Raw genomic sequence first — 72,089 nt, 5'->3', positions numbered from 1 at the left:
CCATGTGTCTGGGGAAAGGGCCCCTACCTTCACTGTGGAGGAGTTGGAGAAACTGGTGGATGGGGTCCTACCCCAGTACACATTACTCTACGGTCCTCCGGACAAACAGGTGAGTACACTGTGAGCATGATGTGTGGGCCATGAATGTATAGAGTGCTGTGTATGTAAGCCACATGTGGGGGGGGCAGAGGCATCCTGGCCAGAGTGCTGCATGTAAGGTGGTCAATGGGTGTGCGTCAGGGGATGGGAGGGATATGGTGGGCCATGTGTGTGACAGTCCGGACGGTTGACTAATTCCCTTTTCTGCTGTCTTTTTTATGCAGGTCAATAACCACCAGAAAAAGGGTATTTGGCGTGCCATCGCCAAGGAGGTGTGGACCCTGGGGGTCTTTGATAGGCAGAGCACCCACTACCGCAAGAGGTGGGAGGACCTGCACAGCTGGGCAAAGAAGACGGCGGAGGCCAGCTAAGCTGGCCTCCCAATGAGGAAGGAGTGCCCGTCGCACCATGACCCCCCTGATGTTCGGCATCCTGGCAGTGGCCTATCCGGAGTTGGATGGGTGCTTGAAGGTATCACAGCAGCCACAAGGGGGTGAGTACAGATTCTGAATCCTGACTTTGCACGCATTAAGAGGCACCTGGGTGGGGGATATGGGCTGTGGGTGCCCCTAGGCCAGGGCGAAGATGGCAGGGTAGGTCCCTTGTTGGGCAGGCTCTGAAGCACTCCTACCCCAAGTGTTAGTGGGCATATACTACTGTGCAGGGTCCTGTGAGTTTCAGGTGTGTAGCTAATGGCGTTAGGCATTGTACCCCATGGGCTGGTGACTATCTTAGTAAGTGGTTGGGCATGGCCTAGTGCGTAGGGCTGCTCCCTGTGTGTTGTTTACGCCAACAGTACTGGTGTTGCTGGCATTGACCAAGTGTATCCGAGGGGAGCACCATGACGGGGACAGGAGGGGAGACCACAGTCAGCAACTCCTCCTCCGATGGAAGCTTCCTGGCAGTGGCGGACACCTCTGTGCCCACCCCAACAACAGGTACAGCCACCACCCCACTTACCAGCACCACCCTCCCAGCAGCCCCTCAGCGTGTTTTCCATGGCCGCTTACCCAGGAGAGTGGGCATCTCCTTCGCCCCTGGCACCTCAGGCCCTGCCCCAGTCAGCCCTGCTGCCATCACTGAGGAGGCTATTGACCTTCTGATATCCCTCACTCTTGGGCAGTCAACCATTCTGAATGCCATCCAGGGTGTCAAGAGGAATTTGCAACAAACAAATGCTTACCTGGCGGACATTCACTCTGGCGTGGTGGCCCAAAAGAGTGCATTTCAGGCTCTTGCCTCCACACTGATGGCAGCCATTGTCCCTGTCTCTAGCCTCCCCCCTCCAACTTCATCTGCTCAGTCCTAATCCCCTCAACCCCAGCCTATCCCAAGCACACCTTCAGACCAGCATTCACCCAAATCAACACACAGAAGTGGCTCAGGCAAACACAAGCTCCACAAATCATTCCACAGGCACTCACACAAGCACCATCCCCATGCAGACACACCAACATCTACTGCCTCCACTGTGTCCCCCTCCTCCCCGTCGTGCACCTCCCTCCCAGTATCGTCTCCACTCACAACTGCATTCACTACATCCTCATCCACTGCCTCCATCACCAGCACGCCCATCACTACTCACCCCTCAGTGGCAATCACCACCCCCACATCCATGCACACGTCCCCTGTGTCCTCTCCCAGTGTGTCTGTGACCCCTCCTCCTAAAGTACACAAATGCAAGCGCCCACCCGCCCAACAGCCATCCACCTTACAACAGCATCCAGCCCATGCACCTTCACCCTAACTCAGCAGACACCTCCAACAACCAATCCCTCTTCCTCCATTCCCAAACCCTCTCCCTCTTCCCGCCCCAGTGTGTCTAAAAAGATTTTCCTGGCAAACATTGACCTCTTCCTTACCCCTACCCCCATCCTTCCCCTCGAGCCAGGGTGTCCAGGACCCAGGCCAGCACCTCAGCCACCAAGTCGACATCTGCTGTGGTACATGCAACTCACAGAGGCTCAATGGGGGCAACCGTCAGCCCAGCCAGTGTGCCACCAACCTCTGCAAAGGACAAAACCATTCTGCCACCTGCCAAGGTGAAGAAGGGGACAGCATGCAGCAAGGGCAAGGAGCTTGACGGCCAGTCCCGCCAACTGCACCGCGGGCAGCACTGCCAGAAGCCCCACCGGAAGTCCCGCCACAAGCACGGCCATAAGCACCGCCACCTGCACCTCCACCTGCACAGCTGCTAGCACCACTACTGTTAGCAGCAGCATCCCCAGTCTGTCCGAGGCTGCAGGAGAAGGGCTGGAGCCTCCCTCCACCCGTGGCAGAACCAGCACCTTCACCACGGCCAGCACCACCCGCAGCCCCACCGCAAGCACTGCCATCTGCACCGCTGACAGTAGGACCACTACCAGCAGCAGCAGCCCCAGTGGGCAGCCATCTGATCCGAGGCTGCAGGAGACAGGCTGGAGCCTCCCAGCACCACTGGCAGCACCAGCACCGGCACTACCACCAGTTTGCAGCCTTAGCCACCGCTGGATGGAGTCTAACCCTGCTTCTGTGGACTATCATGCAACCTGGTCCCTGCAAATCTCATGCCTCAGACACCCAGGTGACGGAATGTGAACTGCCACACCCCAAGTGCTGCATCACTGGGCACAAGGCCCCCTCTAGAACCAGTGGAAATATGCATCCACTCACCCCCTCCTCTGCAGGATGAAGCACACTGTGCACAAGGCCCGCTCCAGAACCAGTGGAGAAGCCATCCACTAGAGATACTGTGGCTTTTCACTTCCCAGGACCAAGCTTCGGGAAAACTACCCATTAGAGACACTGTGGCTTTGCACTTCCCAGGACCAAGCAGTGGGTAAACCACCCACTTGAGAGACTGTGGCTTTGCACTCCCCAGGACAAAGCAGTGGGCAAACCAACACCCACTTGAGAGACTGTGGCTTTGCACTCCCCAGGACCAAGCAGTGGGCAAAGCACCCACTTGAGAGACTGTGGCTTTTCACTCCCCAGGAACAAGCAGTGGGCAAAGCACCCACTTGGGAGACTGGGGCCTTGCACTCCCCAGGATATCGCTGTGGGCATGGAGCCCCTCCAGGAGCAGTAGTGTTGTCCTATCGTCTGGTTGAGGCGCCCCCACCTTCCCCTGGAGGTGCCTGCGTGTTTTCAACCTGATGCCCCTGCAGTGTTCTCTCGATATTGAGGCAGGAGTCAAGTGTGGGCTTGGCCAATGATTTTTGGCCCAGTGGCCCATGGACATTTGGAAAGGACAATGTATGGCCTTATATACATATTGTATATTTTTATAAATACTTTTTTTCTATTTGTTACGTATATCTGCCTATTTCTAATATATCACTGATTTGACTCAATTCATTTTGTCCTTGCATTCTTCCAGGAGAATACGGGGTGTAAATGTGATGTTGTTGCATGTGTTTGTGTGTATGGTGGTGTGGGTGGGGGTTGGGGTGGGGGGGTGGTGTGTTGCATGTGTGTGTCACTCTCTTTTTCCTCCCCCTCTCCCCTGTGTATTAGATGCAGTAGTCAAAGTGGTTGTCGTTGTCGCCGCCGCCTTTGGTATTCCTGGTAGATGAGGAGGTAGACCAGCATGGGCAGGACCTGTAACTCGGGCTCCAGGGCATCCTGGTTCTTCTTTGAGTGTTTAGAGATGAGTGGTTTCCCTTCTGTGTTCTGTTTCCGCCATGCTTTTGATGGCGTTGGTACCGCCCCGGACAAGTTGGTGGGTTGTGATGGGGTGGAGGGTACATTGTCTTCCACCTGTCTGTTGGTGGTGGGTGCTGCGGTGTCTGTTGGTACCGCCGTGGCAGTCAGAGTGTTAAAGTGGCTGTCTATGTTGCCGGTTTCTGCCATGGTCGTGATCCCATTTTTGTTACCGTAGGCCTGTTGGTGGTATTACAGCCGCTTTAACATCGACCGCCACGGTTATAATGAGAGCCACCTGTCTAACCTGCTGTTGCCCTGCTGCCTTGTGGTCCTCTGGCTCTGCTGAGAAGTGCTCTCCAAGGGCCTGCCTCCTGTTCCCTGAAGTCTCAGGACCGAAGAGACTTCATCTCTGCAAAAGAACTCCTTGTGCGGCGAAAATCGATGCACAGCCTGCAAGAAACGATTCATAGCATACCTTGTGGTGGGAAAATCACCTCATGCCGAACCAGAACAACGCAGCCTTCCTTCCCGATGAGGAGATCAATGCAGCGCCAGCGTTGCGACCGGAAATTCGGCGCACGGCCCACTGGATTGACGCAAACCGAACCGGAATGAAGCAGCCCAACTTCCTGGAAGGAATCGACGCAGCACCTGCTGTGCATCAGAAATTTCCACGCAACACCCACCGGATCGACGCAACCCCTGTGACTTCGTCCTGCACACCCCGGATTTCAATGCATCATCCCCGGGGCGCACAAAAACCCCGCAACTTGAAGAGGATCCCAGTCTGCTTGCCGGAAATCGGCGCAAAGCCTGCCTTGCGTGAAAACTCACTGACGCATCATCTGTGTGCACCGGAAAAATCAACGCACACCTCCCCGTTTTCCAAGCAACTCCTCCTCTGTAGTCTCTTGCGGAGAATTTGAATGCAAGAAATATTTGTTGCTTTTTAAGACTAAAGACACTTTGGCCCTCATTTTGAAAATGGCAGTAAAAACCGCCTACCGCTGCAGCGACGGCCACCAAAAGACCATCCCGCGGCTACCAGCTGTCTGCCGTATTATGACCACAGACGGATTTCTGCCACAAGAATGGCGGAAATCCGACTGTGGTCATGCCGGCGGATGGCAGTAAGGTGGCGCTGCTGCCACCAGCAGCGCCACGCCAGTAGCCTGCCGCCAGCCGTATTATGATTAAAAATACAGCCTGGTGGTGTTCTGCTGGTGGGTGATGCTGGCAGTAGCAGAGCCCTGTCCCGTCTCCTATCGGAGGACCCCCTGAATACAGGTAAATCGGGTTGAGAAAGTACCATTGATGTCAGCAAATTATCCAGAAGCAGTATGTGCAAAAGCTGGACACATAGGAGGAGAACTGGTAGGGGTCTCCTGTGGTGGTTCACAATAAATGATGCCATCCGTCTGTGTGAAAGTTGTGGCAAATCGATCAGTAATTTCTATATCATTTGTTGTAACAGATGTTAGTAGAACTAATGCAAGATTATTTTGCACCCTCCCCAAGCTCGGAGAGGTATCAGCGTTGCTGCTCAAAACTTGTAGAGGGACATCTCATCCAGTAGTGTGAGGGATTCAGGAACTACTGGTTGCTCCTCTTGGTCTGCTGTATAGGATCAGCCACATGGTGTAACTTGACATTGTTGATGGATACAAAGCAGTTTTCTTTAGCACCAGGCAACGGTAGTAGAATGACAGTTCTGGTACCGTGTATTCCCAGGACTGGGACTGGTGCACAATAAAAAGGACTAAACTCCTTTTTCACAGCAACGTTTTCACGCACTGGATCCCCAACCTTTGGAACCAGATGGTATATGTTATTGATACATCCTTAATTCCTGCGGAGGCAGCACTCGCAGAAGAGTTGTTGTCATGGAACTGTTGTAATTCCTGCAAGACAGTGACACGTTAATTTATGTCAAAAGGTGTTTCTGCTGCCTCAACGCCAGGACCATCAAGATCTGGAACATACATTTGAGTTCCAAACAGGCACTTGTATGAAGTACGACCCCCCAGGGACCTTTTAGGCAGATTATTCCATACAGGTGATTAAGCCAATTACAACCCGTACTTAATACTCAGGCTGTTAAGGACTGCTTTCAATCATGGTTTCATTGATCCATGACAATATGTCCCCTGGGATGTAATGGAGACGAGTGATGGAGTTGGACCCCTAACGAAGCCATGGTGTCCCTGAATGCCCTTGAGGCAAAAGAAAGGCTCTGGTCCAAGTGGAAAGCTGCAACTGCATATGTGCCGATAAAGACTTGCACATCTTCAATGACAGTTCGAGTGTCAGCCGAGCGTTGTGGCCACACCCATAGAAATCTGGAGCAAGAGTCAACAGAGTATGCACTGTCCGGTGTTAGGGGACTACAATGGTCCAAGTACACACATTGTAAAAGCTTGTTGGAAATTAAGAGGGGTGTCTGAGTTGGGCGTTTGATGGTGGAACCCTTAATATGTTGACAGATGTCAAAACAAAGGACATACTGCTTGGTATGTTTATATAGACCTGGCCACCAATAATGTGCTTGCAATAATGAAATTTTAGCTGCCACACATGCATGGGCAGATCCAACCCCCTCATGCGCTGCTTTAATCAACTCTGGTCTTATGTCTTTATTGGGAATTACTTGAACTCCCACGCATGGTATTTTTAATTCTGCGTCAAGGAAGCCTCCCATACAGTAGCAATATTTAGCAGAAAATGCTTTTGGGTAGGGCGTGCCTTCAGCTGTGGTTTTCCCGGCAGCCCATATGTCATCATCTGGTTTCGTTCCAGAATGAGTAACTGCAGCTACAGAAGCCGTAGCTACTGCTGATTTGGCTGCTTCATCAGCCAGTGTATTTCCAGCAATGTGTATTCCAGCATGATGATGTCCAATTGTATGTACAACATGGACATTTGGTAGTGCTTCCTTCAGATCTGCTGTTTTCCCCCACAGAAGTCTGTGTTTGATGGTGTTGCCTTTAGAATCTCTGAACCCATTATGGTACCAGTAATGCAAGTATCCTTTGAAGGAATGGACACAATAGTATGAATCACAGACTTTCAGTGTTAGCTGCGCAGAATCCGTATGTTCCAGTGCCGTCACCAGAGCCTTTAGCTCTGCTAGTTGTGCTGTGCAATCCCCTAGGGTTTTGTGTGAATGTGTGTTGTTGACAAAATGTATTACCCTCCATGTAGCCACTTATGACTGCACAAGCAGCAGAGTATTGATGCTTTGTGCCAATTGCAGGTTGTCCTGAGCCATCGGTGTACATGACTCTTTGATAGTGATCAATAGGCAGTGTATTTGCCGGAACTGGATATTCTAGTTCGTACTGCAAAAATTCCTGAGTTTATATTTTTGTGTCAAAAATATAGTCAACATCAGTGGCTGTCAAAGACGTTGCCCATTGAATCCAGGGTGGATGTATTTCTTTAGCGATTGAAATGCTGGCTTTGGTAACAGCCTCAAGGGCTGGAATTGGAGATAAGACAATAATGCGTTTCGCCTGGGCCAGTGGTCTTTCTTTAATGACAGCATTCTTAACAGCAGTGAGTTGTTCTGCTTCGGTATACAAATGTGATTTATATGCAATCGGGACTGTCTCATCCTCATTGGAAGTTACATAGGTGAAACCAATGGCACCAGCAATTACTCTGATTACTAGATGTTTTTTATTGTCCCTTGTGTGTTAGTGTTGTGCTGCAAGCATGTCTGTTTGCAAAGCTCTGAGAATGTGTGTGTGTTCGACTGTCCAAAATGTACTGGAAAAGTCAGGACGTATTAAGTCGTATACTGGTTTTATACGTGATACATAATCTGGAATGTAAGTTTTGCCAAAATTTAGGAAACCCAATAGTGATTGGAGTTTTTAATGGTATTTGGAGGTTGTAACTGCGTGCATTCTTCTAAGAATTGTGGTGCTAGGCTCTTTCCTTCACTTGATAAATCGTATCCCAGAAACAGGACACTAAGAAATGCTTTTCTTTTTAAATTGAATTTAAATCCAAATTCGGCAAATCCCACAACAATGCGGGCTACCCATCTTAGATGTTGCAGTAATTCATCATCCTTGAGATAGATATCTTCTACACAGGACAATGGTTCAGGGTCAATGTTGTGCAATATTGAAGTCACATAAGCCGTGAACAGTCCTGGACTGTTCCTGTACCCCTGGGGTACAACATAATTTTTTCTGGGAGCCTAGTGTGCTGAAACTTGTTAGGTCTCTACTCTCAGGCGCTATATTTTGGCAGATGAAACCTTTGGAAATGTCTTGTGTATTGTATTTTTTACGCAATGTGTTGTTCATGAGTGCTGTGCTATGTGAGTTTTGTGTAGCATGTGTGCATGTATGACTGTTTGGATATCTGTAGTCTAAGACTATTCTATACAAATCATTTGGTTTAGCTACTGGGAATAAGGAACTATTCATTGGTGAGACGCAGGGTTCGATTACACCCTGGTAATCCAGGTATGTGAGGATTTCCCTCACGGGTGCTTTAGCATCATGTTTTATTGGATATTGTGGTTGAGGTTCAGGTTGATTTTTTAATTGGAATTACAAGATAGGGGGAATCTTTACCCCACCCTGCATGGTTGCGATATAACGTGGGTTCCTGCTCCAATGCCCAATTGATGGTGTAGGAGTCTGCAAGCTCATCGGGAACAAGGGGTGAGAAAGGTTTGATAACCTCTTTCCCATATGGGCAAGTATGGACAAATTAAGGTGGCCAATCCCTTTCCGCCAGTAGAATATCGTATATGTTTATGACGCAGTCCCAAACGATTCAGTCAATTGTGGGGTCAATGTCTCCTTCTAACTGTAATGTTACTATTTACACCCTATCAGATGTGGAGACACGCATGTCCGTAGTTTCGAGCTGCAAGAAGTCATCAGTTGCTTTCACCTCCAGATGCTCTTTAAGATTCTGGTGAACTATTGTGATCTCTGCCGCGCTGTCAAATAGCGCTAATGCCCACTTCTTGTTCTTCAATAGAGCCCTCTTCTTGAGTGGCATGATGAACTGCAACTGCTGCCACTTTTTTCTTTGTAAAAGTGTGTTTTTTGGGGGGGAAGTTTCTTTTCTTTTTTGACAGAAACTTCTGTTGAGCGTTGTGATTCCTGTCTCGGTTTCAAGTACTCAGTTCTTCGCTCTGACCGCCCACCTCTCTCACTGCATTTTTCCAGTGAGTACTGAAAGGAACAAGATTGGTGTGTATCAGTATATTGTTATCTGTCAGGTGTTTTTATATTTTCTCTATTTCTGAGATTATATCTATTCTGGGGGGTCTCCGTATGCTAAGAATCTCTCCTTTCTGTTTTAGGTGTTTCTTATTTTTTATCCCAGCATTACTTAATACCCTCAGGCGCTTGCTTGGTAGAATCTTTATTAGATTTACCCTGAAAATTTGGTTTTGTAGGTCTGCCCCCCCTGAATATCTCGACCAATACTATAGTAGGTCTCTGCAATAATCTTTGGCAGCTCAAGTTCTTGATCCTGTGGAGGAATATCCCGGAGCCGCATGTGCACTGCTAGTGCAACTGCTTCCCCTTTAAAGTTACTTAATATGAGTGAAGATACAGTGGCAAAATTGCCCATAAGTTGCATCCCCAAGTCCACGGCCGGTGCAGCCACGTATTCATCTTGAATTTGTTTTAACACGTCTGGTTAATTGGCAAGTGTCAGTGTAGTATGTGCAGTAGTACAGAGTGTGGCAAATACAGTGCTACAAGTATTGCAGTTATCTACTGTGGGAACCATCCCAAATGGCAAGCACATAGTTAATATTCTAATGCTTATCCTGAGGTCCCATATGGGGAAATACTGCTTCCAGTGCATTTATTTTTTGAGCTAACAAAAACTGAATCTTTTCTCATTTGGCTCTTACTTTAACCATGATTGAATGTACAGTAGCAGGATTTATGCCTGGCGTTACTGCATGTGGTTGCACCAGAGCAGCACGTGCTGGGTTTGTGTTTAATGTTTGCATTACAAACTGTACTAATCGTCTGTATATTGCCGTAAGCTCAGCATACAAACGACGGACTTCAGCCACCGTTAAGTTCGGTGCAGCAGGGTGAGGTGTATATGTGACCAATAAAGGCCAGGTAGGGCCATCATTATTTAGAGGACCTAACCTAACGTGTAGAATTGCATGGGGTAGGGTGCTATCAAGCCAATTATTATGTTGTGGAGAAGATAGAGGTATTTATAGATATGCATATGCTCTGTATTGTGCAGGTATATAGTGAGGAAATGTATTTGTGTTCCCATCAGCTGCTGGAAATGTGACCCAAGAATAAACAATTTATTTTCTATAGGCTGGATGAGCCTCAACAACAAATGTAACTGGACCGTCCTGGGCTGTTAGGCCATGTGTAAACACATGTGCAGTTAGGGGTGGTTGCATATTGAATGCAATTGCTACTGGTTGTGGGTTTGCCATGATGAATGGTAAATTTTTGTTCAGAAATAAGCACACCAAATAGAGATTATCCTTTTAGGGTTCAAGCTTGTACAACCTACAGTGTTAGTTAGGTACTCCCTACTTAGCTGAGGAGGAAAATCCTCAATACCACAGACGTCTCCATATATAGCACTGGGGTGTCTTTGTATGTAGTGAGACAGAGATACTCAGGAGGACCCAAAAATTAGAGCCTGACCAAACGTTGGTGGCGCCATGTCGCGTAGGCATCATTATTCTAATGAGACTACTGGATTTGGGTGGCAGAATCTCTTGCATTGTGGGGGACTGAGTCTGAACCCACTACAGGTGACACCTGTCGGCCTAATCCAGGTTTTGTTCCGGCTAACTAGCAGTGCCTCATCTCCACCCAAAAGCAGGGATGATTGGGCAACTGAGCGCATGACACAATTGACTCCTCAGCGAAATCGTGGTCACTCAGATCTCATCTGTTTCTCTCAGTTACATTAGTCTCACATATACAAGGACGATCAGAGGCAGAATATATTTCAATAAGGTTTTATTAAAGCAACTGCATCTTAGATAATAAAGCATGCACTGCAATAACTAAGATGATGAAGCATAACAGGATTAAAATTGTGACAAGCAGACTGAAGCATAAAAGTAACGCTACCATGTTATCACTAGAATCATTGAATTAGCTCCTACCTAGGCTATGTTAGAGCACAGCATGTTAAGCTCCAGTTCTGCCCTTCAGGTTCCCCTGCAAAGACATCATCCCTCATACCTGACCAGGAGGCCTGGAGTCTACATAAGCAGCTGCAGCAAAGCACGCAACAATCAGCATACAGTCATGGTCATCTGGCTGGGGTCTCCCTCTAACGTACATGGGTCAAAGTAGTGTTTTTATAATAAAACAGCTGGTGTTCAAAGAAAGGATTCCCACGTAAGAGTGTGTATGTTTCTGTGAACATTAGACACATTAGTACCACGTTTGCCTGCAACCTATCTTACTGCAGCCTTGAGAAAAGCACAGAGTGAAAGAAATGTGTTGTTTAAGAATGCAGTGCTGGCCTAGGCAAAGAACAGCTAGATAGAGAAAATAAAACAAGACCGCAAATGTGGCTATTGTGAAAATAATAAAACAACACTGAACAAAATATGTCTAGGTTAAAGTGCACAGCGGCAGGCCTAGTTTGCTAAACTAACGTGTATGAAGCTATAACAAAAATGGCTATACAATAATATTGTCACGTTTATGGGGGTCCTAGCACCACCTGTACGAATAGCATACTGGACATCTAGGATATACCAACTTGGGGGGGGGGTTGATTGAAAAACTAGATGATGTCACAGCATGGGAAACATAACAAAGGAATTGATTGCAATGAGGGCTGTAGTGATCCAGAATCACATTGTGTCAGAAATTATCTTTGCCAAAGAAGAAGGGGTATGTCAGGTAGTATACCATAGTTGCTACCAAAGTACAAACCAGACAACAGTAATAATATCAGTTAGGCCAAAAGAAAAATTAAGAAGGTTAAAAAAGAGGCAAAAGTTATACACACAGGCAGCATATGGGGAGTGTTGGACGGATAGCTAGCAACTGGGGGACATGGCTGTTTGAAGCACTGATGCTGGGAGTTGTAGCGTTGATTAGTTTGTGAGCACTTATGCAAGTATGTCCTACATGCATAAAAATACTCCTTACTGGTTGCTGCAGGAGAACAACACCTTCCTCGCTTCCTTACACAGGGAGTGATGTTCAAAGATCAGAAGGCACAATGGAGATACTTTCATTTAAGGAACTTGTGTAGTGTGTCATTGAGTATTAGAGGGCAGAAAATGGAACTGCATTTTCTCATTTGGTATAGAATCCATCTTGCCTTGTTCAGTTCTGTGATACTCAACGATAGTATTTCCTTTTGTTGAAGCTCATGACCCTGATGAACCATTGTTTTTTCCTCAATTTATGCTTGAAACACAATATGATGCAAGATTTGCTCTAGAGATAGCACTCATGATTATCATGCTTGCTCAGCATGAACATCCTATTTATGGATAGAACACCTGCTATTTGTGAATGTATTTCTCAATCTTGAAAGTCCCCACTGCAACCATGTAGGGCACATGGATTACTATTTGCACGTGCTTATCATGCAATATTAATCCATGATTTAATTGGATCTTATTTATTGATGTTATAAAACCTTGACTGTGATTTTGGAGAAATGATCATATGCTCATATTGTAATTGCACAATTGATGAAATGCCTTGTTACACCTTTTGTGGTTAACTGGAATAAAAGATTGTATTGGAGTTCCACAGTTTGTACTTTTGGACCTGTCCTTCAAGTCAGCCGTCCCTGTCTCGTGTTAATTAATTTTTCTTTTACAAGATCTACGTCTTTGACACAATCCACTTTGTACAATGTGCCTGCTTAAAGGAGAAGGAGAAGTGTGTGTAGGTCTAGGTATAATAATAAGGGTAGGGAGATGACTTTCACTTTGTGAGACAGGTATTATTTCTTTCTGTAAACAAATGTGTCATTTCAGAATCAGCAATATCTTCACTAATGTCACATTCCTTTTCACATCAGCTTTCTGTTTCCACATTGATACTTGTATTAAATTACAAAAACGTTGAATTAATGTTGACCTTATTCTTTAATACTAATTTACTGTTTGAATTGCTGTGTACATGGCAATTCTATCACAGGACCGGAGGCGAGGATTATGCAGATCTTTCTTCACTCTTTATTCAACAGCAAGTTCAAAGTTAAACAAAACATGAACAGAAAAACTACAAGTTCCATGAGCCCGCCGCCATGGTAACGAGTATCCAATGAGGTGCCCTCCTTCACGTCAGTATAAATGGCCCGAGACACGTCACACTTCCTCTTTCTTCACTGCTCAGATAAGTGCCTTTTCTGCCTCCGTTGGGAGTTTGTTTCTTAAACTTGGCGCGCTGCCGCTCAATTGTTTTGCGGGGCTTTCTGTTGGTGTAGTAACTTTATCGCTAAGAGCGGTCCGGAACGGACGGGCCGCTCGAGCGTTTCATTTCCTTTCGGCCCTCGGCGTGTTTAATACACGTCGGGCCCACCAGAGGGAGCGCGCGCTGTGTTCTTTATTGTCGGAGAGCGTGCCTCTCAGTGCGCGGCTCGCGCTTAGCGTTTGCTTTTTTCTTTTTTCTTTTTTTCCCAGAATTGAGGGTTTCTCCTCTACTACATGCTTGGCACCCTGGTGCATTTTTTCTATTCCCTACCCTGACACCCGTTTGGGTAAGAATTACCCCATTAGGGAAGGCATTACTTCTTGACTTGCTATCGGTGACAGAGAGGGTAGGGATTTTTTACCCTATATATTGTATATTTTTTGTTGGGTGTACACTCTGTCATAGTCCTCATTATGCATTCCTCCCAAGAGAATGAACCTTTTACCAACATGTCCCCAGGTGAGGGTCCCTCTCTCCGTACCCTTCCCCCCGGAGTGGACACTTTGTTTTCCCAGGCTATTTCTCACGCTTTAGCCCCTCTTAGGGATACTGTAGCTAAGCTTACTGAACAGGTGTCCAGAGGTACGGGCATGTTTGGTGTGACGGGAGCGGAGGGTGATTCCTCTACCCTTTCGGCCCCCAGGAAAATGCGCAAGCGCGACGCGGGGCACCTGGGGGATGGTGTATTTTCACCCAATCCCAAGAGTGCGCGCGCGCATAAGCGCGTACCCTCCCGGGAGGACCGTTTGCCCGGAGTACTGGGTGACAAGCTTCACCACCTATGGAACCCTGATCTGGGATCCCCCAAAGGCTTCATGGGAGGTTCAGATGAGGACTCATCATCTTTAGATGACGACTCGGGTCGCCCTTGGCGTCCGGGTGCTACCCTACCAGATCCTTCGGATCACGCCGATTCTGACTCCGATATGTTTGAGCCGGAGGGTATCTACCATCCGCGTTCCTCGGAGTGGCGTCCAGACCACAAGGTGGCTGAATATGTCGCCAGTAAAATTAGGCAACCTCTGGACAAAGAGGTGCGCGCTCGTCTACGGGCGGAGTGCCCACGCCCGTCTTTATCGGATAGGGTCGCTTTCACGCCAGTTATTGACCCAAAAATGTGTACGTTTTTTTCCAAGTACACCAAGGATCCCAAAAAAGGGATTGATCGCTCCTGGAGGGCATGCCAGGATAAACTTCTTGATGTGTTAGGTCCCCTCACACAGATTATTCAATTGGCGGAGCGGGCCAAGCAAGCAAACACTCCCCTTCAGACGGACATCATAGCGGGATGGGCTCAGAGAGCTGTTTGTCTTCTGGGCAACGCGAACTGTGCCATCTCTGCAGAAAGACGCAGATCTTTATTGATCAAAATCGACCCCAAGTTAGGGGAACTGTCTAACTCGGAGGCAGGGGCTGTTGCCCAAGGCAATTTATTTGGCGATCCCTTTGTGAAAGAGTTGGGAAAATTTGTGGCTACGTTTTCAGCTTTGGATAAAGCGCAATCTTCGATTAAGAAGGTTTTCCCCAACAAGGTTTTTGGCGGGGCCGGGCGAGGCAGGGGTCGCTCTTCCGGCCGTCCTTTCCAGCAAGGCCCCAGCTCCTTCCGCAACAACGGTTGGAGGGACGGCAGACAAGGAACCTTCTTCCCCAACAGAGGCAGGGGAAGAAGCAGAGGTTCCAGAAATGCACGAGGAGCATATAATGCCCCAGGAGGTCCCTCGGGTGAGGCTTATCCCTTTTTCCCCAACAAATTTTGGCGGGAGATTGAGGTTTTTCAGGGACAATTGGAGGCGCATTACCTCCGACGCATGGGTTCTACAAACTGTCTCAGGTTTTCAAATAGAATTCTGGGGTACCCCATTTCAGGAGAAACTGCCTCAGCCCATCGCGTTCTCGGCAGAAGACTCAGAACTCATAGATTTAGAGGTTCAGGCCCTTCTTCACAAAGGTGCCATTTCCTTTACTTCCCTTCACCCCACAGGCTTCGTAAGCAACATCTTCTTGGTGGAAAAGAAGGACAAAGGGTTTCGTCCCGTTATCAATCTTCGTGCTTTCAACGAGTGGGTGGTTTACAGACATTTCAAAATGGAGGGTATTCACATGCTCCGCGACCTCCTCTTACAAGGGGACTGGATGGTTCGTCTAGATCTCAAGGACGCGTACCTCACGGTCCCTATTTTTCCACCCCATCGCAGATTCCTGCAGTTCTTATGGAACAACCAGGTGTTCGAATTCACCACACTCCCCTTCGGCCTGTCGTCGGCACCGTGGTGCTTCACGAAACTTCTCAAACCAGTAGTGGAAACTCTGAGGTTACAAGGCTTTCGCCTCATAATTTATCTGGACGACATCCTTTTGATGGATCAGTCCAGGTCTCAGTTGATGTTCAATCTGAACACAACTATTGCGCTTTTCCAGGACCTTGGTTTTGTGATCAACCAACAGAAGTCGCAACTTACTCCGACTCAATCGTTAGTCTTCCTAGGGTTTCTAGTGGATTCCCGTTCAGCGTCTCTCAGTCTCCCGGCGACGAAGATTTCCAAGATAAAGAAGGAACTGAGAAAGGTCCTGCAACGGGACCAGATCTCTCTACGCCAGTTAGCCAGAGTGGTAGGCCTGCTTTCGTCTTCGATTCAAGCCATTTTTCCGGGTCCCCTACACTACAGAGCCCTGCAACGCTTGAAAGCGTTTCACCTTCGCCGAGGGGTGACGTACTCCGAGTTGATCTCCCTGTCTCAAGAGGCAAGGACGGAGTTGTGTTGGTGGCTGGACCACATGGAGGCATGGAATGGCAGGGCCATCTTTGGAGCGATAGCAGTAGATGCGTTTCTCCAACATTGGGGCACTCTTCAGGGTTATGCTTTTCCCCCGTTTCTTCTTATCCCGCGGGTTGCTGCTCAAGTTCGCCGCCAAGAGGCGACGGTGATTCTAATAACCCCCTGGTGGAGATCACAGGCATGGTTCCCGACTCTGCTGGAACTCTAGTGCGAGTGTCCTCTTCGCCTCCCGGATTTTCCCTCGATACTCCTGGATCCGTCGGGGTTCTGCCACCCTCTAATCCTTCAAGGTCATCTTCCCCTCATAGCTTGGAAGATTTCCGGCATCGTTGGCAAAACAACCGGCTTTCGCAGGAAGCTAATAACTTCATCGCACAGGCCTGGGCCCCTGGTACATGCAAACGATATAGATCAGCATGGAATAGGTGGTCTAGTTGGTGTGTGGGCAAACACTGCGATCCCATGGGGGCCAGTATTGCCGACATCATCAATTTCCTGGCGGAATTAGCTGCATCCGGCTTAGCGTATCGCACCATCAATTCTTTTCGCTCGGCCATCTCTGCGGGCCATCCTCCCCTGAATAATCTCCCGATTGGGGGGCATCCCTGGGTTTGTAAACTTCTTAAGGGTATTAGACTCTCCAGACCTCCACAACCTAGATATTCGGAGCTCTGGGATGTGAACTTGGTTCTTAATCTCTTATCCTCTTGGCGGGACAACCAATATTTGTCGATGAAGGAATTGTCGGCAAAATTAGCCATGCTTCTCTGCCTCATTTCCTGTAAGCGTGTGTCAGATATCAGAGCACTGGATGTTTCCGCTCGAGTCTTTACTCCAGAAGGAGTCACGTTTACTATTGCAAGGAGAACAAAGAATAATACCAGGTCGGTGTCCTATCCCGTTTTTCCTGATTCCCCGAGGCTATGTGTGGTTAGATGTCTCAAAGTCTATGAGGAAGTGACCAGTTCTTGTAGACCTCCAGGTGAGACTCAATTGTTGATTTCTATTAAGAAGCCGTTTAGGGCGGTTTCTTCTCCCTCCATTGCCAGATGGATTCGGTGGATTCTCTCTGAGGCAGGTATAGATATTCGAGTTTTTGGGGCTCATTCTACTCGGGGAGCTATGGCTTCCAAAGCCATACAAGTGGGGGGCAGGTTGGAGGACATCATGCATGCTGCTGATTGGTCTTCAGAGTCTACTTTTAAGAAGTTTTACTTTAAACCAATTCACGACGCAGCCGCACTGGTGGTAAGTAAGCTTTGAACTTGCATAATCCTCGCCTCCGGTCCTGTGATAGAATACGAAATTTCCTAGCTATCGTGAAGGAAAGTTTCAATTCTATTAAGGACACGGAGGCGAGGATTATCCCACCCACATACATTTCGCGGATATGTTCCCTCCCGATTACATCTATCTGCGTAGCAAGGTAGTATACTTGCGTTCATGCCTTTGTTTATTGGCTATTCTGCTCATATTTTTAATTTTTCAGGTAAACACTTGATTCAGATATATTTTCATTTATATGTGTTTTAGAGTTCATAACTTTGTTGCCTTTGATAGGTTTCCTGTGTTCTATCGGATTTGCATCTAATTACACCTATTTTTTAGGTTCCGAAACTACGACCAATTGACTCTACCAGGATTCCTTCCGCAGTGAAGTCGAGAAAGTGTGACGTGTCTCGGGCCATTTATACTGACGTGAAGGAGGGCACCTCATTGGATACTCGTTACCATGGCGGCGGGCTCATGGAACTTGTAGTTTTTCTGTTCATGTTTTGTTTAACTTTGAACTTGCTGTTGAATAAAGAGTGAAGAAAGATCTGCATAATCCTCGCCTCCGTGTCCTTAATAGAATTGAAACTTTCCTTCACGATAGCTAGGAAATTTCGTATTACACTCCAGTCTTTTAAAATTTATTTTGTACAACATGGAAAAACTAACAGTATGCGATAAATTAAATCAGTGAATAAAATCAAAGATTTAATAAACTTTAAATAATGTTTGCATTTGAAAAGTGTTTCGGGGATGTGTAGTTATTCTTTTTTAAAACTACTTATTAGCACTTTTTGTTGATTTTGGCTGACCATTTTCAACATCCTCCAATCTTCTCCTGCTTCACTGAGATGTGTGTGCTGTAAACTCAAAGCAAGCAGTTTGCTCCAGGAAAACCACTTCCTGGTTAAGAGGTCATTGTGAACTGTATGCCACATTTCCAATTTATTTGCAGCTCTCTATTTTCAACTTCTACTATTTTTGTAATACAAAATCACAATTTGTAAGGAGTTTTAGAAATCACAAATAAAATGTCTAGTATGTGTGACTTTGCCAATTTATAGCTGTGATTTACTATGGATCCCATGTACTAATTTGCAAAATTATATTTTAGGTACCTAGGATTCTTGATGAATTTGCCTTCATACTTACTCTTTAAAGTTAGTGTTGGAAATTTCTATAAATTCTGCACTTGGGTGATGCCAAAGCTGACATTCTATTTGGGTGTTTGGCCAACCCTTTTCAACCACGTTGTTTTTCCACAAAATATTTATATCAATTTTATATAGTGCAATGTAGGCCTACAGAGGTGACTAAGTGCTTTACATATGTTAATAATTAGCTACAAAATATTACAGTATCAAAATTATAAATTGTAAATAAACAAATTCAGTAAAAGTTCACATCTTTTATGGAAATTACAAATGATTCAACCGATCAAATAACATTCCCATCTTATATTCCTAGTGACAAGTCAATAACGATCTATTCGTGGAAACACATACCTTTGGAACATTAGAGCTTTTAATTGCACTTTCAAAATTTGGTGTGAAGGTTGATTTCTGATAAAGGGGTGTTGATCTGGATTACTGAACACTGAATATCATGCAACCTTAATATAATAGCCAAACTATTGAAGTCGAAAATATTGACAAGTAACGTATAGATTTTTCTGAACCTAATTCCATGTCCATGTCATTTGAACATATATATATTTATAGGCTCACATTTGTAATGTACAAAACCATATGACTTCATCTGCTATAGTGTGAGTTATCTCAAGTACCTATAACTCGTGCCCTCCGCCATGCACAGTTTTTTCGTTAAAAATGTTACTGCAAATATTACATTAACATTATCAATGATGTTATCAAAGATGTCGTGAGTGCTGTAATTTGATGGGTAATTACCAGTGCATGGTGAGGACATGAGTTCTAGTTACCTTAGGGCATGAGTTATAGTTACTTGAGAGAACTCTAACAGGTGAATTTCTATGGTTTTGTACATTTTCACATTTTAAATGTGAGCCTAACTATAACTTCCCTGTAACCTTTGTTTTTTTTTCAGTGAATTTCTATGGATTTTTTAAAAATTCTATTTCCTAACTATGATGTCCCTGGAACCTTTGTTTTTTTCAGTGAATTTCTAAGTTTAAAAAAAAATGTTAAATACTATTTGTTAATCCAAGCACTGCCGCGTATGGCCAGTCCCCTATAACTACCCAACCCCACAGCATGCATGGCCTTCAATGGCAGGGTTTGGCCACAGTGCCTGGCCTGTGGCCAGTCCCTGCTGCATACATCCTAATAACACCTAACCACGTGCCATGCAACCACCTTCAGCTGTGCGCAGTGGGAGTTGGCTACTGGGTCTGGCCTACGGCCAACACCTTATGATCACATGTGTTAGTCTCTAAGTGGGTCTGCGAGTAGGTGAATTAATTTCTTAGCGGGTCTGTGAGTGTGTGCTTGACTGTCTGAGTTGGACTGTGAAGTGAGTGCATGTGTTTCTGAGTGGGTCTGTCAGTGCATTTCTGACTGAGTGGGTCTACCAGTGGGTGCCTGAGTTTCTGAGTGGATCTGGGATTGGGTGTGTGAGACTCTGACTTAGTCTATGAGTGCATGTGTGGGTGTCTGAGTGGGTCTGTGAGTGGGTGCATGAGTTTCAGATTGGGACTGTAAGCATCTGACTAGATCTCAGAGTGGGTGCTTGAGTGTCTGAGTGGGTCTGTTGTTACCGTTTGAATGGGTCTGCGAGTGTCTGTAAGTCACTCTGTAACTGGCTCTGTAGGTCTGTGAGTCTGTGTCTGTGTTTGTGTCTTAAAAGTAGGTGTACTTGTGAACCCATTGAGACACTCAGCATGCCTCCCCAGTGTAATGTTCTATTAGATTTACAAATCCCAAAGATGGCAAAACAAAAGTTTAAACTAATTTATTTATCCTTTACACTTCATCATATCACCTAATTAAAACAATAATTGGGTAAGGGAACATCTAACCTGACTCTTTCAACGATATTGCAGCCCTTATTTCAGCCCAGGGACCATTTCTTGATGTAGAAAATGGAGGCTGCAACTTTCGACTCAGGTTGCAACCAGCTGATCAATGCCCTTCTGTGACGTGACGGTTCGCGAATACGCTGCGATCAAGTCGCGAAGGGTTCGCACCTCTAGATATACAAATTTGTTTTTCCTTTAATATCAACCAGACTACTAAATGGATTTACACTAAATAACAGAAAGAAAATGCTGTGTACCAAAAGCTACCTTCCTGCTAAATTTGGTGTTAATTCATCCAGCAGTTCGGTCTGTAGTTGCATTCAAAGCTCCTATGGGAATTAACATGGGAAATGCACTTCTTTTACCCCCTTTTTCTTGGCCCCCAAAAGACATATCTCCCTGAAACTTCCCATGCACAATATGGTTCTCCAGCAGACGTTTGTTGGAAAATTTTGTGAAGATTCGTCAAACTGCACCAAAGCTACATACAAGTCAAAAAATGCTTTTTCTATGGAAGTATAACTACCTACTGTCAACTTTCAGTAGGTTATTTATTTATATATATATATATATATATATATATATATATATATATATATATATATATATATATATATATATAACACACATATTTTTTCTGATGCTTTGGAAAAGAAATGGAGTAGTGATACTGGCCTAAAGTTTTCTTGTTTTGCTGGATCCAATAATAGTTTCTTCAGAAGAGGCACTATGGTGGTGTGTTTTCACGACTGGGGAATCAACCCCCTAATGAGTGTATTATTGACTAGCTCCCTCAAAGTGGGAGTCAATGTCTCTATCCCTCGTTCTAAAATGGCCAGGGAGGCAGCGTCTATTTCACTGACCTTAATAGCTGGATTGGGTCCTCGCGGGGGATAGGATTAAAGTAGAAGAGGCTGCCCTTATCGTCTTTCATTTCAAACCACACTTTGAGGCAGATTGTATCTCTTACCTCAGTGGGTCAAGATATCACATTGCTCTTCAGATGGCCGAGTCACTTCTGATACATGCTCCAATGAGGTTAGAGACTTTTTGCTGTCTAAATCTTAGTGGCAAATTATTCCTGGCATGTTAATTTAACCCGCCTGTGATACTGCTCAAAGCACTCAGATATGTGACTTTATTAATGGGCTCCTACTTACTACGCCAAACGCGTTCAAGTAGTTTACATTTTTTTTTGTGCCGCTAATTCCTCATTAAACCATGGCACCAATGGCTTCAACCTTCGCATAGACCCCTTGACCTACTGTGCAATAAGATCCAGTGCATTCTTTATCCACTTTGTCAGTTGTAAGTTAGCTGTATCAACCCAGTCAGCTAGAACAGAGAGGAGAGTGAAAAAGCTCTGGGTCACCTTCACCCATTTCCTTGTTGTCATTGATTGCCCGTGGACTAGTAAACAAGATGATGAAAGTGAGTGAATATGAAAAGGAAGTGCAAAATGATCTGTCCACGGTAGGGGAAGAGGAAGGTCCATGTTAGACTTGACATCCTTGGCATTGTCTCCCCTAACTTTTCACCTATGTTTCCCAGGCTGTTGGTGCGTGCTGGACTCTGTTTTTGATACTCTGAGCACTTAACCATTGCTATCCAGTGCTAAAGTGCAAGTTCTCCTATGTAAAATGTATGTGTAATTGACTTTCCATGATTGGCATATTTGATTTACTAGTAAGTCCTTAGTACACTACACTAGAGGTGCCCAGGGTCTGTAAATCAAATGCTACTAGTGGACCTGTAGCACTGCTTGTGTCACATTAGTAGCCCTGTAAACATGGCTCAGACCTGCAACTGCAGTGTCTGTGTATGCAGTTTTAAACTGCCAATTCGACTTGGTAGGTGTACCCACTTGCCAGGCCTAAACCTTCCCTTTTCTTACATGTAAGGCACCCCTAGGGTAAGCCCTAAGTAGCCCCATGGGCAGGGTGCAGTCTACGTTTAAGGCAGAACATATACTAATGTGTTTTGTATGTCCTAGTAGTGAAATACTGCCAAATTTGGTTTTCACTGTGCAATTCCTATCTCTCTGATAGGTTAACTTGGTGGATGCTTTTAAATATTATTAAAGTGCAGATTCCCTTTGGGAGCAGATATTAATGTGGAGTTTGGGGTCTCTGAACTCACAATTTAAAAATACAACTTTTGTAAAGGTTGTTTTTAGAGTGTGTGTTTGAAAATGCCACTTTTTGTAAGTGTGAATCCTGATAAGCCCTGGGGTGATGTAGATTCAGAGCTATGGATGCAGTAGATGGCGTCATCACATTCCATAGCATCGACGCATACCGCTAGTGGCCTACCGGTGGTGTGCAATCCTTTTCAGTCCTGTACTGCCCAAGCATGGGCGGGTATTGTACAGCGACCTCAGATACCTACCCCAGTGGCATGTTGGAACTTCAATAAGGATTTCTGATCGAGACATCCTTGAAAGTTCAAGCATGAGTGCTCCAAATGTGGAGGAAGACACAAGGTAATGCAGTGCTTTTCGCTCAATAGTCCAGCACAGCAGTGGAAGTAGCTAGGGGTAGAGGGATGCAAGGCACCCCTGCCCTGTAGGGCACCTAGGCCGATTAAGCTGGAGGTATTGCTGCCCTGGTTGCGTATTTACCAGACTGTGACATAGTAAACAAGTTGGAGTGGGGTTTCAAGGAAGGATTTTGGATAGATTATGAAGAGCCGAGACAGAAGAGATGGGCGGACAATTTGCGGTCTGCCAAAGACACGCCTAAGGTGGTAGCGGATAAACTTGCAAAGGAAGTTGCGGAGGGCAGAATTGCGGTCCATTTTTCAATTTGTCCATGGAAAACCTGATGATTTCTCCTCTGGGTGTGGTTCACAAAAAGACCAAGGGTGAGTTTCATCTCATCCATCACTAGTCATGGCCGAAAGGTGCGTCGGTGAACTACTTCATCGCGCCTGAGGGCACGAAGGTGGTTTATGCTTCAGTGGACGATGCCATTCGGCTTGTTTGTGGGTGTGGCAGGGGGTCTGAGCTAGCAAAATGCGACATTAAGGCGGCTTTGCGGCTTCTGCCTATCCATCCTGAGGCATTTGCGTTATTGGTCCTGCAGCTAGATGGGCCGATTTCTGTTGACAGAGTACTCCCGATGGGCTTCGCCATTTCATATGTGCATTTCGATGCCTTTAGTTCTTTCCTCCAGTGGGTTTTCGTGAAAGTGTGTGGACATCGTGAGGTGACACATTACTTGGATGATTTCCTGTTTGTGGGTAGGGCTGGCCCCGACTCTTGTATGAAGTAATTGGCAGGTTTTTGAGAGACTGGCATGGGTGATGGGGGTTCCGTTGGCTTCTGAGAAAACTGAGGGCCCAAGTTGTGTGCTGGCCTTTTTGGGGGTTGAATTGGTGGCTCGACTGATGATTGAGAGAGTGGGTCAGATTTTGGAGTTTTTGAGGCAGGTCCGGTCCTTGCACAAGATTGATTTGCTCATGGCACAACAGCTTCTGGGTTTCCTTAACTTTGCATGCAGGGTGGTCAGGGGGGCAGAACTTTTTTCAGGTGCTTGGAATTGGCTATGTCAGGTGCCTCCCTCCCGTGTCATAGGATTTCATTGTTGGTGGGGATGCAAGAAGACGTCAAAGTGTGGGAGAATTTCTTAACACAGTTCAATGGGGTTTCCATGATCTTTTGGGAGGGGGACATGATCTGGAAGGTGCAAATCTTTTCGGATGCAGCCTGGGCTTCTGGGTTTGGTCTCTTTTGGGATGGGAGGTGGTTTGCAGAGCACTGGCCGGCACATTGGTTGACACAGGGCAGGAGTATTGCTTTTCTGGAATTCTTTTCTTTGTTGGTGGCCTTGACTGTTTGGGGGACCAAACTTGCCAACAGGATGGTAGTTTTTCACGTGGAAAACATGACGGTTGTAGAACTGGTGAACAGACAGAGGGCTAAAGAGCTGAGGGTCTTGCATTTATTGAGATGTTTCATGCTCAGATGTTTATTGTTGAATGTTAAATTTAAAGTAGTACACATTGAGGGGTTGAACAATGCTATTGCAGATTTCCTGTCTCATTCACAGTGGCACCGTTTTTGCAGCTTGGTGCCAGGAGCAGAGCAGCACAAGACAGCGGTCCCGGCAAACATTTGGGAGTGGGGGCGTGATGATCATTGGACTGATGGAGATGTCACTAGCGGAATCCACTCGGAAGAGTTATCATCTGGCATGGTTGGAATTTCAGAGTTTCAAATGTTTTGAAGGGGATTTTTGGGTGCAGAGTGAGGACATGCTACAGTCTTGCACTTTGCGTTTCGTGTTGCTTTTGATAACAAAAGGTTTATCGCCAGGTGCAATTGGGGGCAAGTTGGCTGGTATGTCTTTCTATGGTAAATTGTTTTTTGGTTGCGACCCAGCTAGGGATGAAATTCTGATGTTGAAAGGGTGAGGTAGAACTAGAGCAGGGTTGGGCAAGGAGCCACAGGAACCCATTACATTTACATTGTTGTTGGAGTTGTTGCATGTGCTGCCGGTTTGTTGTACAGATGCTTCTGAGCTGGCGCTGTTTCAATTGTGCATGGTGTGGATGTTTTTCTGAGCTTTTCAGGTGTCTGAACTTTTGGGTGTGGGGAGGTCTGTAGGCGTAAGAACGGGTGATGTATGCCTGAGGGGGGCGCTTGGGCATATGGCTTAGAAAGTCAAAGACTGATCAGTTGGGAAAGGGAAGTGGGTCTGGTTGGAGAAAGGAGGGGATACAGCTGCTTGCCCGGGCGGATCAGTTTTCAGTCACACTGGGGTGCAGGTGGGGCTGGTGTTTTTAGCCATTCAAGTGGCAAGAAGGTCACAGCATTCCAGTTGTTGGCTGTTTTGTGGATGCCGCTGTGATGAATCGGGAGGAGGGCCCAGTGCTATGGGACTCATTCATTCAGAATAGGGGCAGCTACTGCGACAGTACAGCTGGGTTGGGACTGGGCCCAGATTAAATTAATTTGTAGGTGGAGGTCTAGATGCGAGCATATGTGAGGCCTTGACTGGTGGGGGAGGGTACTGCATAGGAAGGGGCGTAGAGTGTTATATAAGTGGGCAGGGGGATCTTGCAGACGTTTTATTAAAGTTTGTTCTTTTTGCAGGTTGTTTAAATGGCCCCAGGAGCAGGAAGTTGGTCACTTGGATAGTCGGTCATTGGTTTATACATTGGGCTGCGAAATACACTGAGCAGCAGGTCTGTGGATGCTCGCTGGGACTGCAGAGTAGCCGTCATGAAGTCTTGTGGTGGGGGAAGAGTTGTATGAGGTGGGGTAACCTGCTTCCTTTTCTAACATCAATTATGCCAAATTGGGGTTGCCCAGATCTTCTACTATTGCACCTGTGGGAAAATGACCTGGTGAAACTTTCGGGGCTCACTCTACTGCAACATATGCAACAGTATTTGGAGTTGCTTTGTCAGAAGATTCCAGTTACCTGCTTAGTTTGGACTGAGTTTGTACCCAGAAGAAAGTGGAGAGGGGCAATGAAGCATAGGGCAATGGAGAGGGCTCGGAGGAAGCTCAACAGGGCAATGAGGGTTTTCTCCTGGGCACATGGTATTAAGGTGTTGAAACACAAGGACATTACGGAGGAAGAGGCAGGGCTGTTTAGGTCTGATGGTGTGCATCTATCAGAGTTGGGCAATGCATATTACCTTACGAAGTTGCGATTAACTGTGGGTGATTTGTGAGGGGAAAAGATGTGGCTCAAGGAAAACGTGTAAGATTGCAATGTTGCAGTGGTCTTGCTGGTGAGGCAGCAAAACGCATAATGGGTTTGTGCTGTGTGGCAGTAGATGGTGGAGGGTGGAGAGTCAGATGCGGGCCTGGCCACCCTTCCAAGGGGGAGAAAGAATCAGGTGAAGGATGATAGCATAGGGGATACCCAAAGCAGGAAGAGGATTAAAGGAAAAAGGGGTGAATTGAAGTGGAAGATGGGTGAACGGAGGCAAAGTGAGGGAATGAGTGAAAAGGAGGACTGGGGAGAAATTTCAAAGGGTGGGATTTTAAAGTTAGAGTTTGAAGTTGAGTATATACAATGTTTTTGTATAAGATGCAATCCTGTCCTAAATAAATGGCCTTTTACACTATGTAAGACACTGGGGGTTATTCTAACTTTGGAGGAGGTGTTAATCCGTCCCAAAAGTGACGGAAAAGTGACGGATTTACCACCAGCCGTATTACGAGTCCATTATATCCTATGGAACTCGTAATACGGCTGGTGGTATATCCGTCACTTTACCGTCACTTTTGGGACGGATTAACACTCCTCCAAAGTTAGAATAACCCCCACTGTGTCAATGACTGTGTCCCAATGAGCTCTGTAGCTCTGTTTGTAGCGTGCAGCATGTGACTCGACCTCACATAGGGTCATGCGTTAGGTCTCATGACGCTGTCATGTGGTCATGTCAATGAGACTGATTGCATTTTTTTAATAGAATGCACCGTTACTACATTAATCACAGCACAATACAAAGTGCAGTGATTATTACTGTAACATTACGTAGCCAGCATAAAAAAATAAACTCTACCTTTCCCATCTCGCACTCGAGATGAGTGAAGGTCAGTCATGCTTGATGACCCCACCCCATCCAGTGATGACCTGGGAAGAGGCGGGTCATCATGCAGTGCTTTAGGCATGAGCAGCCTCAGAAGGTATAAGGCTTATTCTGTACTCACCCGAGGCTGTTTAAAAATATGACACTGCCTGGCGTCATTTGTGGGTGGTTTCACTGGGCCCCAAACAGTGACTACAGGGCTGACGCAATATCAGCCCAGTTTACAGAGCTTATATGTGGCACATGTGCAATAGCACATGTGTCACAAGACTGGTGTGAGGCATCCATATTTGTTTTAAATTGCTGAGTAGCATCGCCACTGGTGTTATTTAGCATTTAAAAGAAATTAGGAAGTTGATAATTGGGTGGGTGCAGCCCCTGCGCCCAAGGAAAGAAACCGCTGCTGACACACCCAAAGAATCATCTGTTCATGAGTATCTGGGGGGGCTGGTCTCCATTACTCACCTCCCATCACCTCACACAGTTCTGTTTGTTCAAGGCTGTTTGGGTGTTGGAAGAAAGATCTGCTCATCCACTCCAGCGTTTCTGTTTGGACGAATTGTTGGAATTTTCAGAAAATCTCTTCTAGCTTTAAACATTATTGTTTCTTCTGCCACTCGATTGGGTATCATTCAGGATTTCTATTGGAATTTCTCTATCCTGATTCCAGATCAGAGTAGATCAATGTAAAGCATCTGTCCATCGTCCAGCTGGCATTTCATAACCTAGATTTCAATCTGTACCTGTACAACAGCTGGATGCATATCATGATCTAGGGAGGGGTCTCATATTCAGCAATACATAATTGCCTATCTAAAGCCTGGCAATAGAAGCCCCTCAAAATGAAGATTCTGCTTCTTGTACAGGAAGATCACAGAGTTCACTTATTAAACTGTCCTACATCGTTGTCCTCAACCAGTCTTTCACCCTTCACAATTAAAATCAAAGCTGAAAACAAATCCTTCTTCAACCTCTGTGTGGGATTCATGCAGTCTTACTGTGCCTCATAGGAGCTTGCTAGGTTATTTTAGTAATATTGTCCTTTTTATACTAATAATTTCCTGCCTGGAAACCTGTAATACTGAGCTCAGCATACAAATGCTAAAAATGTTAAAAGGAGTTCAACAATAAGTAACCTGCTTCATCACTGCTCTAAAATGCACCATACAAATCTCTCCCACCCTTGTGTTATTGCATTAATGGCAAGTTGTTCAATTACCTAAATGGGATTGTTTGGCTACCTCTGTGGCTACTTCTCATGCCTAACATTATCCTCCTTCTTTCTGCTTACCACCTCACCATTCAAATACAGTTTTTTGGAGGGAAAGCTTTCCACATACAAGCTTTGCTGTTCTTGAACTGGTTACCCCCTGCCCCACTGTGTTTCAGATTAAAGCACATTGTCTCATCCTTTTAGTGATAGCTACAGTGTAGCTGTTCAATAGTATAAACTGTCACTAAGGCCCAGTCACCACCAAGCTCTCTGACTCTTCCCACCTCTTCTATCCAGTCCTGTTCCAGTCACTCATATAAACTGCTGGAGGTGCATATGTGCCCCAATTATTGTAAATTGTGCATTTCTGGCATTCCAGACTTCCTTGGTCAAGCTCTTATAACCATACCATAAAGAAAGAGCTCATCCTCTACTGCATAAGATAAAAATGTCTCTAACTCTTTAGGAGTGAAGCTGAGACTGATTGCTGTAGAAAAAAGTTGTGGAAAAACGTATTAAATTTAATACACAGACAAAAGATATCTGTGTTCTACTTTTATAAAATGTATGAGAATTGAACCTATATGATTTATTAGAAGATCAGTGGAAGCACCAAAGTAGTTATATCACTGCCGAAGTCACCTTTAGAACGTCAAAAGGCAATTCTGGGGTGTGGTTTTATTGTACTGTTTTTGCATATCAATTCCAGCATATTGTTTGTAATTTTGCAACGTTTTACGCAGGTGTATTCTGATTTTAATAAATAGTATGTGCCTGAGGAAAATACAAAAGTATTTTAACTGGTAATATTTACCTAAAATGTTCTGTTTTTTACAGCTGAGCAAGGATTTACAAGACAGCTGTAATGAGAGCCTGTGATGTGATAATACCAGAGTTTAAATATCTGGACAGGACCTTCTCTTACCGCTTGTCAGAGACATCACAATGATCTGCAGTTTTCCGAATGCTATTGTATGGATTTGTTGTTAGAGATTGTTTAGTACAGATTAGAAAAACATTGCTACATAAGGAAGACAAAAAGATTTGAAGATTTTATACATTTACCAAACTGTGTCTCCATTTTAGCAACTGGTCTAGGGTTCAGATTGACTTATCAAGTAACTTGGACAGACAAATGTGTATCTATGCCATTGCCCATAACATCTTAACCAGAATGGTTGAATTTTCTTAACAGAATGAGCTGTTGGGAATTAATTCAGCCCACCTTCCAAAAACATTTCAATAATTAAAGTGTATGCTAGATTCTCTTCAGGTGGCCCAACATTCACATAAGTTAAATATATACTAAGGGGGTCATTACAACCCTGGCGGACGGTGTTAAATGTGCGGTAACACCGCAAACAGGCCGGCGGTCAAAAAAAGGGAATCATGACCCTGGCGGAAACCGCCAACAAAGACAGACACTTTAACACACCGCCCACCACGGCGGTACAGACAAGCAGCGCGGCGGTCACCGCCAACAGACAGGCGGGAGACAATGTACCGCCCACACTATTACAACCCGCCAATCCGCCACCTTTTCCGGGGCGGATTCACCGTGGATAAAAACACGGCGGAAACAGCTTGTGCTATGGGAAAACGCTCACCTTAACATATCCCACGAGGAACGACGACTCCATGGACCCCGAACTCCAAATACTACCTGCCCTTGTCTATCTGCTCCTTTAAGACCAACTGCGAAGTAGGCGCATAAGATACCGGTGAGTACTGCACCTACGACACAGGGGAGGGGGGAGGCAAAAGTTAGGGGGACACCCATCAAACACCCCCACCCCCACCCTCGCATATTACAACATACACACCAATGCAGTCAAAAATATCACATTAACAACCCACAATCGCCCCGGAAGAATCCAAAGACAAAGCGAATTTCGGTCAAACATTGTAATGTGCCAATATACATGTCATACAAAAATATACAGATATATATGTCTAAATCACTCATAATTATATATACAATACAAGAAGTAGTGCAGATATGTACACAACAATGTCCGTACAACAACAGTCCAAAAATGCATGGGCGTGGCCCACAATAGATACCTGACCAAAATCGGAGATAACACTGCCAGGGCATCAGATAGAAATAAAACAGGCACCTCAGGGGGAAGGGAAGGGGGGGGCACCTCAGCCAGATGAATGCGAAGCCAGATCCACAATGGGGCTCCATGCCCATTGATGTATCCTGGGGAGTGCAAAGCCACAGTCTCTCAAGTCTCTACAGTGGGTGGTTTGTCCACTGTACCATCCTGGGGAGTGCAAAGCCACAGTTTCTCAAGTCTCTACAGTGGGTGGCTTGCCCACTGTGCCATCCTGGGGAGTGCAAAGCCACAGTCTCTCAAGTCTCTACAGTGGGTGGTTTGCCCACTGTGCCATCCTGGGGAGTGCAAAGCCACAGTCTCTCAAGTCTCTACAGTGGGTGGGTTGCCCACTGTGCCATCCTGGGGAGTGCAAAGCCACAGTCTCTCAAGTCTCTACAGTGGGTGGCTTGCCCACTGTGCCATCCTGGGGAGTGCAAAGCCACAGTCTCTCAAGTCTCCACAGTGGGTGGGTTGCCCACTGTGCCATCCTGGGGAGTGCAAAGCCACAGTCTCTCAAGTAGATGCAGGTCTCCACTTGTTCTGGAGGGGGACTGGTGCCCAGACTGGATGCGTCTCCCCGTGAAAGTTCCTGTCCTGTCACTGTCCCAGCTGCACATGGGATAAGGATGCCTGATGTGGCGGTCCATTCATTCCTACACGGTCCATGCCCTGTTCAGCGGTGCTTTACCATGGCGGTCTTTGCCCTGTTCAGCGGTGCTTTGCCATTGAGGTTCATGAGTGTTCAGCGGTGCTTTGCCATGGCGGTCTTTGCCCTGTTCAGCGGTGCTTTGCCATTTAGGTTCATGAGTGTTCAGCGGTGCTTTGCCATGGCGGTCTTTGCCCTGTTCAGCGGTGCTTTGCCATGGCGGTCTTTGCCCTGTTCAGCGGTCTTCACCATGGCGGTCTTTGCCCTGTTCAGCGGTGCTTTGCCATTGAGGTTCTTGAGTGTTCAGCTGTGCTTTGCCATGGCGGTCTTTGCCCTGTTCAGCAGTGCTTTGCCATTGAGGTTCATGAGTGTTCAGTGGTGCTTTGCCATGGCGGTCTTTGCCCTGTTCAGCGGTGCTTTGCCATTGAGGTTCATGAGTGTTCAGCGGTGCTTTGCCATGGCGGTCTTTGCCCTGTTCAGCGGTGCTTTGCCATGGCGGTCTTTGCCCTGTTCAGCGGTGCTTTGCCATTGAGGTTCATGAGTGTTCAGCGGTGCTTTGCCATGGCGGTCTTTGCCCTGTTCAGCGGTGCTTTGCCATTGAGGTTCATGAGTGTTCAGCGGTGCTTTGCCATGGCGGTCTTTGCCCTGTTCAGCGGTGCTTTGCCATTGAGGTTCATGACTGTTCAGCGGTATTTTGCCATTGCGGTCCTGATACTGACATTGGTGTGTGGCATGACGATCTCTACACTGGGCATTGGTGTGTGGCATGACGATCTTCACACCGGACATTGGTGTGTGGCATGACGTTCCATCATTGGCCAGCGGGGCTGTGGCATCCTGTCCCCTCCTGGGCTGTGACTCTGGCGGTGGTCTCTGGACCAGTGACGATACTTGGGCCCTCCTGGGCTGTGACTCTGGCGGTGGTCTTGTAGTGTGGTTAGTTTACGTATCCTTTGCACATTAGCTTCAGGCTTTAGGCCCTTGTGCACTTTGCCCTGGATGTATTTTATTCATTTGCTTGCAGCTTAGAGCCTCTGTGCACTTTGCTCTAAATGCTTTTTATTAGGCTTCGTACTGTTATTTTTCAAATAGCCAGTTCTACGGTCTTGTTTTTTATTCATATCACACTGTTTAGCCTACTTCAGCACTGGAGTTCTCCATAACACATTCCTGTTCACTCTGTGCTTCAGTCAAGGATACAGTCTGGTACATTGCCGATAGACGTGGTAGGAGTTTAGTCTTTGGCATTTCTGCGTAGGGACATTTTGTGATCACGCTGACATGTTAGTTATAAAAACACTTCCTTGTCCCAATACACGCAGGAGGGAGATTCCGACCAGGGAACCACAACTAGACGCTGACTGCCTTGTTGCAGATGCTGAGCCAAGATCACAGGCCTTTGCTCAGGTATGAGGGCTGATGTCTCCCCAGTGATTCAGAAAGGCAAGTTAGAAGCTTAACATGCTGTGCTCGAAATAGACCAAGCAGAGGGAGAGGTGAAACTATTAGACACCATGATAGCTTTGTTCTTATGTTTTACTCTCCTGGTGACTATTTCAATCCTACTGTGTTGTAGGGTTCTGGTTATTGCGGCTCACGCCTTAATATCTAAAATGCAGTTGTTTTATTAAAACATTATATAAAACTTATACTGCCTTTGTCATTTGTATATGAGATCATACTGTAAATGAGAGAGTTGGTTTGGATCTGAGTGACCACGACTTCCCTGAGAAGTTCCAAAGATGTCATGCGCTCGGCTGCCCTATCATCTCTTCCCCTTGGGAGAAATGAGGCACTGCTAGTTAGCCGGAGCTAAAACCGGATTTAGGGTGACAGAGTTCCTTACACGTGGGTCCGACTCAGTCCCCCACACCGTGATCGATCCTGCTGCCTAGAAATCCAGTAGTCTCATTTAGGATAGTGAGAGCCCACTCGACATGGCGCCGCCAACGATTGGTCTGGCTCTAATATTTAGGTCCGGCTGACTCTCTCGGTCTCATATATATTTTGACTCCTCGGTTACGTAAGCGGAGACGTCCGTGGGGCTGAGGGTTTCTGCCACCACGGGACAGGTACATCCTATTACTTACTGGTTGGTTGTTCAAGCTTGAACTTTAAAAGGAAAACCCGATATTGATGTGCCTTCTCTGACCTAGTGCTGTTTTTTTACAAATGGCGAATCCTAATGTAGTGAATATAGCAATCAATATGCGACAACCGCTCACAGGACATCTGGTGGCACATGGCCTGACGGTCCAGGGGGGTCCGGTCACTTTTGTGGTGGACGCCAATGCAGCCTATAGAACAGAACTTTTTTATTCTTGGGTCGTATTTCCGGCAGTTGATGGGGGTACAAACACTTTTCACGAATATACTATTGCGAATGTCCCTGGACAATACAAGGCTTATGCATATTTAGAGATACCTTTATCTTATCAAGAACACCATAATTGGCTTGATGGCGCCCTCCCACACACAGTAGTTTAGGTCCACTTAGTAATGATGGTCCTACCTGGCCTTTATTGGCTACATATACACCTCATCCTGCGGCTGCTCAATTGACAGTGGTTGAAGTTCGTCGTTTATATACAGACTTAACGGCTACATATAGACGATTAGTTCAGTTTGTAATGCAGACATTAAATACTAATGCAGCACGTGCTGCTCCGGCGCACCCACAGGCGGTAGTTCCAGGTATCAATCCGGCCACTGTACACTCAGTTATGGGTAAGGTACCGGCTAAACGTGAGGAAACTCCATTTTGGCTGGCGCAAAGAATTAATACGCTGGAAGTGGTATTTCCCAATACGGGACTTCAGGATAAACATAGAATATTGACGATGTGTTTGCCGTATGGGATGGTTCCTCCGGTGGACCTTTGTAATACCTGGGGCACGGTGTTTGCTGCGCTCTACACTACGGCACACGGTACACCGACATTAGCTAATTTACCGGAAGTGTTTAAACAAATTCAAGATGAATATGGGGCTGCCCCTGCCTTAGATTTGGGCATGCAGTTAATAGGCAATTTTGCTGCAGTTTCTTCTATTATTTTGAGTAATCTCAAGGGAGAGGCAGTAGCGCTAGCAGTGCGAATGCGTCTTCGGGACGTACCGACGATTAATCAAGAGTGGGAACTCCCGAGAATAATTGCAGAAACATATTCTAGTATTGGTCGCTATAGCCTAGGGGCTAGACCGCAAAAACCCCAATTACAGGGTAAAAATAATAAAGATAATGCTAAACAACAGCAACCTGAGGGTACTGAAAAGCGCTGGGAAAAGAGACAGCAAACACCTAAGAAAGATGGGGGACAGTCTCCGCAACCGGAGACCCCGCAGGATAGGTTTAATCTCAGGAATAGGGATAATTTGATGACGCCTGAAAGATATCAATATACTGATACACGCCAATCTCGTTCCTTTCAGGACTCCTCAGAGAAAAGAAGTGAGAGAGGTGGGCGGTCAGAGCGGAGAACGGAGTATGTGAAACCAAGACAGGATTCACAACGCTCAACGGAGGTTTCTATTAAACAAGAAGAGAAACCGCTGCAACAAAAACAGCAATTTAAAAAGAAGAAAGTGGCAGCAGTCTCAGTTAGACATGCCGCTCAAGAAGAGAGTTCTCTTGACGAACAAGACATGGGAGTTGGCACTGTTCGACAGCGCGGCAGAGGTCACAATAGTTCGCCGGAGTCTTCTAGAGCATCTGGAGGTGAAAGCAACTGATGACTTCATACAAGTCGAAACGGCGGACATGCGAGTCTCTGATCCTGATAGAGTATATCAAGTGACTCTGCAATTAGAAGGGGACATTGACCGCATTGTACACGCCATCTTTTGGGACCATGTGTTAAAATCATATGATGTTCTGCTGGCCGAACAAGATTGGCCGCCTGACTTTGTTCGCGACTGTCCAGTGGGGGAAGAGGTTATTGCACCTTCCTTTTCACCACTTGTTCCGAGAGAACTAGCGGAGTCCTATAGTAAATTATGGGCTCTTGCACAGGCCCCCGCTCTATATAGAAATAATGTGGGGTGGGATAGACAATCACCTTATCATGTAATTCCAATAAAGGGCGAACCTCAGCTACAGCCGCAGTATCCTATCAAATTTGATGCAAGGGCATCGGTTAGGAATATTCTTACACAATTGGAGTACCAGGGTGTAATTGAGCCCTGTGTCTCGCCGATGAATAATCCCTTATTTCCGGTTGTTAAACTGGACCATTCATATAGGATAGTGGTGGATTACAGACATTTCAATGGTCATACACGCACATATGCAATACAGAATTCACATAGCGCAGCGCTTATGAATAATATAGTGCGTAAAAAATACAAAACAACGTTAGATATCTCGAATGGATTTTTCTGCCAAAATATAGTGCCTGAAAGTCGGGACTATACCAGTTTCAGTGCGTTTGGCTCTCAGAAAAGTTTTGTCGTTTGCCTCAGGGGTATAAGAATAGCCCAGGACTGTTTTTGGCTCGTGTAACTGAAATTCTGCATGAGTTGGACCCTGAAGCGTTATCGTATGTTGATGACATATATCTGACAGACGATGAGATTCTGCAACATCTAAGGCGTGTATCGCGCATTGTTGTGGGGTTTGCTGAAATTGGCTATAAGTTTAATTTTAGGAAATAGAAGATTGCCTTCCTCAGCGTCATTTTCCTGGGATATGAGTTGTCGTGTGAGGGCAAGAGCTTAGCGCCTAATTTTTTGGAGAAATGTGCTTTATTGCAGCCTCCTAATATGGTTCGGAAGCTCCAGTCATTGTTGGGGTTTCTGAATTTTGGCAGAACTTACATTCCTGATTATGCTACGCGTATAAAACCCTTATACGAGTTGATTCGCCTGAATTTTTCAAGTAGATTTTGGACGATTGAGCATACACATATCCTACGAGATTTGCAGACTGATCTCTTAGCATTTAAACATTTACACAAACAGGACAATAAGACACATTTAGTCATCAGGGTGATACCTGGGGCTGTTGGGTTTACATATGTCACCTTTAATGAGGGTGAAACAGTCCCGATTGCATACAAGTCCCACTTGTATTCTGCTGCAGAACAACGATTTGCACAGACTGAGAAAATACTCACTGCAGTACAGATGGCTGTGATTAAAGAAAGACCGCTTGCCCAGGGCCAACGCATTATTGTTGTTTCCCCGATTCCGGCCTTAGAGGCTGTTAAAGCAAGTGTCCCTAATTCGAAAGCTTTACACCCGCGATGGATACAATGGGCTACGTCTTTGACAGCCACTGATGTAGATTACATATTTGACCCTAAACTGCAGACTCAAGAATTTCTTCAATATGAAATGGAGTACCCAGTTCCTGCTGGCACATTGCCTATTGACCAATATCAGGTGGTCATGTATACCGATGGCTCTGCGCAACCAGCGGTTGGGACTAAACAACAGTATTCTGCTGCATGTGCGGTGGTGAGTGGCACTATGGAGGGGGAAGTGTTCTGCCCCCGACATACTTATACTAAAACCTTGCGAGATTGCACGGCACAGCTGGCTGAGCTCAAAGCTCTATTGTTAGCCTTGGAGCACGCGGATCTGGCGATTTTGACCTTGCTGGTCTGTGACTCCTACTACTGTGTTCAGTCTTTCAATGAATATCTACACTATTGGAAGTTGAATGGGTTCAGAGATTCTAAGGGCAACACCATTAAACACAAATTGTTGTGGGGTAAAGTTGCGGATCTGAAAGAGACGCTTCCTAAGGTCCATTTTGTGCATACACTTGGACACCAGCGTGTTGGGATAAACGTTGCTGGGAATACTTTGGCTGATGAAGCCGCGAAGTCGGCAGTGGCTGTTGCCACTGTGGCCGCAGTGACTCGTTCGAGTTCCAAACCAGACACAGAGATTTCGGCTGCCATAAAAGCTACGGCTGATGGCACGCCATTTCCTCAAGGATTTCCTTCTAAGTATCGTTAGTGCTTGAGTAGTGCGTTCAATGCTGTTGTTAATATTCCAGGCATTGGTGTACGTGATTTACCCAAAAAAACTGAGAGACCTCGATTAATTTCTGCAGCACATGAGGGGGCGGCATCTGCACATGCTGGTGTGGCTGCCACTATTTCGCTTTTGCAGGTTCGTTACTGGTGGCCTGGTCTCTATAAAGAGACAAAGCAATATGTCCTTTGTTGTGATGTTTGTCAACAAGTTAAAGCTTCATCGGCTAGACACCCGCAGCAGACGCCCCTTCTAATTTCAAACAGACCTTTACAGTGTGTGTACTTGGATCATTGTGGTCCGTTGACCCCAGACACTGCATACAATTATATCTTGGTTGCTGTAGATTCGTGCTCCAGCTTTGTGTGGGTCTGGCCACAACGCTCGGCTGACGCTCGGACTGTTATTAAAGATTTGCGCATCTTTGTCGATACATTTGCAGTTGCGGCTTTTCATTCAGACCAGGGCCCTGCTTTTGCCTCTAAGGCATTCAGGGACACCATGGCTTCGTTGGGGGTCCAACTCCAATTCTCGTCTCCATTTCATCCCGAGGGAAATTCTGTCGTGGAGCGTTTAAATCGTGATTTAAAGCAATCCTTAACGGCCAGAGTTATAGGTACGGGTCGTAGTTGCCTAGCCCACCTGTATGGAGTACAGAGAGCACTTAATAACTTGCCTAGAAGGTCACTGGGGGGTCATACTTCATATGAGGGCCTGTTTGGAACACAAATGTATGTTCCTGATCTAGATGGTCCTGGTGTGGAGGCGGCAGATACGCCCTTTGACATAAATGATCGTGTCACTGTTTTGCAGGATTTACAACAATTCCGTGAAGATAACTCTTCTGCAAGTGCTGCCTCCTCAGGAATTAAGGATGGGCCAGTAACTCCTACTGGTTGGATACCCAGGATTCGGGATCTAGTGCATGAAAAGGTCGCAGTAAAGAAAGAATTTGGTCCTTCTTATCGAGCACCTGTCCCTGTGTTAGGGGTTAGCGGCACGAGAACTGTGATTTTACCGCCGCTGCAAGGGGCCAAAGGAAATCGCTTTGTTTCCATTGATAATGTCAAGTTACAACATGTGGCCGATTCTGCACAGCAGACCAAGAGGGACACCCAGTAGTTCCGGAATCCCTCTCACTACTGGGGAAGAAGTCCCGCTGCAGGTGATTTACACCGACGCTGTTTCCTCTCCAAGCTTGGGGAGGGTGGAAGATGATCTTGCGATTGTTCCACAGACAACGATTAATTTGGAATCTTTTGATCAAGTTGCTGTACGTTCTACTGATGTTTCTGAACATGTGGTTTATAGTGTGCCAAGGCGAGAGCCTCCATCTGCTTCTTTGTTCACAGTTGCACCTTTTGCAAGAACTGCCTCTGGCTGCTTCAACGACACTGATGATGCAGTGTCCAGCTCCTCGTCCTCGATGTCTTCTGTCCGAGGTCCACGTAAGCTGCTGTGTTGGCTTAAACGCAGATATTTTGTTTTTCCTTGGAACTATTTGTGGCTTTTTATGGCTGTTATGACTCTTTTTTTGTGGTTGGGATTTGTGGTTACTTTTTTTCTAGTAATACATGGTCATTTTCTTCCTGATCGATCTGACATTGAGCACGTGGAGACTGTGTTAAAACCACATTTTTCGTCTCATATGGTTCGAAGAGACTTGTCCAATGTAAACATTTCTGCAATACCGATTCCAGATGGGATTGTGTGGGATAAAGTAATATTTGATATATATGGTCCCACTGAATTGATTCAAATACCGTAAGTCCTCAAGTTATCAATGTATGATATTGTTATACCAGGCATTGTTTCTGATGATTGGGATGTGAAGACAGTAGATTCTATGCTGACAGACTTGCAATATTATACTGTCTATGACGATGAAGATGCTTACCTATTTAGAGATAATCATGGTGACATGTTTTGCTACAACTATTATGGACACCACTTTATTCATAAAGCAAGTAGACCTAAGTCCATATTTGATTATGTGCAATGGGAACATTGCCCAACTCCTCCACAGGGGAGTTCAAAAACGTATTATGATAAATTTGCATACTTTTCTGGGCATAATCAACAAAATGCTAAGTCTTACTATTTTAAAGTTACTCCGTATGCTAATAAGCAAATGTTATTGACAGATACTAAATTACTGTATTCAAATTTGTTTGTGTCTAAACTTTCGGTTGAGGGGTATGAATATTGGTTTAAGACTGTTGATTTGAAAAGTGTCTGGGGAACGAAAAATTGGCAAATGCAGGGCAGGGACAGATTATTTAGAGCACGTATTATCCCTGTGCAGATGATTTTCCTCAATGACACAGTACAACAGACTAGCTGTTTGGGCTTGGCAACGATTAGAGAGTTAAATTTGCCTAGTTTACCTGTCCCTTCCAAATTGAACAATTGGCAGCGATATGTTAATGCTACGTTTAGTGATTTTCAACACTGGGTCCAACATGGTTCGCTTAACACTTCATTGGTACATCCGGACGGGTGGTTATTATGGCCTGTAAACACTAATAAGTGTCATCAACGTTTTGTCACCTCTTCAGGGGGGTTCAGGACTAGTAGGGCAGACCCTCGTTACATTTCACCAGAACATGCTGATATCATAACTACATACAGCGTGGGAAAGCTTTGTCAGCAATGGTTGAAGTCGTCCACGCTGGATGCAGTTAAATCACATCTCACGTTACTGTCTAATGATACTGACTTACAAGATTTTTTGTCAGGACCTAAGGTACCACAGAAGAAACGATTTTTATACGAAGTATATAATGAGATTTGGAAGCTTTCACTGCAGGAGGCAGATGCCCGGTTGAGGCAAATTGATCAGGAAAACCTGATGCAGGCTTTGTCAGTTGTAGATAATGGCATGCATACCCTTTCTGACCGTGTTTACACAATTGACAGCATTGTTTCCTCTGCTATAGACATTATTAAATCAGATATGTCTTCTTTATATCATGGACAGAGTCAGACGCGGTCCATCATGCAGCTGGGTTGGACTCTTCAGACCTTGAAGGCAGGTCGCGTTCCGTGGCAGCACATTCGTGCCAGAGAGATCTTTGTCTCCTTTAATTTAACTCATCAACAACAGCTGATGGCTAAAAAGGAAGCGACGTATGTCATGTTGAATATTGAAAAATTGGAAAAACTGCCTTTCACGGTTGCTGAGATTCCATCAGCTGAGTGGTTGATTCATGGGGTAATTAATCTGCCTATCTCCACTCTGCAATTTACTTCTTGTTTGAAGCACATTCCGGTGGGTAGATATGAACGGTTGGGAGACAGTTACATACACGAGGTGTGGGAGCTTCCCTTGCTATACAGATGTATTAATGGTTTGAGGGAGGTTTTTCTTAGCGGTAGTGAATGCGAAACTTCTGAATAGTTTACGTTGTCGTTGTCACCAAGGCCGTTACGTGCTGCGGGAATGTGTTGTTTCCCCCCACTCAAATTAGGGAGGTAGCGGACATCTGGCCTCATATTGCTACTTCCAAGGTTAATTTCGACAAGTTGAGTCGACTGAAGGCTTTATTGTTTCAAAAGCATGTGGCCCTTACATCTGCTAGTGAGACCTACGCACTACAGGTGGCAAGGTCATCAGCGGAACTACAGTCCCTTTTGAATACTAACTTTCCAAGTCACTTTGGTGAACTTGTGGGACGTATATTTAATGCGTCCAGCACTGCTGGAATTGCACATTTTTTCAAAGCCGTTGGTGTTGGTTTTGCTCACACCTTCTCTTCCATATTCGGTTTCATACCTTCGGCTATACACTCGGAAGCATTTTTGGGGGTTTCCCGATTACTTTGGCTTTATTGGCTGGAGTCTTGCTATTGTTGCTATTTTTTCGCAATGGCTGTCCCGCCACGACGAGATCCTATATTGCTGCTCCCGTCAGCGCAGCTGTGTCGTGAACGCATGATGCAGCATTTTGGAGCGACACTCCTGGGACATTTGGAGTGTGACTGGTCTCTGTCATTCCGACCAGTTTTGGATTGTGTGCAACCCGTGTTTCGGTGCCTTTGGTGCTCATTTGAACATGCACTGGCTCTCTGTCTCTCACTGCAGCGCCTTCCAGTGGTCAAAACTGATCTGTTGATGTTCCCGATTAGGGCTCATTCCCAGACTTGTGCACTACGGTTGCGTTTGCTTCGTGAGGAAGTTTATGAGATTCCCTTCCTGGAGGAAGATGGTATTGTCTCATTCATAGGCCCTGCACGGGGTGCCGCCCTGAATGGTTTTGGGGCTTTGGAACACACCTGCTCCATGGTACTTTGTGGCGTGGATCTTCCGATATTGACATATATCGAAGTGGAGGAGCTCCTGCTTTCTATTGCTTCTGTCTGACAATTGGATTATTATTTATTTTCCTCGAAAATTGACATTATATTGTATTTGGCTTTATCGTCACATGCTTCCCAAATTTATGACTTTGTTGTCCTCTGACCTTGTCAAAATATATATATTTTTAGGTGTTGTTTATCTCTGTGGCATACTTTTATATTATTGGAACCACTTGCTACCGACAAGGGGAGGGTGTAGTGTGGTTAGTTTACGTATCCTTTGCGCATTAGCTTCAGGCTTTAGGCCCTTGTGCACTTTGCCCTGGATGTATTTTATTCATTTGCTTGCAGCTCAGACCCTCTGTGCACTTTGCTCTAAATGCTTTTTATTAGGCTTCGTACTGTTATTTTTCAAATAGCCAGTTCCACGGTCTTGTTTTTTATTCATATCACACTGTTTAGCCTACTTCAGCACTGGAGTTCTCCATAACACATTCCTGTTCACTCTGTGCTTCAGTCAAGGATACAGTCTGGTACATTGCCGATAGACGTGGTAGGAGTTTAGTCTTTGGCATTCCTGCGTAGGGACATTTTGTGATCACGCTGACATGTTAGTTATAAAAACACTTCCTTGTCCCAATACACGCAGGAGGGAGATTCCGACCAGGGAACTACAACTAGACGCTGACTGCCTCGTTGCAGATGCTGAACCAAGATCACAGGCCTTTGCTCAGGTATGAGGGCTGATGTCTCCCCAGTGATTCAGAAAGGCAAGTTAGAAGCTTAACATACTGTGCTCGAAATAGACCAAGCAGAGGGAGAGTAGAAACTATTAGACACCATGATAGCTTTGTTCTTATGTTTTACTCTCCTGGTGACTATTTCAATCCTACTGTGTTGTATGGTTCTGGTTATTGCGGCTCACGCCTTAATATCTAAAATGCAGTCGTTTTATTAAAACATTATATAAAACTTATACTGCCTTTGTCATTTGTATATGAGATCATACTGTAAATGAGAGAGTTGGTTTGGATCTGAGTGACCACGACTTCCCTGAGAAGTTCCAAAGATGTCATGCGCTCGGCTGCCCAATCATCTCTTCCCCTTGGGAGAAATGAGGCACTGCTAGTTAGCCGGAGCAAAAACTGGATTTAGGGTGACAGAGTTCCTTACACATGGGTCTGACTCAGTCCCCCACACCGTGATCGATCCTGCTACCTAGAAATCCAGTAGTCTCATTTAGGATAATGAGAGCCCACGCGACAGTCTCTGGACCAGTGACGATACTTGGGCCCTCCTGGGCTGTGACTCTGGCGGTGGTCTCTGGACCAGTGACGATACTTGGGCCCTCCTGGGCTGTGACTCTGGCGGTGGTCTCTGGACCAGTGACGATACTTGGGCCCTCCTGGGCTGTGACTCTGGCGGTGGTCTCTGGACCAGTGACGATACTTGGGCCCTCGTGGGCTGTGACTCTGGCGGTGGTCTCTGGACCAGTGACGATACTTGGGCCCTCTTGGGCTGTGACTCTGGCGGTGGTCTCTGGACCAGTGACGATACTTGGGCCCTCGTGGGCTGTGACTCTGGCGGTGGTCTCTGGACCAGTGACGATACTTGGGTCCTCCTGGGCTGTGACTCTGGCGGTGGTCTCTGGACCAGTGACGATACTTGGGCCCTCCTGGGCTGTGACTCTGGCGGTGGTCTCTGGACCAGTGACGACGGTGCTGACAGTTGTGTCTGGACCGCTGGAAAAGATGGCGCACTTCTCCGCCGTGACACTCACAGCAGGCTGGGCAGACTTCCTCTGGACCTTCCCCACCTTTTTTGGAGTTACAGCTGACTCACCAATCGCCTTCGATCCCATTTCCCTTGTTGTCCCACCAGGAGTCTTGACACGGTCCCGTCGTCCACTCTCCAATTTGGAGCCTTTACAGGGGGTGGGCTGCCAGTGCCTTGGCTCCGGGTCCTACTGCCTGCCCTGGTGGACGGTGCACTCCAAAAACCTGGAACACGCACCACTGGTACTGGAGGCTTTTTGGCTGAGGCGCTACGACGGGACTGATGAATTGGAGGGGGGGGTGGGGGCAAAAAGGTCAATTTGACAGAGGGACAGTTTCTGATGGACACTGGGATGGGTAGCTGGAGGGGGTCTGGGAGTGGAGGAAGAGGAGGTGGTTGTAGGAGGTTTCACTTTAGCTGTTTTGGGTGCAGGTGCAGGTACTGGAGGCTGTCGTGAGGTGGATGGATGTTGGGTGAGTGATTGCCGGCGTTTGGGTACTTTGGGAGGGGGCGTTACAGACACACTGGGAGAGGACACAGGGGACGTGTAAATGGCAGTGGAGGTGGTGAGTGCAGGTGAGCGGCTTGTGGTGCTGGGTGTCCTGGTGCGAGTCCTAGTGCCTGTAGATGTGGTGCATGCAGGTGTGTGTAGACGAGACTGGGAGGGAGGAGGGAGGAGGGAGAAGAAGAGGAGGGGGACACAGTGGAGACAGTGGATGTTGCTGTGTCTGTATGTGTGTGATGCTTGTGTGAGTGCCTGTGGTGTGTGTGGTGCCTATGTTTGCTTGAGCTACTTGTGTGTGTTGACTTGTGTGCATGCTGGTCTGTAGGTGTGCTTGGGATGGGCTGGGGTACAGGGGATTGGGTCTGGGTGGAGGAAGTTGGAGGGGGGAGGCTAGACACAGGGACAATGGCTGCCATCAGTGCTGAGGCCAGAGATTGCAGGGTTCGCTGAAGGACAGCCTGACCAGAATGAATGCCCTCCAGGAATGCATTACCGTGTTGCAACTCTCGTTCTACACCCTGGATGGCATTCACAATGGTAGACTGCCCAACAGTGAGTGACCTGAGGAGGTCAATGGCCTCCTCACTGAGGGCAGCAGGGGTGACTGGGGCAGGGCCTGAGGTGCTTGGGGTGAAGGTGATGCCCACCCTCCTGGGTGAGCGGGCACGGGGTGAATGCTGAGAGGCTGCTGGGAGGGCGGTGCTGGTAGGGGAGGTGGCGGCTGTACCTGTAGAAGTGGGGGGCACAGATGGTGCCGCCACCACAAGGGAGCTCCCATCGTCGGATGAGTCCGTGTCGCTGGTTGCTGATCCGGTGGCCGACGTGAAGCTCCCCTCGCCCTCCGTCCCACTGGTGCATTCAGAGTCTGTGGTGTGGCCCTCCATGGCCATGTGGGATGCAGCTCCCTCGTGCTCCGGTGCCACTGTACCTCCGCCTGATGATGCTGATGTACAAAAGGACAGGGAGAGCAGATAAAGGGGGGGGGAGACAGAAGTAAGAGAGTTTTAGTGCATGGCATACCGCTATTGTTGGCGGACAAGACAGACGCAGCAGCCCCATGCATTACGCCGTGCTCCTGGCCTCTGCACATGCAATTTCTGGGATATGGCCTACATGGCAATGGTGGACATCTGCGCACATGGATGCCACAGGGGCAACTATACCTCAACTTGGCACTCTTCTGAGGTGGGGTAGAGTGCCACATGGCCTACATTATGGAGGGGCCTTGCCTACCGAATTCGCCCTGGCCTAGGGACACCCACAGCCCACCTCCCCCACCCAGACAGCTCCACTGCACGCAAAGTCCGCAGAATGAGGTTGTACTCACCCCCTTGTGTCTGCTGTGATGTCCTCAAGCGCCCATCCAACTCCGGGTAGGCCACCGCCAGGATCCGGAACATCAGGGGGGTCATGGTGCGACGGGCACCCCTCCCATGTTGGGAGGCAGTCCCCAGCTGAGCCTCCGCCGTCTTCTTGCTGCAGCGGCGAATGTCCTCCCATCTCTTCCAGCAGTGGGTGCCCCGTCTCTGGTGGGCCCCCAGGGTCCGGACCTCCTTGGCGATGGCACGCCAAATGTCCCTCTTCTGGTGGGCGCTGACCTACATGACATTCACAAGGAAAGAGGAACAGTCATTACCAACTGCACCGTCGTTGTGAGTAGCCCCCTCCCTACTCTGACCATGTGGCCCATTCATTCCCATGCATTAATGTTCTATGGACTCTGCCCCCTTCCCTCTTCCAACCAGCCATCTTCACACAGGCCTAGCCCATACAACGTGCTCCCTGTGTACTAACCTGTTGGTCTGGAGGACCGTAGAGTAGCATGTACTGGGGAGGACCCCATCCACAAGTTTCTCCAACTCCTGTGCAGTGAAGGCAGGGGCCCTTTCCCCAGACGCAGCAGCCATCGTCGCTTCCAGACCGAGGTCACAGCAGCACTAGCAGTGTAGGTCCTCTCCTGTCGAAGGTCAGGTATCTAGTGATTGAAGAAATAGAAAATGGCGGTGATGTCCGCGGCGGTGCGCATCATCACCGCCAGCGCACCTGTTCATTGGCTCCTGGGACCCATAGGGTCCAATGTTAACCAATGCAGCAGTGCGCCGCGGTCTACGACCGCCTACCGCGACGGTGTGCAACACCAGCGCTGTTACCCCACAATCCCATTGTCCCAGTTTAGAGGTCAGGCAGCCGCCATTTCAGGGGCCCACATGGATTCTTTTTCAACTGCGTCACACATACCGAGGCCTACACTCAACACACATACAGGAAGGGTTCATTGTCTGGTGTAGTCTTGTGTGTGACTGTGGATACATACCTGGAGGAATATTGACTGGTTATTCGCTGTTGTCCTTCGTAGGCACCGTCAGCTGGGACATTTGAGAAGATGGCGGAATCCTCCGGTGTATCGACCGCTGGTGGACCTGTTGACAATGGAAGAGAGACATTTAATCGTCACCTACAGGTTTGACCTTGCCACAATCCAGGAACTATGTACCCAGTTGGAGCCAGACCTGATGTCACCAATCCGACATCCGACTGGAATCCCCCCTGACGTGCAGGTGCTGTCAGTGCTCCATTTCCTTGCAAGTGGGTCTTTTCAGACAACAGTGGCCATGACATCAGGGATGTCCCAGCCTATGTTTTCAAATGTGTTGTCCAGAGTGTTGGCTGCCCTGCTGAAACACGTAAGGAGATACATCATTTTTCCTGAGGTGGAGGATTTGCCTACAGTGAAAGGTGACTTCTATGCCCTTGGACATATCCCGAACGTCATAGGTGCCATTGATGGGACCCATGTAGCTCTGGTCCCCCCCGCAGGAGTGAACAGGTGTACAGAAACCGGAAGAGTTATCATTCGATGAATGTCCAGATGGTCTGTTTGGCTGACCAGTACATCTCGCAGGTAAATGCTATGTTCCCTGGCTCTGTGCATGACGCCTATATCCTGCACAATAGCAGCAACCCTGATATGATGGGTCAACTCCAGAGGCACCGTGTATGGCTGTTGGGGGACTCTGGTTACCCCAACCTTTCCTGGCTATTGACCCCAGTGAGGAATCCCAGGACCAGGGCAGAGGAACACAACAATGATGCCCATTGGCGGACTAGGAGGGTTATCGAATGCACCTTCGGCCTTCTTAAGGCCAGGTTCAGGTGCCTCCATATGACAGGTGGGTCCCTATTCTACTCACCGAAGAAGGTGTGCGACATCATCATCGCCTGCTCCATGCTCCATAATTTAGCATTGCGACGCCAGGTGCCTTTTCTGCAGGAGGATGATCCAGATGACGGTGTTGTTGCAGCTGTGGAGTCTGTGGAGCCTGTGGACAGTGATGAGGATGAAGCTGAGGAAGAAGAAAACGACAACAGGGAGTCAGTCATACAGCAATATTTCCAGTGAAAATCAGGTGAGCACATTTTCCGGTGTAACATTACATTAACTTTCGCACGTCTACCTCTATCCTGTACCGACATTTCACTCACTATTTGTTAACTGAGTTGTCCCCTTCCATTTCAGTTTCACAAATGTGGTAACCTACGTGTCAACTGCTTGCATCCTTGAAGGGCTTGTGATGTGTGACATTGGTATGTTAGCCTTCCAATGGGTAACCCATTATGACACTGTCATTGATAATAGAAAAATACAAATCATAGACTGACTCCAGTTTTTTTAGTGTTTCAAGTGTGTTTATTTAAGTGCTAAAAATGAAGGGGGGTTGTAAAATGGTGAGGGGTGATGGTGGAGGAATGTCCATGGCAGAGTCTAGTTTATTAGTCTCACAGGTACGTTGCACATCTGCCCATTGGAAGTGGAGCTGGGGCAGTTCCGATTTGGACAGGGTAACAAAGTGGGAGAGTGGGGGGACACTCAGGGTGGTCTTATTTCCTGGTGGGGGTCTTGCCATCTTGCTCTGCCCTGTTCCTGGATCTCAGGGCCCGCTTGTGTGGTGGTTGTCCATCTGCAGGGTATGAGGTGCTGGTGTGGTGGTCCTGTGGCGGGGCGTCCTGTCCACTAGCGCCAGAGGAGGTGGTAGGCAATTCATTGTCGTGGCTAGTGTCAGGGGCCACTTGGAGTGCCACGGTGTCCCTCAAGGTCTTTCGAATGTCCGTCAGCACCCCTACGATGGTGCCCAGGGCGAAGCCGATGGTCCTGAGCTCCTCCCTGAACTCCAAATACTGCTCCTCCTGCAGACGCAGGGTCTCCTGCAACTTGTCCAGGACCGTGGCCATCGTCTCCTGGGAGTGGTGGTATGCTCCCATGTTGGAGGAGAGGGCCTCGTGGAGAGTTGGTTCCCTTGGCCTGTCCTCCCTCTGTCGCACAGCAGCCCTGCCAGTTCCCCTGTGTTCCTGTGCCTCCGTCCCCTGGACCGTGTGCCCACTACCACTGCCCCAGGTCCCTGTTGTTGTTGGGGTGGTGGGTTAGCCTGGGTGCCCTGTAGTGGTGGACACACCGCTGATTGAGCTGTCCTGGGTAGGCAGGTTTGGGCCCGCTGGGTGGGTGCTGTGCTGGTGTTACCAGAGGGTGGAAGGTCAGTGTTGGGCTGTGCCTGTGCGAGGGGAACCAACTGTCCTGAGGCCCACAATGGTCCGGGCTGGTCATCAAGATCCAGTAGGGCAGAGCTGCTCTCGTCACTGTGGGCCTCTTCTGGGGGTGGAGTGGTGTTGTCTGGACCCTCTGGTGTGGTGACGTTCCTTCGGGTTCCTGCGGGGGTATAAGTACATGATTATTGCATGTGTGTGTGTAATGGTGTGCAATGGTTGGGTGTGCGTGAACCCCAGTGCAGGCATTCCTGTGTGTGGAGTTGTGTGCTGATGGTTGGGGGGTGTTCTGGGTATGTGCAGTGGGCATGCTTTAGTGATGAGTGTCCATGGTTAGTTGTGTCATGCAGATCTTGGGGTTGAGATGTGTAGTTGGTGTTCTTAGTACATTAGTGAGGAGTTTGGGTGATAGGGGAGGGTGTGAGGGTGGGGGTGTGTGATAGCATGCAGGTAGGGTGGGGGATGTGATAGTTAAGGTTTGACTTACCAGTGTCCGTTCCTCCGACTACTCCTCCGAGGCCCTCAGGATGCAAGATGGTCAAGACTTGCTCCTCCCATGTTGTTAGTTGAGGGGGAGGAGGTGGGGGTCTGCCGCCAGTCCGCTCTACCGCAATGTGGTGCCTGAATACCGTTGAACGCACCTTCCCCCGTAGGTCGTTCCACCTCTTCCTGATGTCCTCCCTATTTCTTGGGTGCTGTCCCACTGCGTTGACCCTGTCCACTATTCTTTGCCATAGCTCCATCTTCCTTGCAATTGATGTGTGCTGTACCTGAGAGCCAAATAGCTGTGGCTCTACCCGTAGGATTTGCTCCACCATGACCCTGAGCTCCTCCTCGGAGAAGCGGGGGTGTCTTTGGCGTGACATGGGGTGGTGTGTGTGTTGTGTGGGGTGGTGTATGTGGTGATGAGTGTGGTGAGTGTAGTGGTATGTGGTGTTTTGTGCTTGGATGTTGTGTGGGTGATTCTGTTGTGTGCCTCTGTGTGATGGGGTTGTCTATTTTGTGCTCTCTCTCTCGCCTTCACTCAGAATTTCTGGTTGTAGGGGTTTGTGGGTGATGTGGGTGTGTGTTTTTCATTGTGTTGGGTGTGTGGGAGTGGTGTTTGTATGTGTATCAGGTGTGTGTATTTGGAATTGTCCAATGTGGCTGTGTTTTGTATATGTGTGTGTATTTTGAGTGCGGCGGTGTGTACCGCCAATGGAATACCGCGGTTGAAAGACCGCCGCGTGGATTCGTGGGTCGTAATAGCATGGGCGTGTTTCTGTTGGCGTGGAGGTGGAGGATATGTTTCCGCAAGTTTATCGCTGACCTTTGGTGTGGCGGTAATGTGTGGGTGTCTGAATTTCGACGGATTCCGTGATGTGTGTCATAATAGCTGTGGCGGTCTACCGCCGCCGCAGCGGTGTATTGGCGGTCTTCTGCACGGCGGTAAGCGCCTTATACCGCCAGGGTCGTAATGACCCCCTAAGTCTCTTATTAGAAATGGGGTCCTTGGTAGGCAGTCAGGTTACCTCCTGTCCAAGCAAGGACCCTCAGTCTAGTCAGGGTAATGGAGAATCACCCTCCGTTAGCCCTTGCTCACCTCCTTGGTAGCTTGGCACAAGCAGGCAGGCTTAACATCAGGAGCAATGTGTAAAGTATTTGTACCAACACACACAGTACCTCAGTGAAAACAATACAAAATGACACAACGCAGGTTTAGAACAATAGGTAATATTTATCTAAACCAAACAAGACCAAAACAACATAAATCCAACATACACAAGTCAAGTTATGAATTTTTAAAGAATAAGGTGGTCATTACAACCTCGGCGGTCTTTTTACAAGACTGCCGAGGGACCGCCGTGCGGAAGACCGCCAGTAGTGGCGGTTTGCCGCTCGGCGTATTATAACTGTTGGCTGCTCTCCGTCCTTTTTCTGACTGAGAGCCGCCAACAGCCATACTGGCGGGCGGCGGGGAAGTGGAGGTTGCTCCACCTTCACCTCCACGCCAACAGAACACCGCCCACCGAATCACGACCTGTGATTTGGTGTGGCGGTGTTCTGTTGGCGGTGTGGTGTCTGCAGAGGAGCCCCAATGGCTCCCGTCCCCTCCTGGAGGATCGCGGAACAGGTAAGTTGATCGTCTGTTAGGAGAGGGAGGTAGGGGGGTGTTTTGTGTTGTGTGGGTGCATGGGGGTGTGCGTCTTTGTATGTAGAGGGGGTGTGTGAGTGTGTGTATGCTTGCGGGTGTGTTGCGTGTTTTGGGAATGAGTGCGCGTATGCCTGTGGGTATGTCTGTATGGATGTGTGCGTGTATGTTTGTATGTGGGTGTGCGTGTCTGACTGTGTGTGTGAATGTAGGCATGTATGTCGGTGTGAGTGCGTGTGTGTGTTGGTGGTGCCTGCGTGCGTGTTGTGTGTGTGTGAGTTCTGTGATGTTGGGGGTCGGGGTGGGGAGGGGGGCCCTGCCACCTTTGGGGGTTGCAGGGGTGGTGGGGGGTGTAGGGGAGGGAGTCGGGGTGGGGGTTCCAACCGCTGGAAATCCACGGCGGTAAGCCGGGTCAAAATACCGCCAGCGGTATAGTGACAGCCGCTGGGCTGGAGACCCAGGTCTCCAGACCAGCGGTCGTCTCCGCCCTGGCGGGCGAAACAGAGAACCGGCTGATGACCATGGCGGTAACCGCCATGGTTATAATACCAAAAAAAAGACCGCCAGCCTGTTGGCAGTCTTACCGCCGCTTCTCCGCCTTCCGCCAGGGTCATAATGACCCCCTAAGAGTCTTAAATCCTTTAGAAAACAGTGAGAACACTGTTAGCGTGAGAAAGTACCTGGGTTGCGTCAAAATAACACCACACGTACGAGTGTGCATCGGAAAAAGCCACTGATGCGTCGATTTCTCACTCGCAAGCGAGACCGTGCATCATTCTTCCTCCGGTCGGGTCAGCGTGCGTCATTTTTCTTCTCCGCAAGAGAGCGATGCGTCGATCTAGACAGGCACCACGGGTCCGGGCAGGCTTTGCATTGATTTTCCACGCCCAGCGGTGTTGCGTTGAAATCCAGTTGTATAGTGTCAAGAAACCGCTTTGTGTGGGACTTGCATTGTTAACAGCAGCCACTGTGAGTGTTGCGCATCTGTTTTCCCCAGCCATTTTGCATAGATCTCCCAGCTGTGATGCAGGTGGCGCGTCAATTTTAGCCACGAGGCCGATGGCGCATAGTTTTTCAGGTGCAAAGCGGTTGGTGCATCAAAAGTTTCCCTTCACAGCAGTCTTTGTGTGGATTTCTGTCCTTTTCCACCAGCTGCACCTTTCAAGGTCCCAGAGAAAGGTTAGGGCACCACTTGGCAGGCAGGAATCTCAGAAGAAAGCCCAATTGCTGACAAAGAGAAGTCTTTGTTGTCCCTGAGACTTCAACAACAGGAGGCAAGCTCAATTCAAGCCCTTGGAGATTCTTCACCTGTGGGGAGTCACACAAAAGTCAGTCTTTGTTCTCTCCCAGGTAGAAGAAGCGACTGCAGGCCAACCCATCAAAGCACAGTCACAGGCAAAGGGGCAGTGCTCATCCTCCAGCTTCTCCAGCTCTTCTCGTTGGCAGAGGTTCCTCTTGGTTTCAGAAGTAATCTGATTTTAAGGTGTTTTGGGTGCTCTTCTTATACCCCTTTCTGTCTTTGAAGTAGGCCTACTTCAAAGAGAAGTCTGATGTTTTCAAATCCTGCCTTGCCCAGGCCAGGCCTCAGACACACACCAGGGGGTTGGAGACTGCATTGTGTGAGGGCAGGCTCAACCCTTTCAGGTGTAAGTGATCATTCCTCCCCTCAGCCCAGATGGCCCATCAGGATATTCAGGATACACCCCAGCTCCCTTTGTGTTACTGTCTAGAGGAGAGGCGCAAACAGCCCAACTGTCAAGCTGACCCAGACAGGGAATCCACAAACACACAGAGTCACAGAATGGTTTAAGGAAGAAAATGCCTACTTTTTAAAAGTGTCATTTTCAAACACACAATCTAAAAACCAACTTCACTAAAAGATGTACTTTGAAATTGTGCGTTCTGAGACCCCAAACTCCATATGTCAATCTGCTCCCAAAGGGAATTTACACTTTAATCACATTTAAAGACAGCCCCCATGTTAACCTGTGAGAAAGATAGGCCTTGCAGCAGGAAAACGGGATTTGGCGTAGTTCACTGTCGGGACACTTAAAACACATTTGTTTATGTCCTACCTTAAACATAAACTGCACCCTGCCTATGGGGCTACCTAGAGCCTACCTTAGGGGTGTTTTACATGTAAGAAAGGGAAGGTTTAGGCCTGGCAAGTGCGTACACTTGCCAAGGAGAATTAGCAGTTTAAAACTGCATTCACAGACACTGCAGTGGCAGGTCAGAGCCATGTTTACAGGGCTACTAAGGTGGGTGGCACAACCAGTGCTACAGGCCCACTGGTAGCATTTCATTTACAGGCCCTGGGCACTTCTAGTGTAGTTTACTAGGGACATACTAGTAAATCAAATATGCCAATCATGGATAAGCCAATGTACACATATAATTCATACAGGGAACACTTACAATGGTCAGCAGTGGCAAAGTGTTCAGAGCAAACAAAACTGCAAAAACAGAGTCCAGCACACAGACGCAACCTGGGAAGTAGAGGCAAAAAGATAGGGGATACCATCCCAAAGATGCAAAGTCTAACACATCATTATGAGTTTAGTGGTCCCAGCATGGGACTGCCAAACTCATGGGGAAGACACCACTACCATGGTGGTGCTCCCCCCCGAGAGCATATTACAATGTTCATGCCGGGCTGGCCCATGAGAAACTTTCAATATGTGTTCCCGCCGGTCAGTCCTACAGGAGCTGTCCTACGATATAGCACTCAGCTCCCCTTAGGGAGTCTGGACACCTAAGATTGACCAACCTTTAGCACCAGTCCTTTTGACTCTGCATACCTTTGTCTTTAACAGCATTGTTATTTCTTTACTGAGACTAAATGACCTTAGATTAAAAAGCCTATTGGATTGTTCTACTGCATTGAGCTACTTCCCGTCCATCCACTTTCTCTCTGATGCCACCATTCTGGGGATAATTAGCTCCTAACAAAAAACTGAAATTAAATACAAGTAATAGATATGCAGGCTGCAATAAATGTTGCTCATTATTAAAGGAATGAGATCACACTGTATTGCGTTGCAATGAAACGTTTTTTTAGGGACATTAGCATATGTGAGAAAATAGGTTGTTGATTGAGTGGGGTATTAACCTTACTCAAACAACACCCATGATCCCAGTCGGTGTGTACCACAAAAGTCAATAAATTAACCTGTGCTTAACCTTCTGGTCACTTGGCAGAAAATCAGTAAGGCTTAACTTACAGGCAATGTGTAAACTATGCAGCACTCAAAGGTAATAAAGTGAAAACACAATACAAGGAAAATCACACGCCAATTTAGAAAAAAATGACTTAACATCAAAATAACAAAAATCTAATCAGTACTACCAGAGGTATGAATTTTTAACATTTAAGATCAAAACTAGTGCCTGAAAGATAAAAGCTCCAACAGTGGACATCTAGTAGTACACGTCTGGGTCAAAGTTGAAAAATATCACCAAGCGCATTGGATTCAAGAAGTGGATTGGACCCAGTCAGTACTTAACTTTGGACTTAGATGAAATTCTGGAACAAAATTTTCTGAGAAGGTAAAATTCAGTGGGGCAAGGGTGCCGGAGTTGTCCGATGAGGGAGCATCATTACTGGAGAGTCACTGGACAGTGTTGCAATGAAGGTTTGTGCATTCAGACTTAGACTCTTTTTTGGAAGTTGAAAATCTCCAGTTGGATGAGGACGGAGGCTGTAGCCATGGAGAGTTCCACAAGGCTGGATACCTCTTTGGTGAAGGTCTACTGAAATGGATTTGCTGCTGCGGAGAAGAATGCAGTGGGTCAGGCCAACCAGCAATGCTACTTGGGTGGATAGATAAATAAGTTGGTGCCTGTCTTCTCCCTGTTCTCAGAACAATTTTTAACCAACATTTTTACAAGTCCCAAGTTTTGGTTCTGGGCACCAATAACACCACAACCAAGGGTCCAGGACTAGAGGGGCACCACTTGAGAGTTCAGGACTCACTCAGGCTGGGTCTCAGAGTTTTGGAGCATTTTCTGCCCCTGAGGCTTCGATCAGGAGGGCATCTGATTAGCCTTGGACTCATGCTGGTCTGAGTTTGAGTGTAGAAGCAGGGCTCAAGCAGCAGGGCAGATCTCAGAGGGTTCAAGACAAGCTGTAGGCAGCAAAGCAGTCCCTCCAGGTGCAGCAAAGCAGGCTTGTGCAATACACCACAGGCCACAGTGGCAGGCAGTCCTCTGAGAGTCCTTCCATAGGTAAAAAAGTAAACTGAAGAGTGAGTCTGAAGGTCCTATTTTCATACCAGGTGCCATTTTTGAAGTAGGAGACATTTCTAGAAGATTTCATTTGAAGTGTTTGAAGTTTCCTGCTGGCCCTGCTGTTCCTCCAAGCTGGCTTCATGAAGAATGCAGGGGTGACAAGTCCTTTGTGTGAAGGTGGAGCACAGCTTATTAAATAGCAAGTGAGGCTGTGCCCAGCTCCGCCTCCAACCCACCAGTTAATGGTGTATCCAGCTATACCTAGTCTCTATATTGTGTGGCTTTTTAGGAGGAACATAAAAGTCCAAATGCCAACCCAATCATGTGCCTAGGACAGACTGCAGGCACCAAATAGGTAGATCAGGAAAATGCCAACTTTCTATAGTGGCATTTTCAAAACTGTACCTTAAAATCTGACTTTACCATTAAAGAGGATGTGTAATTACAATTTCTCAGACAACAAACATGAAAGGTTTCGTGTTCCTAAGCAAAAGTTATCACTTATCAAATGTAATACAGCAAACCAATGTTATCCTATGGGAGCTGTAGGCCTCACAGTAGGGAAAAATGAATTTAGGGAATTTTCACTACCAGGATACGTAAAGCTTAAAAGTACATGTTCAAAATCTTAAGTACAATGCAGGCTTCCCTATAGGCTACCTAGGGCCTACCTTACGGGTGACATATATCCAATATAAGGGGAGTTTAAGGGTTAGCAAGATGGTTATATTGGAAGCCGAACTTGTAGTTTAAAATTGCATTCAAGCTGCAATTGCAGGTCTGGGACTTGCTTTAAGGGCTACTTAAGTGGGTGGCACAATAACTGCTGCAGGTCCACTAATAGCATTTAATTTCCAGGCCCTGTGTATGTGGTATATGTAATAAATGGAGGCGTTGGTATGGGGGGTCGGGGTAAAACCCTACTCAAACAACAACCACAGTTCTTGTCCGGATGAAGTCACAATCAAACATCAAATTTAGCCATTTGTGTTGGAGGGGACTACGAGACCAGAGAAGCATTGTGGGCAGTCGTCGAATTAGTGCAAAGAGAATGTTGTTTTCATGAGCGAGTGGGCCGGATCTTCACTGTGTCACTCTCCTCAGCGGTTGATGCTGTAGGGGCTTGACAGAACTTTCCATTTAGGGCTCTGTGATCTGCAAGGTTTTGGTGCCAACAAACCTGTTTGAATTTGCAAAGAGGCCAAAAACATCAATTCAGCCTCTCTGAGGCCACATCATGGTTCCATGATCTGAGAGGCACCACTTGGTGGGGGTCAGGGGCTTGCTCCAACTGGATCTGGGTGCTGGTTCAGGTGGTTGTGAACCTGTTAAGTCCCCGTGGCTCTGTACAGGAGGCCAGCAGAATGGCCCTTGGAGACTATCTGGGAGTGCTGTGTTCAGGTACAAGTCCAAATCCTTCTGTCTCAGGCAGAAGGGAAGCAGAGCAGCAATCCAGCAAGGTAGCAGTGCAACAAGGCAAAAGCCCAGAAGGGCAGCAGACCAGTAGAGTGGCTGTCCCTCCAGCAGTAAAGCAGTCCTCCTTCCTGACAGTCTTCACTGATCTAGAAGTGTACTGAAGAGCTGATGCTCGAGATCCAATATTTACACCTGGTTCTTCCTTTAGAGTGGGAGAAGCCTCTGGAGGTTTCCCTTTGAAGCACACAGGCATCCTGTTTTCCCTGCTCTGTGTAAAACTAACTACAGGGGGTATGCAGCCCTTTTTGTGGAGGCAGGACACAGCCTATTCATGTGTAATTGAAGCTGTGCCTGGCTCCACCCTCCCACCCTACCGGTGATGGCCCATTCAGGCACACCTAAGCTCTCTATTGTGTGTGGCTGTCTAAGAGGAATACACAAAGCATAACTGCCAACTACACCCAGTCATATGACTCAATGACAGGGTGCAGGCACTAAACGGCTAAAGCAGGAAAATGCCAACTTTCTAAAAGTGGTATTTTCAAAGTTGTAATTTAAAATGTGACTTCACCATGAAAGGGGATTTTTATTCCAATTCCAAAGACACCAAACATAAATTGAGTACCTATCCACATTTGTAAATTTTCACTTATTAAATGTAATAAGATAACTTCAATATTATCCTATAGGCGAGGTAGTGGTGAAAAACAAAGTTAATAATTTTCCACTACCAGGACATATAAAACTAAAACATTCTTGTCCCATTTTTTAAATACACTGCACCCTGCTCTCTGAACTGTCCAGGACCTACCCTAGAGGGTGATGTGTATATATATATATATATATCAAAAGCATTATTTTGCCAGGTTGAAATGGCAGCTTAAAACTGCACATAAGGCTTAATTGGCAGGCCTGAGATCTGTTTAAGGGACTATTCAAGTGGGTGCGCAGACAGTGCTGCAGGCCCACTAATAGCATTTAATTTAATTTACAGACCCTCAGTACAGGTAATACCACTTTACTAGGGATTTAAAAGTAAACTACATTTGCCAATTGGGTAAAGCCAATTCTACCATGTTTAAGGAGCAACCACAAGCACTTTACCAGTGGTTAAAATTCAGCAAAAAAGTGCTATGTGAAAGCAAACGTTTGGGGGTGACCTGAAGAGAGGCCAGGTCCAGCAGTATACCTCTACAAATAATGTAGAAGTCAATTGAATGTGCCAGTCAGGTGTAAGCCAATTCTGCTTAGTTTAGGAGAGAGGAGACAATCACTTTCGGACTGGTTAGAAGTAGTAAAGTGCACAGAGCCCTAAGGCCAGCAATAGTGAATTTCTGCAAAATGTGGAGGCAAATGGTTCGGGAGAAGACCACCCTAAGACTGACTGTTCTAGCCAAACATGAGGAACGTTACGTTTCTTAAATTACTGATTCCAGAATTTGAATCTGATTAAAACATGTCTACTAATATGTGAACCTGGATTACTGAAACTGTACTTTAAGCGCAAAATGGGTTATTTTCAAATTTTAAATTACACGAAAATGGGTTAACAGACTAATATAGAATTAGTGCTCCAAGTTTTTTTTCGAATTTATCGATTGTTCTCTCATCGTAGTGTTGTTCGAACGTTCCCACGTTGTTGCTGATCTTGGCGTTCGAGGTTCTGGTTTAATCAGAATTGTATAGCCTTTATTTCAGGCATGCAGGCACTTAGTATATGTTTTGTAAAATTACCTCCAGTTTATGTTTTTGTCACTGTCCTCTTGGTACCCTTCACGTTGTACCAGGTTTGAGTACATACTGACACTTGTAGTGCAGCGTTAATACAGGGAATTGTTGATACCTGAATGAAAAAACGTACTGGATGAGCTCCTCTTTCTTGACAGACCTGGGTAAGAGATTGTGGTTGAAGCTCACCACTGACAGTACTTCAGCCAGACATGGGATGGTCTGCTTCTCCTGGAGTTTCATCTCGTGTACGTTGAATTACAATGTGCGTATCTGCACATTTCCCCATCATAAGTATAGGGCTACAAATGATAAATGTGTAATTGATGTGTCTGATATTTAGTTTGGGGGTAGCTGCATTTCTCATTAGTGACACAGGAAAACTTGAGAGTTCGACAAAAAGATGTCCATTTCACATTACAGAAAAAGGATTCTGATGTTGCAATATATCTCCGTGTCATTTTCAGCCCCTTCAATCAGCCACTGACTTACAGCCCACAACAGGATGAGTTCTCGTACTTGTCGCTTTAGGCCTCTGGTGCTTCAAAACATTAAGATTTATATATTGTTTTAATTGTCGAGACATTTATTTTGTCTAGCAGCTTGCAGAAGTATGGATTTGTTGGTTCATATTTTTGCAATTGATTATTGCTAGCAGGTAACATAAATATACAATGTTCATACTTTCTTTATGCTGTGAAAAAAACGGGCAAACACACTTAGTATATTTCACATTTTGCAGTGTTCCCCAATTATGAAATGCAGGTCAGCATTCTGGACAAGTTACAGTGCTGCAGTTTTACAGACCAGAGGTCATATAATATATGACTTAAATTAGGTGAAGATTCTCCCTGGCCCCGCGTGCTAAGAATAGGGGTACAATTTTAGCGCTGTCTCACCACTCAATACACTATATCCATGTATGTCAGATTTGCTCAGAATGGGCTGGGCTGCGTCTGCATTTCTTGCTGGATGCCTGATATGACATACGCCATACGTACCGTATTCACTGTGGCTGGTGCGCCGCAAAATGACTGCCTCTCAGCTAATTCGCTTCAGCATTTGCATCGCAAAATCACCTTTTTGTGGAGTCCCTGGTTTCATGTGCACAGTGATGTGAGTTTTGGTATTGTGTACAATTTGCATTAAGAGAAGCAGTTCAGGTGATAGGTTGGAACCGTGCCCCTCAGCAGGCCAACAGCAGGGGGAAAGAAAGTGGACGACTGCATGGAGAGAAAACCGCAAAGATAGGAGTGTGCAGTTTACCATGACGGTATTGGATGGTTAAAGAGCACAACAGGTGTCTCGTGGGAAATTTTGCATCTGCAGTGCTTGCCTTCACATTGCCTGTGCCAAGCCATACTTCCAATAAATCTTTGCTGTGATCCTCAATTCATTGACAGTGAACAGACTACCACCAAGGTATCCATCTGTGTGGCATCCATTTTCAGCAACATTAGCCACGTTTCAATCTATAGGCTCATCTGTGTATAGAAAAAGCAATTTGCATGTGCATGGGTATTAGAAGAGTGTGCATAAACATTGCTTATATAATCCCTCTTTATTTCTGCGTCATCAGTGTGGACAAGCTGCATCCACAGAAACGTCTTGAACTGTTTTGTTAACTACAATTTCTATTAATAATCACCAACAATTTGTGTCCGCTCACTCAAATAGCAGCCACCATTCCTATGAACAGTGCCAGCAATTCATCCCAGTGTGTGTCACAATAATGTGGCATGCCACACTTTGGGTGTTCTATGGATGTCAAAAACCAAATAGTAAGTAAGGTTGTTTTATCTTTTTACACGCTAGGTGCACTAGGATATATGGGTCCACCTGACATTTTGGTTTTCAAATTGCATAACCACAAACAGACACAGTTTGTTGCAACATCCCATTGCTTTGAGACCCACTAATCACTGATCCGCTACCATCAATATGTTTCTCTGTACAGAGTGTCTATTTTAAGAGATTGGTATACCCTCTGTTGCGTGATGGACCACATTGTCGCTCCAGACTATGTGGCATATGAAACTTGCTGTTTATGCATGAGCAGACGACTGTGAACTCTGCATTGAGAGTTTTGATTGCCACAAAACCAGACACAAATGATGGATGATTTATGTTAGATAGTTTGTTCATGTTAGTCTAACCAATTGCAATGATCCCCAAAGTATTACTGATGCCTCCCAATATGATATGTGCCTCTGTAATGCTGCACAATGAGAGAGCTTGTGGTGGGTCATGCTAGCTATCCATACTGGACATCAATCACTACCCTCTAAGTGGAGATGGATTGGTTCCTCGCAAAATGGCTTGCCACAGAAATGCAGGCCCGTGTTTGGTGGACTTTGAAGGCGTTCCACACATATGATACAAAAGCCACATGGGTGCATGCATGAAAATCTACACAGTTGAATGTTAATCATTTGTGAACCATAGTTAGTCACAATTAGTGGTAGACAGCCAGCTTGAAACTGTTGCCATTAGCGTTCTGCATATCACAGCACTGCCAAACATGTAATAGTGTTCGTATTTACACCTATTAACCCCTTCACTGCCAGGCCTTTTCCCACTCAGGTGCCAAGTCTATTTTTGGCTATTTGGGGCAGTTCATGCTTAGGCCCTCATACCTTTTTGTCCACATAAGCTACCCACGCCAAATTTGCGTCCATTTTGGGTCCTGTGCTCAGCAGCCATCTAGAGAAACCTACCAAACCCAGACATTTCTGAAGACTAGACACCCGAAGGAGTCCAGGGAGGTGTGACTTGCGTGGATCCCCCAATGATTTTTTACCCAGAATCCTCACCAAACCTCAAATTTAGCTAAAACATCACTTTTTTTCCCACATTTCTGTGTGGGATCACCGCACCGGGACACATTTCCTACCACCCAACGTTCCCCTCGGTCTCCCAGTAAAAATGATACCTCACTTGTGTAGGTGGGCCAAGTGCCTGTGACAGGGAAGAGCCACAAACATGTTGAAATTGAGGAGGAACCAAAGCGGGTCCAAAATGGCAGTTTGAAAAGTGCAGCAGAATTTTTATCGGTATAGATGAGACAATGTTGGGTGGTAGGAATTTTGTGGATTCCGGAAGATTCCATCACAAAAATGTTGGGAAAATGTGTGATTTCTAGCAAAGTTGGAGGTTTGCAGGGCATTGTGGGTAAGAAAATGGTGCGGAGTGCATGTGAAGCACACCACTCAGGAATCAACCAGATGTTTAGTTTTCAGATGTGTCTTGGCCTTGTTGATTTTTCTAAATGGCAGTGTCCCAAAGTCAAAAAAGTGCAGCCCTCACCATTCCAAGTGGGACGATTTTGAGAGTTTCCAAGCTCTCATGGCCCAAATGTAAAACCAAAACCCAATATAATCAATTGTATTCTTGCTTGCCAGGGAATAAGATGTTTTAGTGTGCAGGGGGAGAGCTGAAAGACTGTTACCCTCTTCAGTTGGGGTGGGGTCATAACCAGGCCCATACTGGTTGGTAGCCACCACCCCACTATTTTTTTTTTTTTATTCCATGCCATCTAGACGACTTTCTGCCCCCATGTGTAGATCGTATGTAATTGCCCCATCTGCCCACTGGTGGGCAGAACAAATTTGGCCCCATTTATTTGGGGTGGGGGTATGGCCATACTCCCACCCTCTTATTTTGAAAAATAAAATCTAGTCTCAGGTGGGCTTTCTGCCCCCCCCTTGGGCCTTCCAAAAATGGGCCGATCTGCCCCCAAAGGGGCAGATATGGCCAACAGTAATGTGCCCCCATGGGGAGCAACCCTTGCCCAAGGGGCACCCCCCAATCAAAACACACACGTACACACACACACCAATCCCTGGTGTCTAGTGGTTTCTGCCCCCAAGGGGGGGCAGATTGGCCTAACACAAATGGGCTGAATCGCCCCCAAGGGGGGCAGAAATGCCCTAAATACTATTTGCCCCCCAGGGGAGCGACCCTTGCCTAGGGATTCGCTCCCCATACATAAAAACATAAAGTAAAAAAAAATATATATATATATCTCCCTGGTGTCTAGAGGTGTCTGCCCCCCCCCCCCGGAGGCAGATCGGCCTAATTATATTTGGCTGATCTGCCTCCGGGGGGGCAGAAAAGGCCTAAAAATATTTTACCCACCCGGGGAGCGGTTATGCGTAAGGATAATTTAAACAAAAAAAACTCCCTGGTGTCTAGTGGTTTCTGCCCCACCCCCCACAGGGGCAGAAATGGCCTAAAAACAATTTGGCCCCCCAGGGAGTGACCCTTGCTGAAGGGGTCGCTCCCTCCACCTAAAATAAAAAAAATAAATAAAAAATGATCCCTGGTGTTTAGGGGTTTTCTTCCCCCCCCCCCCCCCCCGGGGGCAGAAATGGCCTAAAAATGATTTCCCTCCCCACCCCCCCGGGGAAGAGCCCTTGCCCAAGGGGCCACTCCCCTTATGTCCATTTAAAAAAAATAAAAAAATCCTGGATGTCTTGTGGGCATCGCGATCGGGCAGCAGAAATGCTTGCAGAGACATGAAAGGAAAGGAAAAGCATTTCCTTTCTTTTCATGCCTCTGCTGGCCCCCTCCTCCCGAGCGGAAGAGAAATGCAATCGCGCTGGAAGCATGCTTCCAGTGCCGTGGGAGGTGACCTCTGATGAGGTGAGCACGCTCTCGCGTGTTGACGTCATCAGACATCACTGGGGTGGGCGTGGGTGGAAGGGGAAGCGATTCCCCTTCCAGCCCTGACCTGGCGGGGTGGGAGGGTGCGATCCTCTGGGGTAGGGCTAGCGCTTCCCCGAGGGCCAGTAAATGGGCGTAATGGTTACGTCCATTGTGCCTGAGAGGCACAGCCATGGATGTAACCATCTATATATATATGGTCGTCAAGGGGTTAAAGAACATGTTGTTTTCTTAGATTCCTGCATTTGTTTGCAGTTGAATTGTTGTGTAGTATATTTTAAGTAAATACATTAGTTCTAGTCATATGTTTGATTCACATGTAAATTCACATGTGGTACTCTGCAGGAGTTCACATGCAAAACTGTTGTTATGCTTTTAGGAAAATAAATGTAAATGGCAATGCTTGTGATATGTTGCATGTATTTTTAACTTTGCTCATTTTTTGTCCTTGGGTTTTCAGTATTTAGATGCATGTGTCAGAACTTTTATTATTGTGACTGTAATGCGTGAGAAAGTAAACTCATTTTGTGGTTCCAAGGTTACCAATATCGGGGCCTATTTACAAAGATAAATATTTACACATGTATGTTTACTACTCCCTCTAGGTGGAAGTCTTCACCTTTTTCCATTCACCATTTCTGATTGTAGATTTACACCTACGTGTATACTTACATGTCTCCACCCCTGGCTGGCCTCCTAAATTAGGGGTTAACAAATATTGAATTTGTTATTTACCCTTAGTTCAAATGGGGTGATATTTTAAATACCTTTATCCATTATTTTCTACAGGAGTGTGGCAGTATCAATGAGTGGCCATGTGCAGTGTTTGACTTACTCTGAGGCTGAGTTTGTGTACATTTCCTACTGTTTCACACAACTTTAGAAGTGTAGGTTGTGAATAGCAGTACGTTTAGATTTTGAGCGTGGCTGTCTATTGTACCTTTTCCCTCACTAAACTCTTCACATTTTGTAGTAAGCTTACTAAGACGAAGGAATACATGTGCGGAGATCACCACCAAGGTGGAGATCTCTATATAAAAAATGCTCAGGGAGGTGAAAACAGCAGTCTCCGCTTGAAAGTTAGTGAATAGCTTTTTGTTGAACATCGTTAATATCACCATAGTGATACTTTATATAATTCAAAATGCAGTTTGTGAAAAGGACCTGTGGTGTTATTTGGTTTTCCTGGGATCAAAAACCCAGTAGGCTAGATGCATATTTAAATTTGAAACATGGCTTTGGTTGAGTGGGTGTCTGGTTACAAACATCCTTTCATTATGTTTCCTATGTGATTTCAGCTGGGATTCTTAAGGACTCAGTAATCTTTGAGCACATACTTCTCTCTGTGAGACTCATTAGAATGAGCTTGCAAGACACTGTCTATTTGAGTGCATGCTTCTGTTTGCAAAGTACCTGTAGGATGAGTGTTTTATTAGAAAGGATATCATCTGGTTTAGTACTGATTTGTGAATACAAGATATATACATAAAGAACACTTTCATGTACAGTATATACAAAATGTTTTGAGTGGATGACACTTTGAACAAGATGCCATGCAGTTTAACATGTGCTTCTGGTAACTAAATCCTCTAGGCTGAGTACTGGGCTTTAGGTGGAAGGTGCCATTTGGTTGGTCTTCTATATGCTTCAGATACTTCATGCTAAAAATGTTTCTGGAAAGAGATGCTATCCAGTTTGTCCACATGTTTCTGAATACAGGATAGTAAGTTTAGAGCAGATGCCAGTTTCAAGGCACCATATGGGTAAACATATGAGTGTGTATGCAAGATACCTCAGATTATCATGTGTCTCTGTTGGACCTTGCCTTTCTGCAGAGTCATCCCAAAATGTTTTGCCTTCACTCCTCCTATTTTTGCTGAATTTGTTTTTGTTGGTCCTAGAAGTCTGTGTACTTTAGCACTGGTTAGTAGTGGTAAAGTGCTTGTGATTGTTCCCTAAAATGTGTCAACATCGCCTTACACCCAATTGGCATATCTAATTTACTTATACACCCCTAGTAACGTGCGCTATTGCACAAGTGATCACAATTTAAAATCCTAACTTATGGTCATGTTAAATTTCAAATTGCTATTCTGAAAAAGCCACTTTTAAAAAGTTGGTATTTTCTTACTTGAGCCAGTTGGTGCCTGTCTCTGATCAAATGTTTGGGATGGGGTGACAGACCGGCTTTTATTATTTCTTCTAGACAGCCAAACACAATGGGTGCTGAGGTGTGACCTAAAGGGCCTTGATAGACCATCCTAGGCATGATGGGAGGGAGGGAGGAACTGGGCACCTCCTCAGTTACACTTTAAAAGGCTATGTCCTGTTGACGAACAAATTATTGCGTAACCCACTATAGTGAGCCCGGAGTCAGAACAGAAGGTGCAGGGACTTCAAAAGCATGTCTTTTAAGTCTCCCCCACTTCCATGGCCCAACTGGGTTTAAATATAGGACCTCTTACACCACCACTTCAGTACATTTCTGGACCTGTAAATGCTCTGCCAGGAAGAAGGACTCCTGTGTTGCTGAAGAACTGCCACTCTGCTGGACTTCTGTTTGCTGGACTCCTGCTTTGCTGGCCTGTGCCTGCTGCCCTCTTGTCTTGGAGTGAGAAGGACTGAGTCTGAATCTCTCCAACCAAGAACCCACAGTGACTTCAAGGGCTAGTTGGCTGTCCTCCTGATCTGATGTCTCAGGAACATAACAGACTTCCAACCACCTTGAACCTGTACCTAGACTCTGCCATCTGTCAGTCAGCACTTTTCTCAGTCCAAGGTCCTCGGATCCCCATTGATGGCAGCCTCTACAATGAAATTCTGCATCACCACCTTTTCCCCCGCCTCGACTGCCCAAAGCATCTTCAATGTCAATACATCGGAAACACACCGCAGTCTTCCTGCATCTCGGAACTGATGCATCGCCTCAGTTGTGTGGAGAACATCGACGCATCCCCTTTACTATGCAATTCAGAACCAACGCAATGCTCCGCAACCCGCAATTTAGATACTTTGGTTCAGCGGGCACAACTGGATCCCTGTAGCTGGCCCGCAGTCCATTGCAATCGGCCTAAACATTTGACTTTGTCCCTGTACGGCATAACTAGATATCCCCGGCTGGAGCTTCTTGAGTCTAAGTGCTATTTTACAGAATATTCTTTAACAATTCACAACTCAGGTTCTACTGCTTGGATTTTTGTTGTTTTGGTCTTGTTTTATTCATCAAATTAAGTTGTATTTTTCTAACCTTGTGTGGGATCATCCTTTTTGTGTTGAATGAAATGTTCCACAAATACTTTACACATTGTCTTCAGGTTAAACCTGTCTCCTCTGTGCCAAGATACCAGAGAGTGAGCGCGGGTTAATTTGGGGTTTGCTTGCACCTTACCCTGTCGAGAATTGTGGTTGCTGCTTGACCAGGGCTCACACACCAGTCAACCAACAATTTGTCACAGAAGAGATCCCTTCAAGTTTGATATCTCTGGAATCCTAAATTAAAATCCTAATTTATGGTGACAACATTAAATTACAATTCTGAAAATGCCACTTTTAGAAAGTTGGCATTTTCTTGCCTTTGCCATATGGTGCCTGCAACCTGTCTCTGCGCTTCATTTATTCCTCTTAGACAGCCATACATAAAGGGAGCTTAGGTCTGAATTGCTGGTCCATTCCAGGCAAGACGGGAGAGAGAAGCTGGACACATCCTCACCTACACCTGAATAGTCTGTGTCCTGTCCACACACAAAAAGGCATAATGACTTTGCATTGTCTCTTCAGCCAGCTTGGAGCCAGGGCAGGGAAGACAGGGCATCTGTGCACTTCAAAGACATGGCTCTAGAATCTTCTCCCACCTCATAGGCACAACTGTGTATTAAAGAAGGACCTCTGACACTACCAATTCAGTATACGTCTGGACTTGTGGATACTTTGCCAGGAAGAAGGACATCTCTGCTGCTACAAGGATTGCCACTCTGCTGGACTGCTGCTCTTCAGGAACTGCTTTTGTAGGAGGCTGGTGCACAAAAATGATGTGCACTGTGCAGAGAGTCCAATCAAGCCCACCTTAGTTTACAGAGGTAAAAACTAGACCATCTAATTCTCTAATTTTTATTGTAGGTTGGTTGAGCAGTTTGGCCAATCTTAGAGAAGTGCTGAACATTTGTTGTACTCACAGTATCAATAGATGTGGATGCACACTCAAAAGAATAACTCAAGACCAATTTACAAAAATACTTTAATTTTTTATAAAATGTTTAATACCACGATCATCAAAAATTGGTAAGTACTTTTTAAGTTATGATTTTTCAAAGTTTAGCAAAAGTAGTCTTTTGGTACGTAATTACACGCCATGGGAATCAATGGGAAGAACCTTTAAAACTGCATTTAAAATCAGGCAATGTGTTTACCAATGTTTCCTTTCGATTTTAGGTCGAGGTCATCGAGATATGTAGTGAACCATCCGGACAAGTTTGGGCGGCTCCTGGTTTCGGCGGGAGCAGCTGCTGAAAAGTTCTTGGTGCTGGTGCATGACCACTGTGGGGGACCACTTTGAAAAGCACTGCACAGGCGGACTTCACGGTGAGTCCGGTAGGTCCTTGCAATATCGTGGTCACAAGAGGTGGGGGACCCTTAAAGCACAGCTGGTTCTCTGATGCAGGGCCTAGGGAGGCTGGGTGCAGAGCAGATAGGGGAGCTAAGAGCTGTGCGCAAAGGTGCCTTTGGAACCAGGGGACAGGACACTTTGAGGGGTGGATTTCAGGTCAGCAGGGCCACTTTGGGGGGTGGTTCTTGCATGTCCTGAAGTCCCTCAACTGGAGCTTACTTCTGGTCCTTGGAGAGCCTGGAGTGGACTTTTCTACTGGGTGTCTGATGTTGGGTGTCCAGTAACCCGAGCTATTGCACAGTTCAGCAACTGGAGGTTGCAGCACCACCAAACTTGTCACAATTTCAGGATTTGTCATCCGGGTCCATCAGGTGGAATTTGGTCTGGCTGCTGTATCCGGTTCCTTGGTCAGCAGCCTGTCAGTGAACTTCACTTGTGTTTGCAGGGAGCGATGCCTTCACTCTGGAGGGAGATCTTTGGTGATTTTCAGAAGGGTGGAGGTTCTCTGGGGTTTTGTAGAGTGAGTCTGATGTCCATGCAACCCCTTATCAGTGATTGTCGAGCCATGGGTGCATCAGGCAGGGTTTGGCGACTTAGTCTTTGTGCAGCAGGATTGCAGTTTTCAAACTTTGGGACTTCTTAGTTGCTGGCATTCTTGTGTCCTTGGAATCTGATCTGCAGGTCTAGGTGTGCCCACTAAATACTGCACTTAATAGGCATTAATGGGAATCCCTAGCCGTGACCAATGGGTCATCTACCTTGGGGTGGCTGCACCCACTATGTGACCACTTCCTGTGGGCAGAGTTCACTTCCCTATCCCTGATTGGCTATTTTCCTACCATGCACGATGGAGGAAACTGAACAAGAGGAGTCACCTCGCATGCAATACCTTAGGAGTTGTGCAGACAGGGGTTGGCAACTCCTCCTGTCCTTTGTGCATTTTCCCATGTTTGCTCCTGCCAAAAGTGGGGTTTGCAATGGTGGCAGCCACCTGCTACTATCAACAGAGCTGGGGGTAGAGCTTTAAGAGGGGGGAGCCCTTTGAAGCTCACTGGCATGGCAGTGCCCATTGCTGGGGGAGGAGGTCCAACACCTCTGCCCAGGAAGGGCTTTGTTTTCTGAACCCAGAGAGCAAAGGCTCTCCTCCCAGTGTTCCAGAATCCTGACTGGTGGTGGCAAGCTGGTTGTGATCAGCCAGCAAACAATCCAGGGATAGTTAGATTTTGTGGGTGGCCCCTGGGCACCTTTCTCAATAAGTCCAGTACTGGTACCAGTTTGTATTTATTGTTCTGAGTTGTTGGATACCAAACAACCCAGGGTTCGGAGTGGCCATCATGTAGCTGTGAAACTTGTGCTGACCAGTGTCCAGCACATGCCTTTAAAATGGCTGCTCTGTTTACTTACTATGTCCCAGGTTTGGCAAGGGCACAGTAGGGGCATATTGCTCATCCATCTATGCCCACACAGGAATCATAGTGCACCCTGCCTTAGGGCTGGACGGCCTGCAAGAGGGGTGGCTTACCTATATTGCATGCAGTGTGTAGTGGACAGGTCACACAGGCTGTTCGCCTTGTCAGTTTAGCATTTTAGGATTGCACCAGGGCACTCATCCTGCAAACAAAGTGCTGAGGGCACTGGGATGCATGGTACCTGACGGGGGCGCAATCTATGCTGCTGCCCTCTGGGGCCTACACTTAGTACCCCCATGCCCACACAGGCATTATAGTGCACCCTGCCTTAGGGCTGGACAGCCTGCCAGATGGGTGGGTTACTTATATTACATGCAGTATGTAGTGGACAGCTCATACAGGCTGTCTGCCATGCCAGTTTTGCATTTTAGGATTGCACCAGGACACTCAGCCTGCAGTGACAGTGCTGGGAGCCCTTAGATGCATTGTCCCTGAGGGTGGCACAATCTGTGCTATTTCCCTCATGGGCTTACCCTTAGTACATCCTGCCCTGGGTGCCTAAGTACCATTTACTAGGGACTTACAGTGGCAGGTAAAGGTGTTGCCAATTGCGACAATGCATTACAATAGTTTTGGGAAGAGACCTGGTCCGGGGAACCTGGTTAGCAGGGTCCCTGGGCACTAACAACTTTGAAACCACATCAAATAAAAGGCACAAAGTTGGGGGCTAACCACGTCAAAAGAGGCACTTTCTCACATTCCAGTGCTGTGCTGACCTGCTGCCATCTTGTGTGGAGATGACGATCTGGACCTGTTGGTCTCCTGATCGGATTCTCAGGGGCACATTAGACTCCCCAACAACTCCTGGGCCAATGATCAGTGAATTTCAAACCCCCAAGAGGCTCCTATCAGGTCCTAGGACATTTGGTGTGGCTCTCAAGCTCCTAAATTCAAGCTTTTGGGCTCTTTGTGACTGCGGATAGTCCCATTCGCACCAGAACAGTGCTGCTCAGATGGAAGATCAGTGTGGGCCACCACAAGTTCGTCTTTTTGCACAGCAAGCATTGATCACCGGCATAGACCGCCAACACGAAGCACCACCCGTCCTCAACACCCAGTCTTCTCCTTATGCCACACTGACCACTGCCAGCGACTCTGTCCTTGGGGTTTACTTGTGCCTTACCCTGACTAAGATTGTGGTTGCTGCTTGACCGGGGTTCACACCCTAGTCAACCAGTAACTCAAGTTCCAACATGTACGTAGCTCATTTTATAAATAAACAGAATGCCTTGTCTAATTCAATGAGTCTGAATAGAGCTTTGTTTAAATATCTGTGCCTATTGCCTTCTTAGGCCCTCCTTATAAGAGTCCTGGTGTTATAGGGCAGTAATGCCACAACTGGTGTTATAGAGACCAGTGATATCGGTAAAACCGGAGTCTGTATTAAAGTTGGATCTCAAGTTGATTAACTACGGGTATATTAGTAATAAGGAGCAGCAAATATTTGGTGTTTCAGCACTGATTTACATGCTTTTTCCAATTTGATGGTCGGTTTTCACCTGGTCATTTTGCCTGCTTAGAGCTAATGAAATTTCCTTGCAAGCTGTAGTAGTCCTCTAGTTTTGCCCACTGCTTGTGATCCTGATGCGTGTCTAACTTGTCACATTGGTATTATCTGGCCACTCACAGTGAAGGCCTAAGTCTCTAATGTTTCCTGTCAGAGTGGAAGGATTTTACTAACAATTACAGAATTTCTTAATAAGGAGCTAAAAGCTTGCTGAGTGACAATATTGTCTAGTGATCATATATTTTAAATGCATTGGGTTCAGGTTGACTTTCTAAACTAAGACAGTCCCCTGAACCGTGGTATTACAGCAACAAATGAATTTTAAAATGAGAAACTCACTATAAAACTCTAGGTTTGGGGTACTACAGAGTGCCTAGAGTATATACAGGAAAAAAGAAGAAACCAAAGTTGTATGCTACTTGCTTGAATAAGGAAAGCAACAGATCGTATGTCTAGAACATGCATGCAGAGTAGACATGACATATCCGGATGCAATGGAAGCATGAAACAGGAAAGAGGAACGAAGGCACCCACAATGGAAAGAATATTGAGAGGGTTATAGATCAGTACAGGGGTGAGGTAAGATTGCTAAATGAGAAATAAAAAAGCAGGAAATATCAGCACATAGTTAAGGCTGCAATATGGCATAGAATATATTGCAATTATTGATGAACTGAGACTAACCGTGAAAGGAGCAGTAAGACCCCGTAGTAATGTCCCAGGAGCAGTAAGAGCCACCCTGATGGCAGCAATGGTCAGGAGGACATTAAGACCAAAAAGGAGGAGTATGAGCAGTTCAAGTATTTCTGTGGTATCTTTTGAGAACAAAATGAGAAATGAAAAGTTTGTGGCATTGAGGAAAGTACATCAAGTCAAAAGATAGAGCGGTAGATCAGGAGAAAAAAGAAGAAAAGATCAGCAAGAATTACATGGAAGGGAGAAAAGGAGAGTGATTGAGGAATAGACTACAATGGAACCAGGGCAGATGTCAAAGAGACTAAGGGGGTGATTCTCACCGCCGCCCGCCAGAGTTCCCCCCTCCAAAATACCGCTCCGCGGTCGCAAGACCGCTGAGGGTATTTTGGGTTTTGCACTGGGCTGGCGGGCGACCGCCAAAAGGCCGCCCGCCAGCCCAGTGCAAAACGGCCTTCCCACTAGGACGCCGGCTCAGAATTGAGCCGGCGGAGTGGGAAGGTGCGACGGGTGCAGTGGCACCCGTCGTGTATTTCAGTGTCTGCATAGCAGACACTGAAATACAAAGTGGGGCCCTCTTACGGGGGCCCCTGCAGTGCCCATGCCATTGGCATGGGCACTGCAGGGGCCCCCAGGGGCCCCGCGGCACCCCCTACCGCCATCCTGTTCCTGGCGGGAGACCCGCCAGGAACAGGATGGCGGTAGGGGGTGTCAGAATCCCCATGGCGGCGGAGCGCGCTCCGCCGCCATGGAGGATTCACAAGGGCAGCGGAAAACCGGCGGGTGACCGCCGGTTTTCCGCATCTGACCGCGGCCGAACCGCCGCGGTCAGAATGCCCTGCGGGGCACCGCCGGTTTGTCGGCGGTGCTCCCGCCGACCCTGGCCGCCGGGGTCAGAATGACACCCTAATTTAGGGTTTTATCTTCCCCTTAAGAAGCACTAGAGACCCTATGGTTGTTGAAGGATGTGAATGATATGGACGTAACAGTGCTTACTCCTAATTAACTGAGGGAGAAAGTGCTTAATTTTCAGTATTTCAATATCATTTTAAGAAGAGGGGGCATTTTACAATTAGGAGACGTGTATGGGCCCCTGAAAGAAACTTCACAAGAAACAAGTGCAGGTAATATTCTGTAATTGCAAGGAAGGTCTAGCAATCATGAAACAAATACTGTGTAAGAGGGACCTCTATTTATCATGTAGCCTGCACACATATGAAAAAGAGATGAAAAATATAAAGGAGGATTAACATCAGTCAATAATAACTTTATTTGATTATCCACAATAATCATATAAGTAGAGCCAATATAAAATAGCACATCAATTAATTAAAAAGTGTGAATTTACAACATTGCACAATTTATTTCATGAAATAATCCATGATGAAACAGACATCATCCCCATTCACCATCTGTAAAAAATTAAAAGCTGTTCTGCATGTGGTAAAATGATGTTGTTTCAGCAAAGGAATTAAAAATTATTTAAAATGAATAATTGAAATTTACAAAAAAGATGATGAAGTGAAGAAGAGTTTGATCAGAATGGCCATCTAATGGATAAATGCAACTGCTATCATACTTCCCCAAAGGGACACAAAGCAGGGAACACATCATTCCAGTCATGAAAAAAGTTAAGTGTCCTTTCCAAATGCCGGGCCATATTCAACAAGAATGGCTCAATACCAAAAGCGGGTTGCACAATGATATGTTTAATCAATTCATCATTTTCCCTATCTATACACCTTTTCTCCATAAATATTTGCTTCATCCACTTCATATCAGTTGTGTGGGTAGCAGATAGTTTCACAAAAAGTGAAGGTCTGCCCAAGCTTGCAAAAGCCTC

This window comes from Pleurodeles waltl, chromosome 12 (assembly GCF_031143425.1).
Source record: "Pleurodeles waltl isolate 20211129_DDA chromosome 12, aPleWal1.hap1.20221129, whole genome shotgun sequence".
NCBI classification, from domain to species: Eukaryota; Metazoa; Chordata; class Amphibia; order Caudata; family Salamandridae; genus Pleurodeles; species Pleurodeles waltl.
Note: the sequence above shows the minus strand (reverse complement) of the source record.